At 33.5% G+C, this 72,089-nt stretch overlaps 1 pseudogene; it reads right to left on the bottom strand.

Annotated features, from left to right (window-relative positions):
* Positions 1-34,767: 34,767 nt before the first annotated feature.
* On the bottom strand, positions 34,768-35,883 carry LOC141493865 (MYG1 exonuclease pseudogene; annotated as a pseudogene).
* Positions 35,884-72,089: the final 36,206 nt, after the last annotated feature.

The following is a 72,089-nucleotide window of genomic DNA, read 5'->3' as shown; positions in this document are numbered from 1 at the left end:
GGAATGTTATTCATTTTGAATGAAAAGGGTTTTTTTTCCCTGACTTTATTCAGACCAATCTAGTCCCCATTGAACACTCAGGCTTTCCAGTATAGTAACTGGCTTTTTACATTAAAAATGTAAGATTCTGGTTTAGCCCTACAGTTCAGGCTGCAAGATTTTTCTTGATCAGAAAGTGGATAAATTCATTCTGCTTTTATTTCTCATTTAATAAATTCAATATGTATCAATAATCATGTAATATGCACCATGCTAAAAACAGGAAATTCAATAAAAAGTGAAAATAGTATGCCTTCAGGATTCTTATATTTCATTGAAAAATGTACATGTACAGTTATATGTGTGTATATTTGTTTGCTTTTCAGTGGTTTTTAAATTATGTCTGACATTTTTGTCATCATATTTAGGGTTTTCTTAGCAAAGATGCTGGAGTCATTTACTATTTCCTTTTTTTAATTCATTTTATGTTAGGAAACTAAAGAAAATGGACTTAAATGACTTGTTCAGAGTCAATAGCTAGTACATATTTGAGACCAGATTAAAACTCCCAAGAAGATGAGTCTTCCAGACTATAAGTCTAACACTTTACCATCTAGAAAGAGAGATAGAGAGAGAGGCAGACAGAGCTAGAGAAAGAAACAGAGAGACAGAGAGGGAGAGAGATGGAGGGGAAGGGGAGAGGGAGAGGGAGTGGTGGCAGAATTTTTAAGGAAAGTTAATGAGTTCTGTTTTGAACATATAAAGTTTAAGATGTCTCCTGGATATTTGGTTCAATATCTAAATGGTAGTTAAAGGATGTTAAGAGAGAGAATTAGTCTAGGAAAGGTAGATTTAGGAATCTTCTTCATATATTCATAAGAAAAAAAGGAGGTTAAGGAACTGAATGGTTAGTGTATTTAAGGAAGAATCAGTAATGTATATTGAAGTCTTCTTGGATAATGGCAAAATTTGGAGGGGAAAGAACAATTGTAAACCAATTATTACACTCATTGAAGAAAAAAGCAGAGTGACTTGGGCATTTGTAGTCAATGACTACCATGATTTTGATTGAATGGTAGATATGAATAGCATGAACATCAAAGAAAGAATAATTATGAATAAAGAGAAAGAACTGGGAATTGGTGAAGTGGTGCAAGGTATATTTCAAGTTGCTCACCTTGAGCAATGGTCAAGAAGAATGAATAAAGGTATAACTAGAATGGAAAGAACAATTTGAATTGAATGAAGATGAGGTTGGAATCTATAGGGAAGTATATTGAGGAGAAAGAGGAGGGGATTTAGAAATAGGGAGTATAAAAGAATTTTTCAAGTTATTCTGAGAGGAAAATGAAAGACATATGATGACACTTGGCATGAACACTAGTGAATGTATGCATGCACATACATACACACATATGTATGCATATTTATTTAAATTTATTAATTTATTTATTTTAAAGATAGGGGAGACATACATATATATACATATATTATATATATATATATATATATATATCAACAGGAAAAATAGCTAGGTGACTGGGAAAGATTGAAGATTAGAGAGAAAGTGGTTACGATAACTGGGGAAATAGCTTGTATGAGATAGAAGGATATAGTAAAAAGCATACATGTGGAAGGGTTGGTCTTACTAAGCAGAATCATCTATCCATTGGAGATGGAAGTAAAAGGTACGTTAAGGATTAATTTTAGGGGAAAGTGAAATATAAAAGGAAAGAAGTTCATGGCAGTGAGAAAATTAAAATTAATTCTTTAAAATTTTTATTGATCTTATTTATAATTTTTTGATTTTGTCCTGTAACTGTTTAAGTAATATTTCTACATTTCTGAACTTAGTTCAAAATATAACTGTTCTGTAATGGGTCAAATTGCAAAAACCAATTCTCTTAGTAATCATTATTCTATTCTTTCTCCCAAAGAATTCTATCCTTGGAGGATACAGGTGGAAATAAGAGAATTTGGTCTTGAATCTTTATACCATCAGGATATCCTTCAAAGATGTCTTATTTGCTATCCAAGGGAATCTGGCCTTTCAGGTAGACTCAAATAAGGAACATCTCTTAGTCACAAGAGGGAAGGAAAGTGTTATTGCTAACCCCCATTCTCAATTTCTAATGAATCATAGTGCTTTCATGCCTCTAGCTATTTAAACAGTTAAATACCATTAAACCCTAAGTTCCTACCTACCTTGAGATGTTCTTTAATCTGAGCTCCCCAAAATCTATAAAAGGGGAGCTCTTCTTTTATTTGAGTTCTTTGGCTACAAAAGGAGGTGACCATAGATTCATATTATTTCAAATATATTTTTCCAGATTCACACACTATAAATTTGCTAAGAGATTATGTACCTCAGTCTACTTTTTGAATTATACTTATGACAGCAAATTGATTGTAGTCCACTTTGTCTTCCTGTTAAGTCTTTTTAAAACAGCCATGAATCACTTGTGGAAGGAGAATACTTGATCTGAAAAAGTCACTTCACCTATATTTCAATTGTTTAATTTATAAAGAAGGCAGGCAGATCTTTTTTAGAGGCAACTAGGTGGTGAAGTGAATAGAGTATCAGGTCTGGAGTCAGGAAAAATGGAATTCAAATCCAGCCTCAGTTACTAGCTATGTGACCTGGACAAGTCATTTTATCTCTGTTTGTGAAGAGATGGTCTTCTTTGAGAACAAAGGACAAAACATCAAATTGGAGATAATAATAGCACCTACCTTCAAGGGTTGTTGTGAAAACCAAATAAGATATTAGTTGTAAAACACAGAAGAAAAGTCTTTGACACCCAACAAACATTAATAAAATTTTAGCTATTATTTAGCTATCATATTTGTCTCTAAGTTTCCATCTATCTGTAAAATTCTATAAATCTATGAGTCTATCTATGGAGGAAAAAAACATAGAGAAGTGATGTTAAGTGAGGCCATGAGGAAAGGATAAGATGTTCATTTCAAGAAAAAGTAATGCATGTAAGAAAACAGAGGCTAGCTCAAAACTTGTGATTTCACTGATGTAAGGCTCTCCTGCTTGAGGAAACTCCTTCCCCTGAAGCCATTCAGCATCTTTTTTGAAATTTACAGTCAAAGAGATTTGGCTTAGGGCTGAAAGGATAAATGGCCTGCCCAGGATCTTAAAACCAGTATGTGACAGATTTTGGACTTGAACTCTCATGTGTAGGAAAAAACAAATAAACAAACAAAAAACCCTATATATTTCACCTGAACATACACACAAAGACACAACTGCTAGCATTTTTCTGATAATTCTAAAAAGTTCCCCAAGGAGCTTAAAAGCAAACACCTGGTCTTCACGGTGTTATGTAAATACTGCAACTACCAGTAACTACTTGAAGTTTAAATGTATTTTTCTTAAGTACTAGTTTATACCAAAGAGAAATAATCTCACTCCTGCTGGGTTTTTTTTTTGAGGATTTTAACTCCAAGAATAAGCTCTTTAAGGCTTACAGTTCTATTTCACTGTAAATAACGATCTAATGACCACAATTCAGTGATAGGACCACTGTGTTTGGTAATTTTCACCTACAGAGGCAAGAAAGACAGGTCATGACTTCACAGCATGAGCAAACTCATAATTCTGCTAGAAGAAATGGGGAGACATAAACATATTCTTGGAAATCAGGACCAGTTCTTATCCTCAGACCTTAGTAATATTCATAGTTCTTATCCACAGTTATACCTAATCAGCTTAACACTACACTTCAAATGACCTTATGGGACAATTACTTAGAGCAGAGGGCTGGGCTCAGGTTTGATTTCCAAAGTAGGTAAGTTTGCTTCACTATACTTTACTTCTACAACCTGTCCTCTTAATATCTGTCAACTTTGGGGCAGCTAGGTGGCACAGTGGATAGAGCGCCGGCCCTGGAGGCAGGAGTACCTGAGTTCAAATCTGACCTCAGAGACTTAATAATTACCTAGCTGTGTGGTCTTGGGCAAGCCACCTAACCCCATTGCCTTGCAAAAAAAAAAAAAAAAAAAAAAACCTAAAAAAAAATCTGTCACCTTGGTCTAGTGACTCAGAAAGGAGATTGTGACTAGCATATTCCTACTATATCAACACAAATGGAAAAAATAAGATACAGTACATACTCTGCTGTGACAGGGTAAGTAGCATATCTTTGTACATAGATTACTATATATTCCCATCACCTAAAAGGTAGCTACATTAATTGTTCAGGATCCCCTTTAAATTCCAGTTTTATTTTAGATGGTGATTGCTTTAAATTTTCCAATCCAGGCTGTGCCTTTGCAAGTAACATTTAGCTTCCAGTGGTAAAAACCCTGGTATACTCCACTCTAGTTAGAGATCTGCCCAGCAACCCAGCAACTACGCAGGGAATCTTTCATTTGCTTAGCTATTTTTAGGAGTTTTTTGCAAGACAATGGGGGTTAAGTGACTTTCCCAAGGCCACAAGGCTAGGTAATTATTAAGTGTCTGAGGCTGGATTTGAACTCAGGTACTCCTGACTCCAGGGCCGGCGCTCTATCCACTGTGCCACCTAGCCACCCCGAACTTAGCTATTTTCAATGTCCCCTCAAGGATTTGTTGCTGTTTTCAAACCCACTTTTTTTGCTCAAATTGAAGATATCATCTAAACTTCATCTGAACGTTACTCAATTCATAAGAGAACAATATGTTTTATAGCTACATACAAAATATGATCTCTGAAGAACACTCTTTAAAAGAAAGTTTCACCTAGGGTGTGAGATAATGTCAGAGAGGAGAGGAAGAATAAAGTTTTGACTAGGAAAATAAATTGTTGCTACCTTAAGGGCATGTAGCATTATATTGTGCCTCAATTCAGTTGAGTGGAGTGTGGGAAGAAAATAGTGTAAAAGATACTAGTTACCATGATGTCAGTGTTGCAGAGGGAGTACATGTGCATTATAGGGAGCACCACAGTGTCATCTGGACAGTACAACATTCATAGAATATACTAATATGTGGAGAGCAAAGAAGAAGTAATCCATATGCCAAGTTTTTACTTTAAACTATTCTTGATAATTACTTACAAAGCCAAATTGCTTCTACACTGCTGAAAGAGTGTAAATACTTTCAGCATCCTTTGCATTTTGCCTTCCAGTGGTAAAAGTCCTGGATGCTCTACTCAAGGTAAAGATTTGACAAGCAACTACATATGGAATCGTCCATTTGCTTAATTGCTATCATTGTCCCCTCAAAGATTTGTTGCTGTTTTTTAAAGCCACTTTTTATTTTGCTCAAATTGGAAGATATTATCTAAACTTCATCTGAATGCTACTCAATTTAAAAAAGAATGATGTGTTTTATATCTGCATAGTAGGGTGTATCAAAACTAGTTTACAAATACATACATAAAGCACTGATAAAAGCAATTTTCTTCAAAACCAAAATGCAATGGTAGAAAGTTCAAAAGAATTAATATTCTTTAAAGGACTTCAGCATCATTCTTGGAGGAATAACATGACATGATTACAGTTTTTCCCTTCTAATTTACATTTCTAAGTAGAATTAGGAATTTGATAGACTCTTGAAAGTTGATAGCATCCCCCTAGACTAAAGTCATTTTATATGTGGATGCATTTGCAAACAATAAGAATTGTGGTTTGTAGTTAGTATGAAAAATAATTTTATTGCTAAAAACAAGCTAATAAAGTTGAAAGAAGGGGGAAAAAGTGTTGAGAACAATTCTGTGTGTTGTGAAATTTTTTGTTCAAAGAAACTGGAAATGGTAAGAAATGAGATGAAAACAAATGGGAGTTTTGCCTCCTACCTAGCAAATTTAAAAAATGAAGAACAGATGGAAATAGAGTTTGAGGACTGAGGAAAGACAGGCACCCATATACACAATTAACAGAGCTGTAAGTTGTTTAGGAAAATAATTGGGAATTATACAAGCAAATCTCACTAAACTCTTCATATTCTTTGTACCATAAGTCTCTTTGAATTTCAAATTATATAAGTATGAAAGGTCATAGACATATAAATAAGCAAACAAATAAAAGACCCTATATATCAAAATACACAGCACATTTGTGTTAGCTTAAAATTGAAAATAACACATTTTCCCAACACATAGAGAATAGTTGACCACTGATTACAGTTAAGTAAAGAAAAGAATGTTTGAACTAAGGGCAAAATTGTGTAATGGTAACAATGAATATTGGTCCTAGAAAGTAAAATATTTATTCTTTTTTGTAGAGAGGAGAGAATATTATAACTGAAGAATATTTAATATCCCTTTAGATAGTGTCAGTTAAATTTTAGTATATGAATTTGATGGAAAACTTGCTTAAAGAAATGAAGAAACATTATTTCATAGATTCATGAAAACACTTAAATGAACTGATTTAGAGTGAAGTAGCAGAAATAGAAGGATAATTTATACTACAATACCAGAAACAGTATAGTATATATTTAAAAAAATCAATTTTGAGAACTTTTATAAATGACTAGCAAGGAGAAAAATACTTCAGGCTAACAACTTTGAAAGTTGTAAGAATGATGACCATTACAATGACAACCCATGTTTATATAGAAGTCATAATGAAATAAATCAATCTTCTGACAGTGAAATAATGGGTATATCTATGTGCATATATGTACATACACATAAATATATGTATTATATATATATATATACACACACATACAAATATATATATATATATACACACAATGATTGGAATTTGACATATGCTTAATAAAATAATTTTTGCTGGAGCAAAAATCTATACCATCAAGAATTTTTAAAATTTTGAATACCAATATATCAAATGTATATGTGTATTATATATGCCAAATATGTGTATTGGCCTTGTGTGTACAGGTACCTACACACACACTGTCACATTCAAATATACCATAAAATATTTCAGGAGTACAAGGAAAACAATGTTTTAGGTCATTACAATACTTAATAATTAAATATACATATATTAATATATTATAATTTTATTTACATGTTATTTAAGAATATTCCCTTTGCCTGGAGCCAGTAGGGATATACTGTTTTATTTGGGTTTCAACATTTATCCAGAGAAATCAGAAGAGACTATCCAAGCACTCTAAGAGATTTCAAGAGCCTGTAATCTCCAAGAAAACATTTTAAATAGCAAATAAGCAAATGTATAAAAGCAAGAAATTATACTATAGAATAAATATTAAAAGATTGAAAATGCAATGGTTACTGAGGGATAAATTTAGATGGACAGCTAGATGGCACAGTGGATAGAATTCTGGACCGGGGAAGGAAGACTCATCTGTCAGCAAATCTGACTTCAGACACTTACTAGTTGTGTGACCCTGATCAAACCATTCAGCTTTGTTTGTCTCAGTTTCCTTATCTGTAAATTGGCTTGAAGAAGGAAATGGCAAACTTCTTTAATAGCTTTGCCTGAACAATCCCAAATGGCATCAAAAAGAGTTCGACGTGACTGAAATACTGAATAGCTATAACAAAGTTAGTCAAATCAGACTCCTTGAAGGAGGTGAATCTAGGTCTCTGCCACGAGGGAAGTAGAAAATTGAAACTGGCAGTGATGAGGGGAAGACATTCCATGTGGAAATAAAACCAAAAAACACAGAAACTGAATTGAGCTATCATTGTGCCATGAATAGTAAAGAGAGAGGATTGGCAGGAAGAGTAGATGTATTCTCCAAAGCAACAGCAACAGCAGACCTGGGATGGTTATGGATGGTACCACTTGAAGTCAACTTGAATGGCAGACTGAAGAGCTTAGATTTGACATGAATGGAAACAATTTTTCTGAATCACAGAACAGTAGATGTTTGAATATCACAGAACAGCAGATATCTGAATGACGAGGCAAAAAGAAATGCATACTCGCTGAGGAAAATGAATAATAACCTTATTTGTCAAAGTGCTACATTTACTGTTAACTTTAATTCTGTTACTTTTAAGTCTACAGGTTGACACTTAAAAAATCATTTCAATTAAAAAAAGTCCTTCTAATGGAGAAATTCTGATCTAATGTACTCTTTTGGATAATAGGAATGAACCCATAAATAATAGCTTAAAAAGTCCAGTAAGTTCTCTGTGAAAACCAAGTTTTTTTAAAAATATTTTTATTTAAATAGATTGAGGGTGGTTCTATATCATGGGAATTTGGCAGTGTGAATGGGACATCCATAGAAATATGTTTTACTTTTTCAGCACATACAGGCTCCTTGAAATAAATTTTTGTTTTTGTTCCCTAGAGACTATCTTAATGGTAAATAAGTCTACTATGATTTGAATGCTCTGTTTTTAGTATGCATATTAGGGTATTCATAGTTGATTTAGGAAAACATTTTTTCATATAGAATATGCACGATTAAATTGGGTGAATAGCTTTCCATGAAAAAGTAGAAGTATTCATATGTAGACAGCAGCTATAACATATTGAACTGAACCTTCCTAACATATGGTCAATCCCTAGCCTCTTAAGCCTAACTCTGATATTTGAAACACATTTAAAAATAAACTAAGACAAATCAGCTTTCCATGTCATGTGCACTGTGTTTTAATGTTCATTTTAAATTTATATAAACAAACATATGGTACAACGTATATTCCCCCAGTTCTCCAAAATTTTCTATAATGTATGCAATGCCCTCACAGTTGGATGTTTTCTATAGAGAGTCAATAGTCACTCTACAAAACAGAGTAAAGACAGTAATAACTTGCTTAAAGTCACACTCCACTAGGAATGGCCTGGGAATACATTAATGTACAATCACCATAATTTCCAACCACAAGGTTCAATTTCAGAAATGGGTGACAATATTTAGAATATTCAACTGTGGCTGTAACGGGTCATGAAATGTGTGTGTGTGTGTGTGTGTGTGTGTGTGTGTGTGTGTATCTATATATATATATATATATATACATATATATATACATATATATGCATGTGTGTATATATATATATAAATATTCATATAATCTAATGTAAAACAATTTACAAGATATTGTCTTAAAGGTGCTATAAAGTAACCACTGCAAACAGCCATTCATACTCTTATCCAAAGCTTGTAATACTTTGCCTTTAGAACTTTACTACCCTAGAGGCAAGGTCACTTAAGTTAAAGTAAAATAAATAAATTGAAAGTTCAAATAATGACTCTGCCACATGTTACTGCTGTATTCCTGGGTCTTTATCCCTCTGGATACAATTTTATTAACAGCAAAATGAAAGACTGGACTAAATGATGACAGGCTACTTCTAGTTTTAAGATTTATGATTCTTTTGCCAATAGGATTTGGGATCACTAATTAAAGATAGAAATGAGGATTGTTGAAAAACAAAGGAATTCACATGCTCACTGGGTTTTTAAAACTGTTCAGAATTTATTATAAAATATTACAAAGTAAATAGGTTAAAACTTCTCTTCCTGGAGAGTCAACAAGCACTTTAGGACAGGTTGAATAACAAAAGGTTAGGCAAGGTTGCTTCAGAGAGAGAGAGAGAGAGACAGAGAGAGACAGAGACTTAGATAAAGACCAGTCAAATTGAGCTCACTGGACCAGAGGTAGACCAGCCCAGAGTGGAGGTTCACTTCAGATTTTCAGATTTTACAGCCTTACCCATTATCTGGGTATGGAGGGCAAAAGGGGAAATCCCTCCTCCCTTACATGACCGAAACCAGAAGGTTGGAAGCTGGGGGGTTGGGATTGAGGAGAACAGGACATAAATTTTACATTTAACAAAGAACTAATAGGAGTCAATCTACATCTCAAGAGCCTTCTACACTTGAACAAGATTTAACAGCATTAAAGATTACAGAATTTGTTTCTGATTATAAATTTTCTAGATTCATAATTCTTTGCATCAATTAAATTTGAATTATATAGACCACATATTAATGACTCTCTCTTCTTTAACAGAAAGAATTTTTTTTTAAAGTTAAAGTTTGGGGAGGATAGTGATCAACATCAATTTCCAGATAAAAATTATTCTCTCCTTCTTGAATTTTCTTTATACTTCTGACTTCCTTTATGCAGTTTCTTGATTTCTTGAAGTGATAGAGATGGTGGATGTTGTCTGTCCTTCCTTCTAGAAGAAGACCAAGACTTCTGGGAGGTGATGCCAGTAAAATGTAAGTGAATTAGTTTTATGTGAGGGGGTAGGGTGGGGTGGGCTGTGCAAAGTAACCAACCTCACTTTCTCCTCCAAAACCATCAGCTCCCAGTAGCTAAATATGCATGAGAATTGCTAGAGATGGCCCTGGATGCGGTTAGAGACTTTGACCTTTTTAAGCTAAGTTCTTTCCCAGTTCACAATTAGAGTGATTCAGACAATATCCATTTAGTGATTAAGGCTAGGTAAGGAAGAGATAGGACAAAGAGGTCAAGAATAACTGCCTTTACTTAGTCCAAAAAAGAAAATCAAATCAAACTGTGATGGCAAGACCTTTAAGGTTTTTCAGTGACTATATCTGGTTAAAAAAGAACTGATGCTAAGAATGGACTCGTTTTTTTTTTTAATAGCAAAGTTTTAAAAAATCAGTCTAGGAGGAAAGACCCTGAAAGTTTCTAGTCAAAATAGAAAACAATACTAGTTACACTCACATTGATTCTGAGTCAAACTGGAATAGTAGTGGGAGGGGGTTGGGCTACTACACTGCTTTTTATTCTTTCTTTTCTTCCTTTCTTTATTCTTTTCTTTTCGCCTTTCTTTCTTCCTTTCTTCTTTCTTTTTTCCTCGAACTTGTGTATGATCTGCTCAAAGGCATGATAAGATTTCTTGCATTTTACAGGCCCCCAAATCACACTGGTTTTACTTAATTCCCCAATAATAGGTCTCAGACCAGGTTCATTTGATCATCAAGAGACATGGTATGAAGGGGCAGAGAATCCCAGGCAAGGGGCAACAGCCAGTTCAACAATAGGGAATCAGGAAGTTTGAAGAACAAAAAGTAAGCCACTATAGTGGAATTAAAAAATTTGTGTCAGGGATTAAAGTATAAAAAGAGTGAAAATAGTAGAAAGAAATCAGGTCATGTTCAAGAACTTTAAATACCAAAAAGAAATGTTTATATTTTATCATAAAGTCATAGGAAATCACTAAAATTTATTGAGTTTGGAATATGATGTATTGCAAATGATTGGGAGTCATAAGTAGCAAAGTTTTCAAAAAGTTGAAATGTTAGTTCACACAAAGGTCAAAGGCAAGGTCCATGATGGTCATGTACAGATTAATTACAATAAGCTATAAAGCAAGACTAATTGGTGGGTTTTTGTCTTCATTCTCAAAGAGGATCAAAATGACAACACTATATTAGAATTGTTATAATGTATCTTACTGTGGTTGATCAGATTAATATGAGCTCCAAAATCTCTACTGAAGGCTGGACACAAATAACTCACATGAACATTGTGGATGTATAGCAAGATGGATAACTTTATAAAGAAGTAAAAAGTGGGAAGGCTAGGTGACACAGTGGATAGAGCACTGGCCCTGGGGTCAGGAGTACCTGAGTTCAAATCCCACCTCAGAAACTTAATAATTATCTAGCTATATTGCCTTGGGCAAGCCACTTAACTCCATTTTCCTTGCAAAAACCTAAAAAAATAGTAGTATAAAAGGGAAAAGAAGTGACCAAGTCATGGAGAAGAATGGAAAGAGAGAAGGTGGGGAGGAGGTAGAGAGGGAAGGGTATGTCTTTCTGTGTGTGTGTGTGTGTGTGTGTGTGTGTGTGTGTGTGTGTGTGTGTAGACAGAGAGAAACAGAGACTGAGACAAAGAGACAGAGAGTGAATAAAGGATGGTTTCCAAGAAATCTTAACATATTAAAGAAACCTTCCCATCATGTTATTTAAAATCCCCTTCCCCTCAAAGTAGATTTGAAGAACAATAGTAATCATATAGGTATTGTATATTGAGAGGAAATATGATGATCTCATATTGCAAGTACAGTGAAATCATTTTATGATGTTAATGATTTCCGTCTAACCACTGTTATTTATATGTTTAATGTTTAAGTACTATGCTTCATGGCTGGATCTTCATTACCTTTATGGACTAATTGTGTTAGATTAGGCCAATATATATGTAATTGTGTTTCAATGGACTTCTGTTGAACTCAGTTACACCCAAATCTGTAAAAGAATGAACTTTTATATCCAAAGAGAAAATAAGTCAAATTAGATGATTGGTTGTACATTATTGGTTATATCAATAGCAGTTTATTAACTCCATCAGATGGTCCAGTTAAAATAACCTACACAACAATCTAAATTACTGCAAAGACCAATTATTAGCATTGTTTCATTCCTAAATTATGTAATATACACTTTACTTTCACAAGTGCTTGCTATTGTTCAAGGGAAGTAACAAAATGTGGAAAGATCAGAGCAAATGCACCACTACTGAAAAAAAAAAAAGAACAGAAAACTTGCACTCTAGTAATTTTAACTCAGCTTTGTCATCTCTATCTATTGGGGGGGGAAGCATGTTTATTTGTATACATTAAGAGATTTAGTTAAAATTCTGGTCCTAAACAGGCTCATTTTATAGTTCTGGATAAATCACTTTTTACTTCTCTCTTAAAGAATTTCTCAATCTGTTCATTATTGACTCTGTTTTTTTTTTTTGTTCATTAAATAAAGGAAACATGATACAGTGAATAAAAAAGGTGAATTTCAAGGGAAAAGACCATATGAACCTATGAGAGCAATCTATATGAATTCTATTTCTTGAAATTTAATCAATACTGGATCTTTTTTCATTCCCTGTTATATATGCGTATTCTTAAAAATAATCTTAAGCATGAAGATTTTAAAATAAATTTTCAAAAAGGAAATCATGAAGTTATTGGACTCCAAATAAAGTATTAATTAAAGGGAAATGCACAGCTAACACAGCAATTAAGATAATGCAATATATCAGGGTTCAGATCCTTGCCTGCCAAATTTCTGATGAGCTTTCCAACACAGAAATATGTTGAGATTCAAACCCTTGAAACAATTTTCTCTTTATCCTTTCTCTATATAAAATTCTCTGGCACTTTCTAATGATTATGATGTCATAAATGAGAAGATCTTCACCTTGCCAAAAGGTAGAAGAAAATCTTAGGAGATTAGTTTTAAATAGAAAATTTTCAAACTTTTTTAAGTTTAAACTCAACAGACTGCTAGTCAGGTTTGTTGCAGTGATTATAACAAACTAGGTTCAGTTAATTTTCCAATCTTTAGTTTGTAGTTCATTTTGAACTAGAGAAAATATTCATGCTTTTTGTGAAACATCACAATTGCAATTTGTACTTCATTTTTTTTTAGGTTTTTTTGCAAGTCAAATGGGGTTAAGTGGCTTGCCCAAGGCCACACAGCTAGGTAATTATTAAGTGTCAGAGGTCATATTTGATCTCAGGTACTCCTGACTCCAGGGTCAGTGCTCTATCAACTGCACCACCTAACCACCCCTGTACTTCATTTTCAAAGGGGATCAGTAATGTTGCAGATAATGTCTTGACATACACATGGTTTGGATTTATGTGGGACAGAATTGCACAAAATTGCCAATTTCACCCATTCTCATCCAGAATCATCAAAATTCAGTGACAAGACAAAAGTCAAGATAACTGGATGTGGTCAAGGAAGCAATAGGTGATCTTCATGTCTCTGATGTCTTACCAAAGTCTAAGTGTTCCATGGCACCTGCTAAAGCCTAGTCAATGGTAATTGGAACAAATTGAGCTCATCTGCACATTCTGTTGGGATTGGCATACCCCTAAGACACATATGATTGGGGTAAACAAATCTGTAAGTTACTGATGGGTTTAAGATCTGTTGGTGTGACCTCTGTGAATACTATACCTTTTCAGAGCCACAAGTGAAAGGTGAGTGACAGGTGAAGATCAAAGTTGGAAACTCTGAAAAGGACTCATCAGTGTTGTTAGTCCTCTATGATCACTCTGTACTATACATTACAATATTTAATTGCCCATTACTAAAGTGAATGACTATTTTCAGATACATATATCTACCTTGGCTATTTTATCTTTTACTTTCTTGATTTTGACTTTCTTTTCCATAGAAGGCATCATTTGGATATGGGTTGTTGACTATTTTGCCCTTTTTCAATTTGGGGACTAGGAGTTCAATCTATAAAACATTATATTGCTATCGACCCAAAAGGAGGTTCTTGATGTGTTTGGTTATGGTATCCTAAAAACTAGATTAAACTGATAATTTAATTTATTAAATCCAATTATATTACCTTCAAATCTACTTTTTTCTACTAATTCAGACCAATAATGCACAGGAAATTATGGTTTTTGAGTTTCTTGTGTCCAATAAGAGTAAGAGATTATATGCTCAGTCCATAGTCACATATTTAGCACACATCAGTGCCAGGTCATGAACTTCTGGCTTCCACATCACATTGTCTCTCCTTTCTTAAAATCAAACTCAGAAATCCATTTTAACAGTTATAAAAATTAAATTTGGGGAAGAGAAGGATAAATCATTTATTCAAAACCATTGTAATGGAGATTCAAACCTTGCCTTTGAATGCTAATGTGCTAATTTCATTGATTACTGATAGATACATGATCTTTCCTTACAAGGCTCAAAGTGACAATACACAACTTTCCCCTCAAAGTAAATCTGATTCAGTGGTTCATAAATGTATCTTAAACAAAAAAATATGTATATCCTACTATATTCTGAAAATATTTTCATTATTGTGACTATCTCTGAGAATCATATCTCAGACATATCTCTTGAGAAAGTAGATAAGTAGTAGTAAAGAACTTCAAAACCATGTCATATGAAGATGACTTGTTTGCAGTTGGAATATTTGGCTTAAAAAAGAAGACTGAGGTGGAGCAAATAGCTAAAGAGTTGGCAATTTGAAGAGTTAGTTTTGTTTTTGCCTAGCCCCTAAGGATAGAACTAGATTGCTGAGCAGACATGATTCACTCTTAATAGGCCCTTAAAGCAAGGGCTGCTTTATTAGATGGGAAGATTATATTTATGCTTGTTAAAATTATCAGAAATAGGATTCATATTTTAGACAGGTTAAGATTACATGACAGGGGTGGCTAGGTGGCACAGTAGATACAGCACTGGCCCTGGAGTCAGGAGGACCTGAGTTCGAATCGGCCTCAGACTCTTAATAATTACCCAGCTGTGTGACCTTGGGAGAATCACTTAACCCCATTGCCTTGCAAAAACAGACACATAAAAGCAACTATAAAATAAAATAAATGCCTTTAAAGATTACATGACATTTATATCATCCCTGATAATACTACAATTATATAATCTGAATATTGCTTTTGGTAGATTTTTTGATCTTCCTGTGTTTCTTTGCCAATTTAGAAGGGTTTTTAGAAAAGGGTGGTAGGTGAATGAATATGGACTCCCTCCTCCCTCAAAACTCTAAAAAACTCTTTTCTTATTTCTTCTCTAACTGATAAATATGCAGGAGAATGATTATAGTAGCTAGGCAACCAAGCTGCAAAGTGGATTAAGTCTTCAATTCTTCCTGAGTTCAAATCTGCCCTCAGACATCAACTATATGTGTGATATTGGGCAAGTCACTTAACCCGTATCCCTCCATATTCTCACCTGCAAAATGGGTTAAAGAAGAAAATTACAAACCACTCTAGTAACTTTACCAAGAAATGGGGTCAATGAGAAACTGGACACGACTAGACAAAAATAGAGTGGCATCTCCAACCACAAATAATCCAAATTTATTTTATTTCAGAAAAATTACATGTGAAAATGTGAGAATTTGAATTGCTCCACTTTAGTATTAAACATAGATGCTCATGGGAAAGGACAGAGAGTTTCAAAATAATAGATTTTTCATTCTCATAATTATATTTCACTGCATGTTGCAAAATCAGTGGAGGATTGATAGAAGAGGACATAGAAAAATAACAAATAAGCAAATGATGACACCAAACAAAGAGCTGCTGTAAATTTCAATAAAAAATTAATTATTTGTAAGAACTAGATATTAATTTTTTGTATTAGTATCATAAGGAAATTCCAGTTTACAATTAATAAATATCTTAATTAAAAATATATCTTTGTATAGTGTAGTTTTAAGCCAAAGTTATGACCTAATATTTATAACCTCTCTAACATACCTACCATATTTTTCTCCTTACAGCTTTCTAACACAGTCTATATCTTGAATACCTGGAACTGAATTTATCCCTGTGATTTTAGCCCTCAGATTTTGACCTGAAGAAATGATGGATTCATTTCTAAAGAAAATTCCTAAAGAAAAATTTAATATTAGCTCCTTCTTCCAATTTCTTAGTATAATTATGTTTAATTCTCTAGGAATTCATAGTGACAACAGTGGATCATATAAAGCATTTTATACAGGAATTTGCTTTGGACTACCAAACATGTTTTATTCTGTTTAGCATTATTTAAAAATATTAATTTTTTTGCAGTGTAATGATAGTATTTTATTTTAAAACAGGAAAAAAATCATTTATTTTTTATCAACTAATAATTATAATTTCATGAATACAATGCAAGATATATAGAGGCCAAATTGTAAAATTAAAACAAAACAAAACATGTATATGCATATAAAAATCCATCTATTAGACTTACAAGTTTTTGGTGGTAGTAGTGGTGGTAGAAGATTTCAATATGAAATTACTTTTAATTTTTCTTTTAACTGATTAGTTATCTCCATAAACCTTCCACTAATGTTCTACTTCAAAGACTCATCCCTGCATAAAAATGATCCTGGGATCTCAAAAGCAATAGCAGAGAATATTATGTCTGATATCTTTAAACAAACTTTATAGGCTTTGTGTATCTGGAAGAGGTACATATGCCAGTTAGAATTGCAGAATTGGTCTTGTCAAATTTGGGAAAAAACTCATCTCCAGAAGGTTGTCTACCATTTGGAGATTTTTTTTCAGTCACATTAACTTATGAACACTAGCAAGGTCCATAAGCCTGGTGACCTCTGTTTTTAGAGATAATGAACTAAAATATCATTTGAAATGAGAATTCAGGAAATATAACTTTATTTCATTTTATGGAGGCAAAGTCAGTTAATTGTTTGAAGTTCAACACAAAGTGCATTAGATTTCTTTCTGTAAAACACAAGTGAAGGTAATCCCTTTGCAGCTGCAGTGCAGATGGTTTTCTTTACACCATTTCACTGAATACTAAACAGAAACTGGAAAAAGTTTGAAAACATAGTAAACAAACAGCTGAGTGTTAGCTTAAAAGCTCTCTGCATTTATCAAATAAAAGCATTCAGATATCTGGATGTTTACCAGATAGATAAAAGGAAAAACAGAAATGTGAAAACATACACACATAACTGATTTTTCAATTATACCTAAATATATTGTAATACATTTTTTACAAAATAACATAATTCAATCATGGAAAACTTACTTATGGACTCCACAATTCTAATTTTTAACATCATGAATAGTAGAGGTTTTAATAAAATACTCTCCTACCAAAAAAATAACTCATGAAGAATAGAAATAAAAGTCTAACTTGTCTAGTTAACTTTTAAAAAGAAAAAAAAAATCTATTCCACTGAATTGTACATAATTAACAATGATACTAGCTTCAATATAAACTGGAATTCAAAAACTACTTGAATATATGATTAGCTTCATTTTATATTTTTTAAAAATATAAGTGTTTTTGCAAGGCTGTGTAAGGAACTTTGTCAGAGGATACTTCAATGTCCCAAAGATAGCTACAGTTGCATTATGATGACAGTGAAATTAAGGTCTTCAATGAATATCAAGCAATGACATATGTAATATGCAGTATATTTCAACATATGGAATTAATTATAAGCACATTTCATACTAAGGAGGTAAGGAAAGGAGTGTTTTTTTTATTTGACCCTAAGTTTGTGGAATATCCGCCATATAGATGTCTTCTAAGGAAAAAGATGACTAATTATGTCTCAGTAGACAAGTCATAGTTACTTGAGAACAAGAGTTTGATTAAGTGATTTGCCTATGGTCAAATAGGCATCATCTTTAAAGGATTATTAATTTGTATAAAACAATGTATGATTCTGTCATATTGAATCTCTAAATCCTGGGTTTGCTAGGCCTCAAGCATGAAAATGTAGCTCTTTGAGGAATCACATAAACAGATTTTGGAAGTTCAAGACCTATAAACTCCATGCATAATTAAGAGGTTACTATTTGCTTGGGTCAACAACAATAATGAAAAGGACTACTGAATTAAGAAAAATAAACCAGAAGAGGGGCAGTCAGGTGGCTCTGAGGATAGAGCATTGGTTCTGGAGTCAGGAGGACCTGAGTTAAAATCAGACCCCAGACACTTAATAATTATCTAGTTGTGTAACCTTGGTCACTTAACCCCAGTGCCACAAAAAAACCTTAAAAAAATCCAGAAATAACCATAAGACTTTCTATTTCCTATCATAAGGGATAAGATATGTCACCTGATTCCATAAGTTTTACCTTTTAGAAAATGATACTATTGGCATGGCAGACGTAAAAGTTAAATATATTTTGCATGCAAAGAACTTTATACACATATAACTCATGCAGTAATGGGAATAGGAGTAAGAGCAGAAGAACAGAGGAAGAAAATGGAGAACAAGAACAAGAAACAGTAGCAATAAACATGTACAGAGTTAAAAAATATATTCGTAGTTCTATAAAAGTCTGTATTGGTATGAGTGCCTTTTCCTCCCTAAATATTTGTCATTTAGAAGGGACATTTGTAGGGTTGCCTCAAGTTTTCCCATTTCATTTTAAGTCTCAGCTGAATATACTTTTTCTTCTTGTCTAGTTCAATTAATTTCTATATCCTCATTTGCTGTAACTTGATTAAAAACAAAGGAAGTTTAATTCTTTCTTAATCAAAAGACCTTGATTCATCTGTAATTAAATTATTCTTTTCAGATAAAAGGAATTATATAAAGTTCAAATGTAGTCAATTATATTGTGTTGGATCAATGAGTGAACAGATATTAAATTTGTAGTATTACAATTAGGAAGAGAAAACAAACAGACAAAATCACTGATGTCACAAAAACAAATGAAACACTTTTCTGCTGAAGTATATGAAATTTGCTTCTGAGATTAATCTTAGATTTGGTCACATGTATAGTGTTGGAACTCTTGAATGACCATTTAAGAAGTCTAATAAAGAATTAAATTCTTGCTAAAAAACAATGAATTTGTGAGTTTGGGAGTTGAGGCTTTTCTTAGAATAAATATAAGCAGATAGGTGTCCAGTTTATTTTTTGTTTGCCCTGTGTTTACTTTTTTCTCAAAAATTTTATTTATTTTAAGTTTTACATTTGTTCCCCTACTCTTATGTCCCTCTACCCACCCTCCACAGAACGCAATTTGCCTGTCTTTACAATGCATCCATGGTATACATTGATCCAAATTGAATGTGATAGAGAAATCATATCCTTAAGGAAGAAACATAAAGTATGAGATAGCAAGATCAGACAATAAGATACCAGGTTTTTCCCCCCTAAATTAAAGGTAATAGTCCTTGGTCTTTGTTCAAACTCCACAATTCTTTCTCTAGATACAGATGGTATTCTCCATTGCAGACAGCCCCAAATTGTCCCTGATTATTGCACTGATGGAATGAGCAAGTCGATGAAAGTTGATCATAACCTCCATGTTACTGTTAGGGTGTACATTGTTTGTCTGGTTCTGCTCATCTCACTCAGCATCAGTTCATGCAAATCCTTCCAGGCTTCCCTGAATTCACATCCCTCCTGGTTTCTAATAGAACAATAATGTTCCATGATATACATATACCACAGTTTGCTAAGCAATTCCCCAATTGAAAGACATTTACTTAATTTTCAATTCTTCGCCACCAGGAACAGGGATGCGATGAATACTTTTGTATAAGTGATGTTTTTACCCTTTTTCAAAATTATTTCTTTATGGTATAGACCCAGTAGTAGTACTATTGGATCAAGGGGTATGCACAATTTGTTACCCTTTGGGCATAGTTACAAATTGCTCTCCAGAAAAGTTGGATGAGTTCACAGCTCCACCAACAATGTAATAGTGTCCCAGATTTCCCACAACCCATCCTTTTTGGTCATATTGGCAAGTCTGAGAGGTGTGAGGTGGTTCCTCAGAGAAGCTTGAATTTGCATTTCTCTAATAAGTAATGACTTAGAGAAATTTTTCATATGACTAGGGATTGCTTTGCTCTCCTCATCTGTAAATTGCCTTTGAATATCCTTTTATCATTTGTCAGTTGGGGAAATGGCTTTTTTGTTAAAATTTGACTCAGTTCTCTGTATATTTTAGAAATGAATCCTTAGTCAGAAACATTAGTTGTAAAGATTGTTTACCAGCTTACTACATTTCTTTTTATCTCGGTTACAGTGGTTTTGTCTGTGCCAAAGCTTAATTTAATGTAATCAAAATCATCTAGTTTGTCTTTAGTGATGTTCTCCATCTCTTCCTTAATCATAAACTGCTTTCCTTTCCATAGATCTGATAGGTAAACTGGTCCTTGATCTTCTAGTTTGCTTATAATATTGTTCTTTATTTCTAAATCCTGTATACACTTGAACCCTTTCTTGGTATAGGGTGTGAGGTGTTGGTTTAATCTAAGTTTCTTCCATATTAACTTCCAATTTCCCCAGCAGATTTTGTTGAAGAGAGAGTTCTTATGCCAATAGCTGGACTCTTTGGGTTTATCAAACAGCAGATTAATAAAATCATTTCCTGCTATTGCACCTATTCTATTCCACTGGTCCACCACTCTATTTCTTAGCCAATAGCAAACAATTTTGATGACTTATGCTTTATAATATAATTTTAGGTCAGGTAGGGCTAACCCACCTTCTTTTGCACTTTTTTTTATTTGAATCCCTGGAAATTCTTAACTTTTTAATTTCTCATATGAATTTACTTACAACTATTTCTAACTCATTAAATAATTTTTTGAAATTTTGATTGGTACAGCACTAAACAGGAAGTTGAGTTTTGGTAGAATTTTCATTATTATTATATTAGCTCGACCTATCCATGAGCAATTGATGTTAGCACAGTTATTTAAATCTGATTTTATTTGTGTGAGAAGTTTTTTGTAATTGTTTTCAAAAACTTTCTGAGTCTGCCTTGGCAAATATACTCAGTTATTTTATATTGTCTAAGGTTAGTTTGAATGGGATTTATCTTTCTAGCTCTTCATGCTGTACTTCGTTAGTCATATATAGAAAAGTTGAGGATTTATGAGGGTTGATTTTTCTATCCTGCCAACTTTGTTAAAATTGTAGTTGTTTCTAGCAGTTTTTTGTTGATTTCTTGGGATTCTATAGGTATACCATCCTGTCATCTGCAAAGAGTGAGAGTTCTGTCTCTTCCTTCACAATTATATTTCCTTCAATTTCTTTTTCTTCTCTAATTGCTGAAGCTAACATTTCTAATATGATATTGAATAGTAGTGGTGATAATGAGCATCCTTGTTTCACCCCTGATCTTATTGGGAATGCCTCTAGTCTATCACTATTGCATATAATGCTTGTTGATGGTTTCAGATAGATACTGTTTATTATTCTAAGGAACAGTCCATTTATTCCTACACTCTCTATTGTTTTTAGTAGGAATGGGTGCTGTATTTTGGCAAGAGCCTTTTCAGCATCTATTGATATAATCATAAAATTTCTGATAGCTTTGTTGTGGATATAATTAATTATACTAACAGTTTTCCTAATATTGAACCAACCCTGCATTCCTGGGATAAATCCTACTTCGTGAAAATGTATTATTCTACTGATAACTTGCAATCATTTTGCTAAGATTTTATTTAAGTTCTTTGCATCTACATTCATCAGGGAGATAGGTCTATAATTTTCCTTCTCTGTTTTAACTCTTCCTGGTTTAGGTATCAGCACCATATTGGTGTCATAGAAAGAGTTAGGCAGAGTTTTGTCTTCCTCTATTTTTTCAAAGAGTTTATATAGAATTGGAACCAATTGTTCCTTAAATGTTTGGTAGAATTCACTTGTGAATCCATCAGGCCCTGGAGTTTTTTTTTCTTAGGGAGTTCAATGACAGCTTGTTGAATTTATTTTTCTGAAATAGAGTTGTTTAGGTATTTAATCTCCTCTTCATTTAACCTGGGCAACTTATATTTTTGAAAATATACATCCATTTCACTTAGATTGTCAAATTTATTGGCATAGAGTTGGGCAAAATAATTCTGAATTATTGATGGTGAGATCACCTTTTTCATTTATGATACTAGAAATTTGGTTTTGTTCTTTTTTTAATCAAATTAACCAAAGATTTATCAATTTTATTGTTTTTTCATAAAAACAAATCTTAGTTTTATTTATTAATTCAATAGGGTCTTTTTGCTTTTGCTTTTATTATTTTCTCCTTTAAGTTTTAGAATTTCTAATTTGTCATTTAACTGGGGTTTTTTAATTTGTTCGTTCTCTAATTTTTTAGTTGCATATTTAGTTCATTGATTTCTTCTTTCTCTAATTTTTTTTACGTAAGCATTTAAAGATATAATATATCTGCTGACAGCCTCTTTGAGTGAATCCCATAGGTTTGGGTATATTGTTTCATTGTTGTCATTTACTAGGATAAAATAATTAATTCTTTCTATAATTTTTTGTTTGATCCACTCATTCTTTAAAATGAGTTTATTCAGTTTCCAATTAGTTCTGGGTCTATATCCCCCTGGCCCAATATTGCATATAATTTTTATTGCATTGTGATCTGAGAAAGATGCCAGTTTATGTTTTAATGAATATATGAAACTAGATTTTATTTTTTTCAATTATAAAAGCATGTTGTTTCTATTTTTCTACCTTTAAGATATGGAACAAACAAGATTTTTAAAGTCATAAATCTTTATAAATTTTTACATACTCAAAATCAAAACAAATTGTTGTATTGGTCATTGTTTACTTCAATTGTTGTGTTAGTCCATCATCTTTTGGTCAGGGTGGGAGGGGTAGTATTTTGTCATCATTCCTATGAAATCAATGAATTGATCAGAGTTGTTTTCAAAATTATTAGTTTTTATTACTTTGTTATATCAAATTATTCTGATTCTGCTCACTATAATCTTCTTCAATTCATAAAAAATGTTTTTCTCTAATTCTTTCTGAAACTTTTGCCAAAGAATGTTTCATTGTTTTCAAATGCTATAATGAATTCAGTCATTTCTCCACTGATGAAGACCTCTTTAATTTCTAGGTCTTTGGCACTATAAAAAGAAATACTGTAAATGTTGTTTACATTTATGAACTTTTCTATTTTTTTATTTATTTAAACATTTGCTTTTAATAGTACTATCCTTAATTCAAAGTTTGTGTGTGTGTGTGTGTGTGTGTGTGTGTGTATAGTTTAGTTAAAATTTGTTGATACTTTATATTGCTTTCCAGAATGTCTGGGTCAATGTTTCTACCAACAGAGCATTAATATATAACTGCTGTCCCTGAAACCCCTCTAACATTATTCCTTTTTGGGGGGTCAAATTTACCAATCTACATGAGGGTGAAATCATTTATCAGAATTTCCTTAATTTTAATTTTTCTATTCATTAGTGATTTGTAGCATTTTTTCATATGGTTATAAATAGGTAATTATTTTCCCCTTTGAGGAATTATTTGTACATAATTTTTGATCACTTGACTAACAGCAAACATCAGATTTTTATGAATTTGAAATGCTACCTTCTATATTTTAGAGATGAGTTCATACATTTATTTAAGAGAAATGTGTTGCAGAGCTTTGTTTTGTTTTATATTTCCAAATTAACTATTTTCCTTCTAACTTCTAGTGTGCTGGATTAGTTTGAGCAAAAACTGTTAAAATTTATGAAAATAAATCATGCATTTTTATGTTTTTTGATAGTCTCTTTTTTCCAGTCATAAATTCTTTTCCAAATCAAAGATTGAGAAGATATTTTTTCTTATTTTTTAATTTGTTTGATTTTTATATCTATAACTAACCATTTTGAGCCTATCTTTGTAGATGATAAGAGGTAATAGTCTAAATTTGATTTCCATCAGACTTATGTGCATTTTAGAATATTTTTATCAAATGAGATTTTGCATTTTTATAATCTGTTTTATTGTCCATCATCTCCATTTTTAAGCAGAATTACATAACTTTGATGATTACTACTTTGTAGTATAATTTGAGAGCTAGTGAAACCAGTTCTACTTTTTCTCAATTTTTTGTTTTTTTTCTTGAATTTATCAACCTTTTGTTTTCCCAAATAATTTTTTTCTTTTCAGTTTTGAAGAAGAATATTAAATTAAGTAATATTGTTGCCCATGAGCAAATGATTTTTCTCTACCATATGGATAAATTTTTGTTTCAATAGACAGCAAATTATAATTCTCTATTGTGCGGGTAAGTTTTTCTTTCAGTGATTAAAACTTTGGAGTTGTATTCTGACAGTTCCCCTGTATATCTTGGTAGGTAGAGTCTCAAGTATATTCTATATTTTGTAGTTATTTCTTTATTTCTTCCTATTTTATTTTAATATACATAAATGCTGATGATTTAGGAAAATACATCGTATACACTATGACATACCTCAGGTTATTCGATGATCCAGCATTCATTTTAATCCCTAGTAAGTTTCATTTTACCCAATTAAACCCATAATTGAAATCTTTGTGAATTTTTATGGTGTTTCTGACATGTTATTGTGGTGTGAAACTGACCTTGGGTTCTAGAAGGATATGCTAGTAGAGCACAAATTCTGCACATGATCATGATGAAAAGCTTTAAGAACAGTCTGGCTACAGATTTACACTGCTACTCAAGGACCTAGATAAGTAGGGGAAGACTCAGCACTAGTGAGTTGGTCACTTGGAGATGAATACTTTGGCCATGGCAACAGAGGAAATAAGGAAAGATGCAAATGAACCTCAGCATATATTTCCCTCTTTCATTTCTGAAAGAACAGGGCCAGGAGCTGCTTAAAATCAGTTTTTAAATTGTATCTAACCATTAACATCATATTCTAAATTTGAAATATTTGTCCAATATCCAACATTTTATATTCTGCTAGAGAACAGGATCTTGACATTCTTTCTGAAAATAAATGAGAAGAGCCAAATTCAGTTGGATGAATGGTTCACACGATCTCAGTGAGAAAGAAATAAGAATTGGAAGAGTTGATGGTACTATCTGTACAAAGATAGTTTCATGAGACATTTGAACATGTTGACCACATTGTATTGGAAAACTCAAGACAAGCATTTATTAAAAGAACACCATAAAAATAAAGATTCAATATTTTACTGTTATATTTGAGTATGTCTTGCCTTCTAAAATTTTCAGGGTAATATTGTCAGATCAGATGTAGTTACATTTCTACTGCCATTTCTCATGAGATGGACTATATCTCTCATGAAAAGAAAACACAGACAAAAAACCTACCCCCAAAAAAAGAATAAACAATTATCATTTTGGTATCTCAAATCATATTTCAGGAAACAAAATTCCACTTTAGAATATCATCTATATTTACTGTATTTTTTTTGTCCGGACCACCATAATAAGGACATGAGTTCCATGTGGGCTAGGGTTAAGTTGCAATACAAAGAAGAAAATCTGAAGAAGCATCTCATCAGAGAAGGTACAACTCAAGAAAAAAATAAATATGAATCTCCACAATGAGTAGCTTTTCAGTAGCAAATGGCATGTTGTTAGGTCGACATCCTCTATTAGAATTAGTTCTCAGAGGAGAGCTTCTAGTTATATCCCTGACCTCATTGTCTCTTGACGCAAAGCAGATGTGCTGACTAAGTTTCAACACTGTCCTTTCATTTTGTCAGCATTAGAATAACCTTAATAAAGAAGAGGTCACAGAAAATATCCCAAATTTATTCTAGTCGACCTTAATACTAAACACTCTTTTTAGTTAGCTATGTGATAAAGGGTAATATATTCATAAACTAAAGGGTAGCATTTTAATAAACAGCTTATCTAGCAGTTCATCATAATTTTAGCATAGGTGAAAAGGTTGTATAAATAACTTCCCAATTGACTGCTATTTATTTTATTGTAATGATGTTTACCACACCCATAGTTCTTCTATACCTTTAGAAAAATAATTAAAACACTAAATTTCCAAATTTTTGGAAGAAGATTGGAATGATGGACATTCTTTAAAGAAAGTAAAACTTTATGATAAAACTTTTTAAATCACATCACATATGCCTTTTTTTGTTTCTAATTGACTTTTGTGTACTGCCACATAAATGTACCACTGTTTCCTCAAGCTCAGTGGGTCTAAAATTCATCATGGTTCAATTTAGTACAATTCAACATATTTTTGTTTAGTACCTTACATGCATCCTATGCTATTATGGGGACTCCAAGGATGAAATAACAAATAAAAATACTTTTCAATATTTTCTGGTTGGAAAATTAAAATCGTACACAAATACTTCAAGCAAGTTATTAAAGTTTCAAGGGGCTTTCCAAACATTTCCACTAGACCACTCTGCTTATGTCAGGGATGCTATTCCCTTCCTGTCAAGTATGTTTGTAATCACAAACTACTCTTTGACACTTGTGTCTCTTCATAAATCTAATCAATCAAGTCCTGATGCCAATTCTTCCTTCTAATTTCCTTTGTTATAGACCATTATTTTCATTTTCCCTTTCTACAAACTTATCCATGCCCTCATTACCCAATCTATTTATTTAGTCACATTGCCTACAATCTCTTCCTACAGGAATATATTCAATGGGTTGCTGTGGGATTATTCATTTTTAACCAATGGCTTTCACAAACTATACCATCTTAAAAACAAGCGATATCTCCCCATTGTCTACAAAATAAAGGTCAAGTTTCCTAGTCTAAACTATTTAACATCTAGTCTAAGGGATCTTAGAACTGGTCCATGAATTGTTTATTTTACAAATTTTGAAAGCAACTTAAATACAATTAGCTTCCTTTTTAATCCAAGTATTTTATTTTATTAATTTTAAAACATTATTCTGAAGAGTCCATATATTTCACTTGGTTGTGAAATGAAAAAGGTTAAAAATACCTGAGTAGACTTTCTCTCCCTCTCTCCATCTTAGCATGCCATTTCAATACATAAATTTATCAAACATTTTTGTGTCTTTGCCTTTATATTCAAATTATTTTTCTTCTTAGTATGTGTACCCCTACTACTACTATGATCATATATACACATCTTAAGACAGATTTTATTTGTTAAACTTAAGGAGTTTACATACCATATTTGAAAAGATCGGTCATTTTTCAAAAATTAGTTTTAAAGAACAGTTTATAAGTTTGTAAGTTAAAATCTGGACTCACAGAAAAAAAATATTCACCCCAATGAAATTATATAGGTCAAAGGGAATATATGAAAAAAAGAGGAAGGAAGGCACATGCCAAAGTAAGTTACAGACAGAGTTACAGTAAGTTACAGACAGAGAGAGGAAGGGATGGAAAGAAGGGGGGAAAAAGATAAGTCATTAGTTGAAAATCTTGTCAGATATCAATATAGTCAATATTTTTAAATATACCCCAAATAAGTTGCAAATTAAAAAGACTTATTTTTAAAACTTTTTTTGATAGAATCCATAGTTTGAAGATATTTGCTTCTTTATGTAGTTATTCCCATCTCTACCACAAAACCAAGTCAAATAAATGCTATGTAGAATTAGACTTGGGTATGCATGCACATATAGACATATGCATACAGACACACACTTGAAAGCAAAATTGGAAATATAAAATACTACTGAATTAAAGAAAAAACTAAATAAAACTGTTTTAAGAAAAAGAATTTTTGTTTTTTCTAGTAAGGGCAATCTTGTCTTTTTGCCACTAGCAGTGTTACAAGAGCACTAGATTCCATTTAGGTAAAACCAGTTTCCTATTAATTCAAAGATAGTAGAACTAGGTCTTCTAAAATTAAATAGAGATCACTACACAACATTTAAAATAAAAATAAAATAAAAATATTCAGATTTATTTTTATCATAAAAGTAGAATTTGTAAGGGGATGTAAATACCTTATCCTACAATTAGCAGATTGGTCTAATATTAGGAAATTAAGTTTTCATTTTAATAGAGAAAGAGTAGAAAGTCAAAGTATATACTTGAACAAGTCAGAGTCTCCTAAATAATCCTCTTTATTTATTGATTAATTTTGCACTTTAAAACATTAATCTGAGATGGGGTTGATAGGGATCAATAGACTGCCAGGTAGAACCATGAAATAAACAAATAAAAAGGTTAAGAAAATCTGTTTAGACCTTACCTCTCTTTGTCCAAATAAAGATACCACTTTAGTACAAGAACATAGCAAATATATTTCTTCCTATTTTGTGCCTAAGACTAATTTCCAAGACTAATTCTATTATATTTATCAAATTGATAAAGCAAACCTAATTGGCACAATAAGCTATTTTTTAAGTGCAATTTTCCAAAGTGGAGGCAATTTTATCACACAAAGGAGAAAAATAATTTACTATTACACTTTCTGAAATAAAGTATTTCATGTATGGTAATTCTCTGCAAATGTGAAATGTGTATCTTCATTTTCTGTAAATTTAGGACCAAAAAAGACTATTTGCTTTGTCTGTAGTTGAAGATGAATTTAAAAGTATCCATTTAAATATAAAGTAAAGAATTAAAATCATGAGCCTTCCTAAATTATATTTTTTTGATAAAGATACAATTTGATATATGATTTTATAGCTTGCACCTTCAATCAAATAACCTTTCAAATTCTATTGCAACTTTCCCTCCATGAAGTAATTTTTCTTAGCCACTGATATATTGTAAAGTGCAGTGACAGATTGAATCACTCCCCCCCGCCCTGAAAGTACATGCACTAAAGAAGACCCATGTTGAATTCTATAATCTAGATGAAGTTTAGCATCTTTTGGCACTGAAAAATGTTCACCTATAACCTATCTTCCCCCTAAAATGGATTCTATTTATATTCAATGTACTGATGTGTAAGATTAAACTGTAAATCAATTTGTTAAAAACTCAAAGTAGATTTCCCAATAGATAAGTGGTCAACAAAGATGAACAGTTTTTAAAAGACAAATTGCATACTGCCATCAACCACTTGAAAGATTACTCCAAATTACCAATTGTAAGAGAAATACAAGTTAAAACAACTGATATTTAGCCTTATGTCTCTTGAAGTTTTAAACATGATAACAAATTAAAATAACCTATGTTGGAGGAGCAACAAGAAGACTGGAATAGTAAGATACTTTTTAGTACTTTATACATTGTTTTTGTTCTGGAAAATAATGTGAAACAAGGTGATAAAATCTCCAAATCTTTGTCTTAGAGATTTCAATATTATACCTAAACTATAAAGTGACAAAGGTTAGAAGGAACAAACAGTGTAAAACAAAATATCCATTAGTGTATTTTCTGTGACAGAAAAAAAAACTAGAAATGAATTTATTGCCATTGATAGGGAAATATATAAGCAAATTATGATATATGAAAATATTAGGATAATTTTGAGCATTATTAAGAAATATAAAATTCAGTTATAGTTATAGTTACAATTATAGTTATAGTTATAACTGGTGAAAAATTAAGTAAGCAGAATCAATGAATATGTCAATACAAAACATTTATTACATGTTCACTGTGTAACATTTTCTTATAGAACAGGTGCTACAATAAAAAAGATTACTCTTGATGAGCTCACAATTCTATTAAAATGTATTTTAAAGTCAGTCAAATCCTGAAGAACTTTAAGGATGAATCTTGGTACCAAAAAAATGAATAATGAAATATATCTCTTTCCTCTAAATAGAAAAGTGAGAGACTATAGGTGTGGAGCAGGGAATTTGACACCTGATACAGTCTGTGTTCATTGACTTGCCTTTGATAGCTTTTCTTTTCTACAAGGTAAGGTTCATTTGTTCACTATAGGGAATGAGGGAGGCATAGCAGGATTTATGGGGTAATATCTTTGGGGTGAAAATAATTATGCTCAAATGGAAAACAATCACCCATAAGGAACTTCCAAAATGCAACAAGGAGAAAATGCTTATTTTGTAATAACAAATTCTTATTGAAATATAGAAAAGCAGGGGCAGCTAAGTGGCACAGTAGATAGAACACTGGCCCTGGAGTCAGGAGTACCTGAGTACAAATCTGGACACTTAATAATTACCTAGCCACGTGGCCTTGGACAAGCCACTTAACCCCATTTGCCTTGCAAAAACCTAAAAAAAAAGTATAGAAAAGCATACACACACACACAAGAAGAATTTGGATCCTATACCATTTGGTGCATATATATTTAATATTGAAATTACTTTATTGTCTATTATTTTAGGGGTATATAGTTTCTTTCCTTTTCTCTTTTAATGCTATTTTTTTGCAGCTGCTTTGTCTGAGATAAGGATTGCTACCCCTGCTTTTTTTTCACTTCAGCTGAAGCACAATATATTTTGCTCCAACCTTTTACCTTTATTCTTTGTGTATCTCTTTGCTTCAAATGAGTTTCTTGTAAGCAATATATTTTGGGATTCTGCTTTTTAACCTACTCTGCTATTCACTTATGTTTTAAGGAAGAGTTCAACCCATTCACATTCAAAGTTATAATTAAAAACTTTTTATTGCCCTCCATGCTATTTTTCCTCAGTTTGTATTTTTCCCTTTTTTCACTCTATCTTATTCCCCAGTACTTTCTTTCTGAATGACATCTCCCTCAGAGTGTTTGCCCCTATATCAAACCCTGTCCCCTTTCTTTTCCCTTTCATTTTGCCCCTTCTTTCATCCCTTCCTTCTGTCAGTTCCCCTTTTCCTCCCCCCCTCCCGTTTTTCCCCTTTTAATACTTAAAAGGTAAGTTAAGTCTCTTAACTTAATTGAGTGTATTTATGTTAACTTTAAGCCAAATCTGATGAGAGTAAGATTCAGGTACTTCTCACCTCCTCCCTTCTTCCCCATATTGCAACAGGACCTTTGTACCTTTCAGTGTAATGAGATTTACCCCATTCAATCTCCTCCATCTTCCTATCTCTTTACTGTCCCCCTTTTTAAGGAGATATTGTTTTTAAATCATTCTATCTGAGTCACAGAAAAGTCATGAGTGTCCATTACTTCTGGCTAAGTATACTCTCTAATAGAGTTACAATTCTTGATATTTAAGAGAGGTTTTCTCCTTGGTATGGATACAGCCAGTTTCATCTTATTGGATAGCAGTTTTTTTCTTTACCCTATTTTTTTTTACCTTTTCATGTATCTCTTGTGTCTCCTCTTTAATTCCCAGTTTTCTATTATGTTCTGGTCTTTTCATCAGGAAAAGTTGGAAGCCTTCCTTTTCTAATTGATCAATTCTATTTTTGAAGGAGTTTTTCATTTGGCCAACTGAGGTTTTGACAGAATTATTTTCTTTTTGCATTGGTCCAGTTATATTTTCCAAGGTTTTGTTTTCTTGTTGTAAGGTGTTAATTTTCTCTCCCAAATTTTCCAGTTGACTTGTAAACTCCTTCCTGATTTCTTCAAGGAACTCTTTCTGGGTTGGAGACCAACTCATATTCTCTTCAAAGGTTCTACATCTGAGTTAGGGTCTTTACCTGTTTCTATGGACCCCCGTTTCCTCTGGCCTTTCTTCACTTTCCTAAATTCTTATGTTGGGGGAGGGGCTGTTTCACAGAGGATTGATGTTGAGATCTCTAGAAGCTATTGTTCCCTGGTTTAGTAACTCCAATTGAGTCAGCCAGTATGGGATACTGTATACTTTCTCTTGGAGGACCTTGATTTGAGGCCCTTTCCCTTGGCCTAGATGGGGTGGGTGTGCTGCTGAGTACTTTTATCCTTGAACAATGTGGGCTCTGCCCTGTGGCAAGTTAATTAATCTCCCTATTCAGCTGAGGGAGCTCTGCTGCCCACACCTGAGTCTGGGGTAGGGTGGTTTGTTACTGTGTTTGTTCTGGGAAGAGTGATCAGTTGAAATGAATGTATGAAATCTGAGGTCCTCCAGACCAGAGGAACCCAGCAGATTGACGTACAACCACACTCCACACTGGAACGCTCCCTCCAGCCCTGCTGGAGAGGCCCAGACTGTCAATCCCACAGCCAAAGCCTCTGCTCCCCATTTGGCTCTTACCAATATTCCTATAGTCAATGCTTCTGCATTGGTTGCTCCTAGGTTAGTCTAGTTCTCATCCCACCCTTGCTGACTCTCTGTCCCCAACTCATCCACAATCCATAAAGACAGACCTTGTTCATAGATGTTCTCCTAGCTTCTTTTTCTGTGTTTATCAATCGAATTTCTGTTAAGAGTTTTGTTTCATAATATATATGAGGGAAGATCAGGAGATCTTAGAAATTGCCTATCTTCTCTCCGCCATTTTGGCTGAAAGTCCTCATCAATCTTGTAAGTAAATAAGTAGGTATTATAGAGTGATCATGTGCTCAATAATCAGTGAAACACTGTGTATAAATTCTAGTCCTGTATGTAAAGAGTTTTCAAATTAATAACATGAAACTAATACAAAGAAAACAATAGTCAATTAAAAAAAAAGAAATGAATACCATTGCTAAATTGTGCGGTACAGCCTTTAAGTGTTGTAAGAATTTAGAAAAGTGAGAGGGGAGGCAGAACCAAGATGGCAGCATGAAAACAGCTTTTCCTAGGAGATCCCTCAAAAATATTCCAAAAACCTTAAAATTATGGCCCTAACTAAATTTTTTGAGAGACAGAACCTACAGAAAGCTCCAGTGAGGCAATTCTCCAGCCTAAGGTAGCCTAGAAAATCTTGGGAAAACTCTCTTCCTGGGGGATGGGGGGGGGCAGGTAGGGGAAAGGGGGTAGAGGGGATGGCAGCACAACCAGGATTATTGTCAGAGAAAAGGAGCTCGAGTCTTCCCAGAACAGACCATTGGGTGCCCAGGATCATAGGTCCTGGGGAGCTTGGCAGAAGAAACAGTTTCCTGACCTGGCAACCCAGGGAACATGAAACACAACTTCAAAGATCAGCAGATAAATCTCTACCAAAGTGAGTGGGGGCCAGCATGTCCCTAAGCACAGCCATGGCCATCAGCATAGCTGCATCCCTCAGTGCAGCCTAGATCCCAGGAACAGGAAGCAGGCCCACAGAACAGGCTGGGAAAATGAGTAAATGAGTAAACAGAAAAAAAAGGAACCTGACCTTAGACAATTATTTTGTTCCCATGGAGGGCCAAATCAGGAGATGAGAAAGTTTGAGCTTCTGCATCTAAATCCTCCAAGAAATCTAAAAGTTGGGCTCAGGCTATTTCAGATTTTGAAAATCAAGTAAGGCAGGTAGAGGAAAAATTGGGAAGAGAAGTGAGGGAGATTCAGGAAAAACATGAAAACCAAGTCAACAGCTTAGTCAAGGATATCCAAAAAATGCTAAAGAAAATAACATCCTAAAAACTAGTTTAGGTCAAATGGAAAAAATAGTTCAAAAAGTTAATAAGGAGAAAAATGTCTTAAAAAGCAGAATTAGTCAGATGGAAAAGGAGATAAAGGTCTCTGAAGAAAATAAATCCTTCAAATATAGATTGGAACTAAAGGAGGCTGATGACTTCATGAGAAATCAAGACACAATAAAACAATATCAAAAGAATGAAAAACTAGAAGAAAACATAAAATATCTTATTGAAAAAACAACAGATCAGGAAAACAGATTTAGAAGAGTTAATTTAAAAATCACTGGGCTACCTGAAAGTCATGACCAGGAAGGGAGTCTTGAATTCATTTTTAAAGGGAAAAGTAGAAATTGAGTAGAAATTGATATTCCTACTGAAAGAGATCCAAAAAATATATCTCTCAGGATATTACAGCCAAGTTCCAGAATTCCCAAGTTAAAGAGGAAAATACCACAAGCAGATAGTGCAGAAAAATTCAAATATTATGGCACTGCAGTCAGGATTACCCATAAATTTAAATTTTGAGAGATTTAATGATGATGAAATGCATGTATTCCTGTGTGGGAAGATGATACTGATAATACTCATATAAACCTTCTCATTTATTAGCTCAGTTTGAAGAATTGTTATAGTCAAGAAACAGTAGAGACCAAATTTAAAGGTATAGTATATTTTTTAAATTGGATTCAATGGGTGAAAAGGAATTGTACTGGAAGAAAGGAAAGGAGAGAGAGAATAGATTAAAATATTTCATGTAAAAGATTCAAGAAATAATTTTTGCAATGGTATGGAAGAGAGGGAAGGTGAGAGGGAATGAGGGAGCTACATTCTCATGGGAAACAGTGCACACACATATATATAATGCATATATATGTATAAAAGTGTATATAATATATATATATATATATATATATATATATATATATATATATATATATATATATACTTAATAGGGCATTAAAATCTAGAAGAAAAAGGAGAGAAAAGGGATGGGAGAAAGGAGATGGGGAAAGGGAGGGTAGAGGTAGGGGATAGAGGAGAGGGTAGATCATAGGAGAGCACAGTCAGATAGAAAACATTAAAACACATTTTCTTTTTTACTTTTTGCACCATGGTAGGATTAGATGGTCTGTCTGGGACCATGGAGATGGTTAGGTGCTGGGTCTCTGGAGGAGTGGAGGTGAGGAATGTAGACTTGGGGTCTTGACCCCAGGGCTAGTGCTGTATCCATTATGCCCTTTGACTGTCCCACAGCACACTTTTGATGAGGGACAGAGTGAAAGGAGAGAGAAAATATAATAATTGGTAGTGGGAAGAAATGGATGATGGGAATTACAATCAGCAGTTCAACTCTGGAAGTAATTTCTCTGATGCACTTTTTTTTCTTGTGCTGAAAACTTTATTGAGATTGATCAGAAGGCAGAGCTGTTGGGCACTGGGCCAGAGTGGCACAGGCCATGATCAAGGTACCTTCTCTGCTGCAGTGCCCACCAATGAAGCTGTTGGCATGAAAAAAGTGCATCCATGGATCCCAGTAATCTGGTCCAGGGCCTCATCCCGAAGGCCTTTCCATTGTTCAAGCAGGGGCAGGCTGCTCTCAAATGAGTGAAGCTCTTTTGGCATACACTGTACCTGCCATTGTCCATTCTGGTCAAGGAAGAGTACAAATGCAATGGGCATTAAGGGGGGTCAACCCAGGTTCAAGATCAAACAAATGGTCCTTCCAGGGACAACCACCTTGAGACAGCTCTATAATTTCTCCACTTGGGAACACCTGGAATCGATTGCCAGGATTTCTTCCACCCGGGCCCAGGAAGGTAGCCAGCTATGCTTATAGAAATCTAATCTCTGCAGAAACTCCTCACGTACTAGCTCCATGACACAGTAACAGCCAGCCTCTATGTCCTGATTTGGCTGGTTCCAGGTGGGGTTAAGCTGGGCAAGCCAAGAGCTCAAGGTACTGGTCAGTGCATATTGAGGCCTTCCTCCCTCCCACTGGGAAATCCCATAGTCCGCTGCATCTACTTCCTCCACAAAATATTCATATATCTTATCATAGAGAGAGTCCACAATGCGGTCATCCATGCTGGTGTCCAGCAGCTGGGCCAGAAGACTCTGGCCAAGGGGCAGATAGATCAGTCCCACACTGCTCAGCTTCATCTGCCAGGCCTTCCCAGGCCTCAGGAAGCTCATGGACTCGGTGAAAGACCTCAGTTGGTGATTGTAGAGGTGTCTCTGCGGGTCGTACTCGCCGCCCAGCAGAGTCGGGTGTCGGGTACGCAGGATCTCGGCCTCCGGGTACTCGGGCAGCTTCTGCAGCGCGCACGCCGGCGCCTCATCACAGTGAAATGTGGCCTTGTGGACCCCAATGCGGGGCCTGGCCGGCGCCATGGGCTCGGCGCGGGACCGCTTGGAGGGAGGACGGGGTGGGCTGGAGGTCCAGCCCGCGAGAGTCCCTCAGCGGCGTAGAGGGGAGCTCCAGGAAGAGGAGGCTGCAGAGGAAGAGGTGACCCATGCAGAACTCGAGGGACGGGGGTCGAGAGTAGCCTCCCCGAAGTACTTGTGATAAAGAACGTGAGCCACCCCACAGACAGAGCTGATGGTATTGGAACACAGACTGAAGCAGATGTTTTTCTCTTTCTTTCACTTTATTTCTCATGAGTTTTTTTTATTTATGTAGGGGGGAGGAGGTATTATGTATACTCTTACAACAAAACAATTGTAGTAATGTATAAGTAAATTTTAAAAATAGATTAATAAAAAATAAAATGTTAAAAATGAATTAAAAAAATACAAAATAATACTCAAAAAAAAGAATTTAGAAAAGTGAGAATTTAGAACTGGTCAAGAAGGACCTGTTCTAAATCTATAAGGATGATTTGGGTATGTGAGGGAGGAGGAGACAAGATTATAAGATGAGGGAAAGAAGAAATGATGCAACTGTGAAATACTGAAGTCAAAACAGAACAGATGAAGTATATTTTGGAGTAATGGGGAAAAAGAGAAGATGTAAGATATTGAGGGAAAAAAAGGTCATGCATCTGGAATTAAGGGACTTTTACATTACGTAATTTCTATTATCAAATGTTATCAAATTGTTTAACCTTTATGTACACTCATTTCCTCAATTTTGAAATTATCTTCCAGTTTTGCGACTTTTTAGAGTAGGATCAGGTTATAAACTATGCCAGTTAGGTGTTCACATTAGATAGGGAGACTATAGTCAGGAAGATCTGAAATTCAAATACACCCTTGGAGACTTACTAGTTGTAACTCCCCTGGGTAAATTGCTTAAGCCCTGTTTGTCTCAGTTTCCTTTTTTGCAAAATGAACTAGAGAAAAGACTGGCAAACTACTCAAATACCTTTGCCAAGAAAATCTCGAATGACATCACAAAGAGTAAGACATAACTGAAATAAATGAACAATAATAACAATGTATATTTTAGACTAGAGGATCTTGAAAATAGAAAAAGGAATGGAAAATTAGAAAAACTCTTTGAGTTATGGAGGAATAATAGAGAAATAATTGTATAACATGCTAACAACAACAGGGGGTTGATAACCTTAATGGACTGACTCATTTCATTCAATGCAACAGTCAGGCAAAATTTTGTGGTATCTGCAATGGAGAATACCATCTGTATCCAGAGAAAGAATTGTAGAGTTTGAACAAAGATAAAAGACTATTATCTTTAATTAAAAAACAAACACCAATATCTTATTATGTAATTTTGCTCTCTCTTATACTTTATTTTTCTTCCTTCAGGATATGATTTCTCTCTCATCACATCAACTTAGATCAATGTATACCATGGAAACAATGTAAAGACTAACAGACTGCCTTGGGGTGGGGGGGAGCAGGATTAGAGGAAAATTGTAAGATTCAAAATAAATAAACTCTTTTACAAAAAAAAAAATTGTATATAAATGAAAGAAGTGATTATAATGCACAATGTCCAGAAATGTACATAGAAATAAAAATAAATAAAATAAAAATAAAAAGATTACCCTTGATGAGCTCACAATTCTATTAAAATGTAATTTAAAGTCAGTCAAATCCTGAGGAATGTTACAGATTAATCTTGGTTCCAGAAAATGGATAATGAAGAGAACTAATTTTTAGATAATTCAGAAAGAGTATTTAGAGCAGGTTTTGCATGGCAACTTTTTTAACTGGAAATTTTTCACTCAAACTTCAGGGTAAAGCATCTTTGGTAAATAACGAGGGCTCTAAATTTGTAACATTTTGAAACAAAGTTTGAGAACTAAATCAAGTCATGACTCAGGATAGAAGAAGAATAAAAATTAAGCATAAAATGGATGAAAAGTAGAAATTCCCCAAAATGAGTAATTGTTTACTCAGTTTAAACTTTTTCTTTGAAGGAAGAGGTAAACTGTGGGTCAGGCAGAAGAATATAACTTATAATAGAACTACCAGAACTCACTTCTCTCCTCTGCCACTTGTTTTAATGTGGGACTGAAGGCAAAGAATATAGGTTTTCCCAATAGTAAAATTACCTCACAAGATTGTTGTAAGGATCAACCAAATGAGATTATCAATGTGAAAATGTCCAGTAAACCAAATCAATAATTGAAAGCCATTATTTTAATTTTCCTAAAGGAAAACAAGAATATACATAAAAATCCATTGGAAACAATTCAGGAATTTTCTTCTGCTCTGGGGACAAATGTTGCCTTATTCCATGTCTAATTTCTCAATCTTTGTTTATTTTTTCTTCTTTTATATCTACCAGCTTTAGATGACTCCTTTAGTTTTTTTAATTGCTTTCTTTAATGTAGTATCTTTTTTAAAGCCTGATGATTTAGCTATTGTCTGTTTTGTGTCAACATTAGTAATGTTTTTTTGTTTGTACTACTCTTTTTCCTTATAGCAACCTAACTCAAGGAATTTTGTTCTCAAATTAAATCACCCTCCAAATCTACTCATTTTCTGGGAGCACTTTAAGACTTACTTCTTTGATTAATGGATAACCTAGATCCTTCCAGTGGAAAAAACTTTAAAGTTAAAGTCAAATTACTCTTTACTTGTAACTGTAGAAAGAATATATATATCAAGGTACATCCATATGTATACATTATAGATATTTGTAATTATATGTATCTATATATAGTAACATAAGATAATTTTTCAATAGTATTAGACCTAGACTGTTCATCCTGGTATCTTAGCCATCTGTGATCTCTTCAGTGTAGCTATGCCACTGATACAGATGGCAGCTCCACTATGGTTTAGTAGATCCTCTTCCAGAATTACTGTGGCTGATAAATTCAGCATGGCCAAATGGATGATGCATCTCTCCAAACATAACTTGGCTGGCTCTCAGACACAGTTTGTTATTGGGCTTTAATCAAAGTCTTTCTAATTGCAGGGTGTGCCAGAGTTTATAATCTCTGAATGTGATTCTTAAAAACCTAGGGCCACCTACAAGACTATGAGGCATCAGAGAATAACACATTTTAGAAATGACTTTTAATTTCCCTCTCAATTCTGCATCTTGTGATACTATTAATTGCTATGTTACTGCTTCCCTCTTTACAAGAATTAAGTTCACTCTTGAATCATTTGGATTAATACTTTCCAAAACTCTTTCAAAGGTTAAATGACTTGCCCAAGGGTACAAAGCTAGTTAGCCAGGAAGATAAGACTGAATTTCATATCTCTTCAAGATCACTGTAATCAGCTATCACATTGTATACTATATATATATATATATATACATATATATATATATAATACACACACTATATATATATAATACACACACTATATATATATATAGTGTATGTGTGTATTATATATATATATGATCACAGAATAAACTCTCATGTTTATAAACTAATATAATGAAATTAACCATTTTATGAAAAAGGGCTGACTAAAATAGATCTTAATGTTTAAAAGGCTCTTGATTTATTCAGTTTTGTATTCTTTTAATCATTAATAAAGGATAAAGAGTATCAACATGTTTTTATCTTCCATTATTACTCAGAGTATTTCTTTTTATTTCTGTAAATTTCTTAAATTAAGTTGCCAATTTTCTTCTCCAAGGAAAAATAACTATTTTAAAAAGGCTAGATTTCAGAATATGATGTGGCTATAAATCATGGAACATCATTATCTCAGAAAAATTAGAATTACAAATAACCCAAAGGGCAATGGAAAGACACATGGCATATATAAGTAGGTTACAGTATGTCCATAATAATGACTTGCATAAAAAATATTATTGAGGACACAGATAAGTAGAAAAGGTGAATCAAGTTAGCCAGAATGAGAAATCACAGATGGAGAGTTTCTGTATCTAATTCCTATCCCCAAAATACTTTAACAGTAAGTAATTTAGCTATTGGCTAAATCTACTAGGAGGTAAGCTCTTTGTGGGAAAAAGATTGTTTCAGACTTTATTTTTGTATACTAGGTACAGAGCATCTAGAAATAAAGACTTAAAATAACAAAATACCTTCTAAGTTATCAAGTCCATTTTTCTCATTTTGCAGATTAAAAGAAAAGGCATGTTTGGACCATACAACTAGTAGTATCTATCATGAAATATGAATCCAGATTTTCTCACTCCAATCATAATATGCTCTGCTCTCTAAACCATAAGGTCCTTCAGCACTAGAAACTGCATAAAAATATTTGTTGAATTAAATTTAGTTGATATAGGATTTTAAAGAAAAATGTATATGAGTAAAACAGAATAAGGAAACATGAGTCAGTCTATATTGATGAAGGGAATATCCACACAGATCCCTCAAAGTACCAAAATTGTGTATGCATGTTTATGTGTATATAATCCTGAATTATAATACTATATACTATATACTATAATACATCTGTCACAAATATGACTCTGGGTTCTCAAAGGTTAAGTAAAGAAAGTACAAACTCTGGAAGGGAAGGTCCTAATAAGCAGGAAACCTTTTGAGTAGGGATCAGGTGTTGAATGTGTTTCCACAGGCAGAGACTTAGTTTAGATAAATTGGAGAAATCAATTTTAGAAGATTTACTACATCTAAATGACATTTTTTGGTCATAGTAACTCATTAGTTTGAATAGAATACCATAGTGGGGAATTTTTTGAGTAGCTCTAAATATTACATAAGACATTTGTAAAGAGTTTTATAAATATTAAATACTACAAATTATATTGCCATCATCATGATCATCATCATCATGATATTAGGATCATCAGTGATTAATCAAATATCTGCAGCAATTAGCAAATTATTCTCAGAATTTTTTAAAATTTTTTCATCCATATTCACATGTATGTTTTTAAGTTACAAAATTTCTGTCTACCCTCCCTTCCCAACCCCTGCCCCTCAGCAGCAGTTAGGTTAGCACTGTACATATATATTTTTGATAAACATGTTTAGAGATTAATCATTTTTGTTCTGAGGAATTAGGATTAAAGGAAAGAGATATATATAAGAAATAATTTTCATAAAATGTTCATTAGATTCAGAGGGGTTTTTTTCTAAGTTTTGTTTTGTTTTTCTTCTTCTGGATTGGGATAATATTGTCCTCAGCTGGTCTAATACAGTTGTCCTAGTTCTCTGAACTGCTTAGAGGAGCTGCTTCCATCAATGTTGATCATTTCACAATGTTGTTTATGTATACATTGTTCTCTTTGGTCTGCTCCCTTCACTCAGCATCAGATCCTGTAACTCCTTCCATTCTTCTCTAGAGTCCAACTATTTATGACTTCTTATAGAACCATAATATTCCATAATTTGTTTAGCCATACCCCAATTGATGGTCCTCGCCTCAATTTCCAATTTGTTGCCACTACAAAAAGAGGGTCTATCAATATTTTGGAACATGTGGGACTTTTGCCATTTTATATGATTTCTTCTGGATATAGGCTTAGAATTGGAATTGCTGGATCAAGGGAATCAACTTTTTATTGCTCTTTGGATATATTTCCATTATGTTCTCCAGAATGATTGGATATATTCACAAGGTCACTAGCAATGCATCAATGTCCCAGTCCTCCCACAACCTCTCCAACATTGATCAATTTTCCTTTTTCTCACCCTGGACAATCTGATCCATATGAGGTGATACCTCATTGTTGTTTTAATTTGCATTTCTCTAATCACTAATGATTTGGAGTATTTTTTCATATGATTTTATATAGCTTTAATTTCTTCATTTGAAAACTCTCTATTTATATCTTTTGACCATTTCTCAATTGGGGAATGACCTGTAAACTTATAAATTTGATGCAATTCTGTATGTATTTTAGGAATGAGACCTTTATTACAACACTTAGTTGCGAAGATTGTTTCAGAGCTTTCTGCTTTCCTTCAAATTTTGACAGTATTCATTTTATTAGTGCAAAAATTTCAATTTATTATAGCAAAAATTATTCATTTTGCATTTCATAATGTCCTCTAATTTTTGTGTGGTCATAAATGTATCCCTTTTCTATAGATCTGATAGATAAGAGTATTAATTTATCTATGGTGTTGCCCTTCATGTCTAATTCCTGTACCTAGTTTGACCTTTCTTCAATTAGCACTTGTGTTTCCTTTTTAAAAGTGTTGAATTCTCTGGTCAATTTTTCAGAATTTTCCAACAAGAATCTCATTACTTTCTTTCCATTTTTCTTCTTCCTCTCTTCTTTGGTTGTTAATTTCTTTTTTAAGCTCTTCAATGAGCTTTTTTTATTTGAGTTCAGTTTATAGTCTGTTTTGATACTTCCACTGTGAGTGATTTTCACTACTTTCTTCTGCAGACAAAGTATTTTTATCATCTTTATCTGTAAAGTAGTTTTCTATAGTGGGTGAACTTTTAGCTTTTTGCTCATCTTTGTTGTTTTAGCTCTGCTCCAGGGGTATAGGAAGTATAGATCCAAGTCTTTTCTTTTGCAGGGGCTGTGGTTTGAACCCTGGCTTGTCATTGTTCATGATGTTGCCTATGCAGTCCAAGCCTTGCTTTTGTAAAGGTTTATATCCAGGTTCCAACATAGCAGTGGTTTATTCCCAGCCCAGCCCAGTTCTGTCTTTTGTCCCATTGTTCCCAGGGCTTTGACTTTGTGGTTGGGATCCTCTTGGCTTGGCTTGCTATCTGGCTATCAGGACCTCTGCTATTGTTAAGCTGTTGGAACCTGGACTAGACTGTGCCTAAAAGACTCCTGCTGGCTTTCCTGCTCTGTGGCTTCCTGGACTTTACTTCCCTTCCCCACACCCTCCGATACAGACTTCCACTGATGATCCTCTAAGATTTCTTATAGTTGAAAGCTTCTTTGAATCTTCTCTTTATCTCGTGATGGAATCTCTAGCTTGAATTTCAGAATAGAGGCTTCATTAATCTTCTATAAGGAAAAGTTCTGGGACCATGTTAGTTTCACTCTGTCATCTTGGTTTGTCCCCAGTATTGAAAAGTTCTGTAATCACCCAGAATTTTTTGATTTGGCCAATCCAGCAAGAAAGAGCAAGTCAAGTGGTCTGTCACCCAGATTACAACATGCATTTTTATAGTTGCCATATTGCCTCCATCCCAGAAGTCCAAATCATTCTCAGAATTAACTGATATCATACATATGTGATTAGATGAAAAGGAAATTTTGAAGTCAGGAGACAAGTTCAAATTCAGGTTCTGCTGATTACTACATATGTGCTTTTTACAAGTTACTCAAATTTTCTGGTGCAGGAGTTTTTAAGATTTTATGGCTTGGATCTCTTTAACAATTTGAGAAAAAATAATTTATTTTCTAAATGATTGAAGGAAATGGTAAAGTACAGTTGGAGGTTAAATTAAAATGTACCTATTTTTCCCGTCTAAGTTCATGGTTCTTTATGAAACTATTCATAGAATCTTTGGGGACTTCTGGATACTAGTTTAAGAATCCTCAATTTTTTATAATCTTTATAATTCCTTCTAAACTCCATAATCTTTCAAATTACCTATGTGTGAAGAAGATTCAATACTTATTGTATTCTTTTGGAATAGAGCTTCTGACATTTTTTTCATAAAGGAATAATGAAGATTCCCATGGAATATGTTTCCCACTTCAATCTTAACCGAGACATTTTTGGATGAAACAGCACCTAGCAGGACAGTGCCTTTCATGGAGTAGGAGGCAAAAAATGTTAGTTGGTAAAAAATACTAGTTCAGTTGAACTATTTTGGGGGAGTATCCCTGTGTGTAGGAGCAGCTTTCAATCACTAAGAGTACCAGCAAATTTCCAAAGTGAAACCTATCCCACTCTTTCTCAGTTACAATTCATTGTCTTTCTTCATTGCTTGTTCTAAACAATATGCACTGAAATACCAACACAAAAGACTGGTCATTATTTTGAAAGTCACAATCTGGGCAAAGACATTTTTATCCCTTTTTTTCTTCTTATGTAGATTTTTAAGCCTATCCCTTTGGAATCTTGTTGAGGAGATCATATCATAATCTAGTTCTTGATTTAGTCAAGAGAATACTATCTACAAAAAAAAAAGCATCTGAATCATCTCATTATCTAGAAGAAAATTCCCCTTCCTTTTGGACAATAGTAGAAGATATTCTTGGCAGCAACATCTGTTTTAAACACACAGGGAGCATATCTAGATGGACAAATTTCCCAGATAGATGATGCAATTTTAAGAATAATGTAATCATTTAAGATTAAATATCTAGAGCATTCTATAATCTTTCCTGATTTATTAAATAGTATAATGAGAACAATTTGCTCTTCTGAATGATGCAGGACAATAATTTTATATAATAATGATCACAACTGTGCTATTTAACATAATGATGTACTCAGAGGTTACTGAGGTATATAACACCATTTGTCCCTACATGAATTGCCTTCAGAATACTGTACTTTTAAATAATGTTGCATATTTTTGCCTGACTTTTTTTTCCATTTTCCTTTCTCTTTAAAAGGATATTAGAGTTTATTCCCTTAACACTCTCCCTTTCATAAACCCCTTTCTAATAAACTCTTTTTCTTCTGCTCTGGACTTGAAAAACAGGGAAGTAAGCTTGTTATACTTTTTTTATAGAATGAATACATACATACATGTATTATTAGAAATGAAATAATTAAATATTTATTATATGATAAGTTTGATGCTAAATATCAAGATACAAATAGCCAAGTCAAATAGTCCTTCCTTCAAGTAGTTCACATTTTAATTAATGGATTATATATATATATATATATATATATATATATATATATATATATATATATATATGATATATATATATATATATATATATAAAGGAACATACAGTCACACTGTACATGAAAGGGCATAGTGGTCCTAAAGGCTCAGCTGCAGTACAGTTGGCAAGGTCCATAGGGTTTTGGTGTATATTGCTAAATCAAATGGCAATATATGTTGCTCTGGAGAATGTCATGGCAAGGTAGAAAGTAAGAACCAATGGTCTTAGATTTTGATAGAAGGATTATAGTTGATGACTCTTTGTTGAATGCATAGATACATACTTTATCTGGAAAGAGGAGTGGGTTGTGATATATTCTCTCTCCTTGTTGGGAAAAAGGGACACAAGGATAGAAGTAGGTTGAAGATTTTAGTTTCTTGCCAGATGTTGATTAAGTTTAGTCAAGAGGAGAAAATTGAAAGATTTTGGGAATATGGGAGAAAATCTTATCCTCTTGGACCCTATGGATAAAATTTGAGTAAGCAGGTTAGCTTACTAAGAAGTAAAAGAATCTCTGTGATTCTCCAGTTTGACTTTGAAAAAGAGTTTGCTTACAGAGTCATGCTATGAGTATCATTTTGAGGTTTTTTTTTTCCCCATGAGTTTTTCTGCTATTAATTTTTTCAATTGTGGAGTTTGGGGAAGGCTGTGGTCCTATTAGTTCTTGGTTGGATTCAGATAGAGATAGGGATAGAACTATACCTCTAAAAGGCATAAAGGAATTTTGAGATAGGGAAAGATTCTACCACTGTAGGGGACAAATTCTCTGTTATCAGTTATTGAATCATTTTAGTGATATCTGACTGTTCATGGTACCATTTGGGGTTTTCTTGGCAAAGATCCTGGAAGAGTTAGTCAGTCCTTCTCCAGATCATTTTACAGATGACAAAACTGAAGCAAAAATGTTTAAGTGATTTTTCAAAGACTGCATAGCTAGGAAGTATTTAAGACTAGATTTAAAGTCAGGAAAATGAGACTTCCTCACTCTAGAGACAGCCCTCTCTCCACTCTCTCCTTGTAAGTTCTCTGGAACTTTTAGAGCTCTGAAGAACACTGAGTGGTTACATGATTTTCCCAGATTTACAGGCTAATATCAGAGACTCGACTTGAACCCATATCTTCCTGCCTCCATTGCACTGATTCATCTTTGTTTTGTTTCTTTCTCAATTCCAGGTATCAGCTAGGTTCCAAAATAACTGAGTGCAATAAATTTTAAAAGGGTCTCAGGCGGTTAGGTGATGTAGTGGATAAAGCACTGGCCTTGGAGTCAGGAGTACCTCGGTTCAAATCCGGTCTCAGACACTTAATAATTACCTAACTTTGTGGCCTTGGGAAAGCCACTTAACCCCATTTGCCTTGCAAAAAACCTAAAAATAAAAGGCCTCAACAAAAATCAAAATAATTTCAACACCTAAAAAAAATCAGTAATCAGGAATTGGTTTATCAATTTGATCTGAGAGGGGCAAGAATTTTTATTTTGGCATTCTTGAAAAAAAGCAATGGACCTGGAATCTGGAAAGCATCAAGTTTAAATCATAGTTATATTACTTGCTGGCTCTTTGACCATGGGAAAGACAATTACCATCACTGAGTCTCAGTAGACTCATGTATGGAATGTTCAATGAGATAGTAGACACAGAGGCATATTTTTTTCTTGTTCCATCATTTTAAATGTTCCTCTCTGATCTGAGGCATATAATGGCTCTACCAACTCTTTCAAGTTTACTCTGGACACATATTTCCTCTTGATAAATTATCCCTCTGTTTTTGTATCTGGCTTCTTAAAAGACCACCCCATTGACTTCTAAATAATAACAAAATCAAATATAGATAACACAGTAAAATGGGCTTCTTTACATTTGGATATAGTATGAATAAGATGATCTTGTGTTCTTAACATTAATCTCCAAGAAAAGTGACATGAAGGTCTATCCATCAACCTATCTAGACTGTTAGCTGCTAGATTTCAGGGGCTGTCTTCTAAGAATTTCTATTTGACTCAATGAAAATTTTGCCTACAGAACTCTAAGAATTCTAATTTACCTAATAAGCTAACAGAATTCTTTTAAAAGCCAAGATCAAAATCAACTTAAAGTTGCTAGACTTTTGAAAATTGTCAGAAAATAAATGAGATGGCATCATCAGTTTAGCTTTTTAAAACTCTTCCTGTCCTAAAACGTAGAAACTAGGGGAGTGTCATTTAACAACACTGAAGAACTTTAAATTAGAATAGGGAAGTCTAACATCTTGCTTCAGTTTTTAATATTCAATTTACCTGGTTTTCCTATAAACTTCTTCAATCAAATGGTAAATGCTTTATGAATAGATCTCATAAAATTTAAGGGGAGGATTCCACATTAAAACAACTCCCAACTGGGATGGTTTATAAAAGCAGAGACAGGCACCCCTTTCATTTTGATTGGCCTTGGTCTAGATGAAAGCTTTATTCATCTAAGAAAAATATAAGCAGCTGTGAATAATTTAAATCACTAAATGGAATGGATGGATTAATATTTGAATGCTATATTTTCCTTTTATCCAGCCATAACTTTGAACATAATAAATTTAACTTATAGAATTGAATTCCTTAAAACCCCTAATTTGGTGTCCTCTTTTAAGCTGTATAACTCAATTCATCTTTATAGATTGAGAGTATTTCTACTAAATTGAGTCGATCTGTGGGAGGTCTCCAGCATAGAAGGTTACTAAGGGCAGCAAAGAGCAAAATGGTGGAAAACAAGCCAGAACAGGAAAATTTTGTTACCAAAGGGTGAAATTCAGCTTTCCATATTATCCTTCTTTGTCATCTAAACCATTCCTGAATGGGGAAGGATTATGAAAAGGCAGTGAGTTTTCATCACTTGCAACTCACAATACAAGAATATATGTAGGAAAAATCATGTTAAAATTATAATAGAAATCAGTTTTGAAAGAGAAAGAAATTTGGCAAGTCTGGGGATAGGTGGAGACTTGACAAAAAGAAGGAAAATAATTATACCCTTTAGATGGGGTTATGATTAACCTTGATGGACTCACTCATTCCATCAGTGCAATAATCAGGGACAATTTTAGGGAATCTGTGATGGACAATATCATCTATATCCAGAGTAGGAATTGTGGAGTATAAATGAAGACCAAAGATTATTATCTTCAATTTTTGAAAAGTTGTCTTATGTAAAAAATGATTTTGCTATTTCATATTTTCTTTCTTCCTTATGAATCTGTTTTTGTCTCTCTCACATTCAATTTTGATCTGTGCATATCATGGAAAAAATGTAAAGATTATATCATATTGCCTTCTGTTGGGGAGAAGGGGGAAGGAAGGGGGGAAATGTAAAATTCAAAACCTTGAAAAAAATGATTGGTAGGGAAAAAAGAAACAATTATGCCCTTTTGCATAAATCAATTTTTCAATCTAAGTTGGAAATAATCCAGAAATACCCCCAAGATTTTTTGCTTTGTTTTGTTTTCATGAACCTCATGTTATATTATAATGGGCATTAAAAAATAATAATTTTGAGATTTTGCTACGAGGATCCTGTTGATTTTATTTAAATTTTCTTTAAATAGTATTTAAATTTATCAGTGACTGTCAAGGACAGATAGGGAAGTTTTTGATGTGATGTATACATATGAACTTTGAATCATTTTAAGTATTAGATGGAAGAGTTATGATCTTCTTCACAGGATGCCCTGAATCAATGGTACAGTTTTAGCAACTTCTTAAAATATTGGATTCTAACTCATCTCAATCAAGGATATTTATTATGACCCAGGGTACTAATTCCAAAGGCAACTTAAGTTAAATTCCTTCTGCTATATGACCAAAAATCTGGCTAACCAAGATGCTATGAAGCTGGGCTGAAACATTTTGAGCTTTCTTTACCCTACTCAATTAATATTATAAAAAAAAACCTATAAAAATACATACATATAGAGAGAGAGTTTATAAAAATTATATAAAATAGTAAATATTTATTCAATACCTACATTGTGCTAGGGACTGTGTTAAGCACTGAGGATACAAAAAAAGAGGCAAAAATAGTCCCTGCCCTTGAAGAACTCCTTTAGGTTACTGACTTGAATACCAGCTGTGGGCAAAGGGCACAGTAGGAGCCTCCATCATTAAACATGGAGCTTCCAAGACTCCCTGGGGAGTAAGAAGGCTATTGAGTTTATTTTAATAATTATCATTCCCCAAATCCCAGAGTTGGAGCAATCACTTGCAGCAGGTATGGAAATTCCTCCTATAACAAAACCCTAGGAATGGGTCTCCTCAAAATAAGGAATACAATAAAAAGAGAAATTTTCAAGTGCCTTTATTTCCCATTAGACTTACTGCCCCAAAAAGAATTAAATCCATTTCAGGACTATGAAAACTAAAGTGGTAAAAGAAATTTATGTGAAAAACAATGTCAATATGGAACACCTACCTCCAAGTATTAAGATTAAAAACTAATTATAACAATCTAATAGTAATAGAATAATAAGCATGGCAATATCCATAGGACACAAGTCAAAGGTTACAGAGACTTTTTCATGCCATGAAAAAAAAGAACCTGTTGTAGTTGAATTTTCTGAGCTGCTACTGCTTCTTGCTAGTATATGAAATTAATGCTTATACCTTTCAGAGAAGTAAATACTTAGAGCCCTATCAAAATTTCTCTCATAAGATCATGACTTTGGATCTAGAAGAGAACTTAGAGGTCAAAGACCTTCATTTTACAGATAAGAGAATTTAGCACTATAGAAGTGAAGTGGCTTATCCAAAGTCAGTCACATAGATAGTAAAATTGCAGATTCAAGCTGTGAGCTCAATTCCAATGACTCAACTATAAAATCAATACTCTTCACATTCATTTTAAGTATTCAAAAACTACTAATTTAATCTATAATATCCAAGCAGGATTTTAAGGAACCTGATGATAAATTGATCTCTCTTCAAAAACATTCTGATTTCCACCTCTGAGAAGTAGAAGAGAAAGGTACTGATTTTTGGAAGCATGTTACTGATCCAAAGTATTTTTATATCCTGTTAAACAAACAATGACTTATGAACAATATTTTTATCTAGCACTTCACTTGTGGGCAACACATTCCCTCATCATTCTTTCTTCCCCAGGGGGTCAAATTTTCTCTCCTTCTATTAGCTCATTTTTACTTGGTGGCATATTTACTCGAAGGGTCCTAGGACCCCTCCTAATATAAGCCAATGTTTTGTACTGACAAAAAATTATGCATATGCCTATGTGTATATATGTGTGTATATACAACTGATTGTAAAAAGTATTCCTAAAATCTAAATTCTTAATAGACAAAAATTATGCAAATGTAAATGTGCACATGTATAATATCTGCAAATACATATAGATATATTTAAGTATGTGCGGTTTCATAACAACTCATTTCATAACAAATTATTCCTACAAGATTTAAAATTCTTAATATATGTCCCAAGTAGTCAAAGTTTTTGGAGGATTAGAAATATGAATTTCTCAAGAAAATTATCTAATATTTTCTAGGATGTATATTTTCTAGCAGTTATATTGATTAATATTTTGGGAGAAAAAGTTACAAAGTCAATTATTATTTTTTTAAGTCAGTTCTAGAAAATAAGGAGAGTAGAGAGTAGGTTCTCTTACTATCCTTGACCTATTAGATTGGGACATATAGATATCTACATCACCTTGGTCTTTTCTTGCCATATTTTATGGTGGTCAAGAGAATAAGTAATTGCTAATTCCTTGAAATTGTAACAGTAGCAGGTGAAAAAAGCTAATGGAATCTTGAGCTAAAAAAGAAATATCCTTCCCTCCTCCTAACATTCAGAGATTTTAATAAAAATACATCGTATAGAATGGTGTTATTAATTGAGATAGAACATGTTTCATAGGTATCCTTGATATTAAAATTAAATATTAAAAGAATTAGAGTATGTTTCTTATGCATTTTCCACTGAATAATTTAAAGACAGATTTGGACAACAATTTCATAAAGAATGAGATAATAAGGAGAGGCTTTGATATGAACCAGTAGGAGTAGTGCCCATACCAATGACATACACATTTATGGGTATACTATTCAGAGGAAAAAACTTCAAGTCATCATGTAACTTTAAAGTTGAAGGACAGCACAGTAGAAATTACTTTAGAGGCAAAGAGAAGGGGGTCCATGTATGCCCTCTGTCCCATTTGAAATAAGTAAGTCCATCTTAAATATTGGTCTTCATTACTCAAAAACATCCATCCACTAATGAACTTAATCCCAGTTAGATAAACAATTATGTTATTTCCATCTAAATAAAGATAACGTTCTATCACCTGACTAGCTGTAGATAAGAATGTCTAAATGGCTAATGCAGACAGAAATTAATGCTTTTCTTCAAGAGTTAAAAAATTCTCCTTCTAGCTCTGTCTAGAGAAATATCTTTCGTTAGGGGTCTTCCTGTAGCCACATGAGTCCTTTTGTTTGTTTTTCCTGAAGCTTTTTTGAACCTGTCTTTTTGAGTGGGAGCTGTGGTATTAACATTTTATTTAGGAATTGCTTCCTCAGTATTACTGACATTTTAATATGGGCTCCACTTGAATGTTTCCAGTGACAGTAAACTCTCTGACTCAAAGTATAACCCTTCTCAACATTAGCTTTGATTTTTTTTCAAAGTTATTTTAAAATAGCAGCTGGATAGAGTAGTTGATAAAGTGCCTGGCTTAGAATCAGCAAGGCCTGAGTTCAAACACTGCTGAAGGAGGAAATGGCAAACCACTCCAGTATCTTTGACAAGAAAACCTCAAATGGGGTCAAAAAGAGTCAGACATGATTGAAAGTGCTGAATAATACAACAAATATTTCTTATGCATAGTCTAAATCTGTTTCCTAGATCTGTTCATTGGTCTTAATCCAACCCTTCAGAGCTACATAGAATAAATCCAATCCCTCATTTAGATGATTAGATCTTCAAATATATGAATACAATTATAATGATTTCCTTTACTCTTCTCTTATCCTATGCTGCTACATTTATATTCAGTATTACTATCCAAGCAATATAATGCTCTTTGAATAGTATTTGTGCTTTTGAAGGATTTATAGAAAATAGTTTGTCTTCTTCATTATACTTCTAAAATTAGTAGATTATAGAATAGAATTTTAGAGTTGGAAGAAATATATGAGTAAAACTTTTCCTTGCTTTAAAAAAATGAGAAAATAGAGAATAATTTTAATCCATCTTTTAATTGGATGATAAAAATTAAAGCTCAGGTCTCCTTTTATTTCAATGCATTTTCCATAATGGCAAAGCTCTCAATTTGACTATTTTGCTTGGCAAAAATTATCTCCATTATTATCAAGGAGTTTAAAAGAGGACTGTTTATACATTTCCAAATGTTTAAGCACATCTCTAGGTTTTAAAAGTATATTTTGAAAATAATTTTTAAAGTAGAATTCCAGTAAGGTGAGGGGGAAGTTCAATCACCCCACCTCCCGACATACACACACACCAAAAAAAATCCCACAAAAACTAGAATATACCCTCTAAGTGAATGGGGCTTCAATTAGACATGAATGCTTATAAATGACATGATTATTGGAAATATGGTTTTCATGTCGTTTTCCTGTAGCAATTTCCTGGAAGATGATATAATCTATCATGTAGACTTCAAAAGGAATATATTATATGGGAGGGAACTCCTTCGTACACTGAGACTATATTCCAATTCAAGGGAAATGTCCAGGAAATTCTGGGGCTAACTCTTACTATTTCCTAAATTTCCTCCTATCTACTATTTAATCTCATCATGCCTTTTTTCAGTCTCTGTGCCTTTCCTGTAGCCATTTTCCAGATCTGGAATTAACTACCCTATTTTTCTTATCTTCATTTATTTTTCCCCTCCCTTCTTTTAAGGTATAACCAGCTTCCATATTCTTTAGGAAGCCTTTACTCATATTTTCTTTCCGACTCCCTTGCCCTATAGATAATCCATCTGCCTTTCATATTTTTATTTATATCACTTTCCATTGTATATTATTGATTTCTTCATGTCTCTTTCCTCTTTTGTGATTGCAAGTTCTTTGCAATATTTATCTTACTTTATTTCCCCTCAGTCTACTAGAATATCATAAGATATTGAATCAGCCACACTGCTTTTAAATAATCTTTCATCTTAGAATTAACTGTCAGATAACTGATAACTTATTAATTGATAATATAACGATATGGAAGGTCCTAGAAGAGCCCATGTCTTCCAATAAATACCTCAACAAAGATCCAAAGGAGTACGTGATGGAAAGGGACCTAGAAGACCCTCAGAGATGGACAAGTAAATTACTCCACACAGTACAGATTTATACAAGAACCAACTAGAAGCCTGTAGAGGTCAATAGAAGAAGCACACCAGGGGAAACAGAAGCCAGCAGGTACATCCATCAGCAAGGCTTGATGCCACAAGGATCTTGGTATTGATTTATTGGAACAGTAGTGGGAGACAGGACCAGCTCCTAATATGCCACAATGCAGGGAAATAGGACCAAATCTAAACCTTTGGACATCAGAGTCACATCAGGAAACTGGTTATCTCATTCATCTCATAATACAGGCATGAGTGTCATAGATAATTAAAGGAAGGATGAGATCAGCATTATCCCTAGCATCTGATAAGGGAACTGTCAGGACTACAGAAGGGAATGGTGACAACTTCTGATTGTCAGATGTGTAAGGAATAGAGACAAGCCAAAACCAATATCTACTTTGAACAGATGGGACATATAGGAAAATTTCAAGACCTATGTCAAAGGTGGAGTCCTTATACCAATTGCTCTGTACAGAATCAGAACCTTAGGACTGTCCAGTTACTTGTCACTGTGAGAGAGTGGAGAATAATTGGGCCTCTCCAAACCATCTAAGAATGTGGATAGAAGTGGAATCTGACTCCTGCACAAATTTCTAATTTATGAAATGATTATCAAGAACTTAGGAAATAGAAGAAAATTATATATATATATATAAAATGAAGAAAGAAAACTCCAAGAAATAAATCCAGATGTAACTGATTCCATGACAAATATAAGTACTAGGAGTGGCTAGGTGGCACAGTGGATAGAGCACCAGTCATGAAGTCAGGAGTACCTGAGTTTAAATGTGGCTTTAGACACTTAATAATTACCTATATGTATAGCCTTGGGCAAGCCACTTAACTCCACTGCTTTGCAAAAAAAAAAAACTAACAAAAAATATAAGTACTATGCACATAAACCTCAAAGGAACTGAAAATGGGGTTAAAAAGATCTTTCTGAATCTATTGTAAAGCAGCATAACAAATAACAAATATGACAGATTCAAAAAAAGTAGGAAAACTGTAGAAATTGATATGAGTATCATGAACAGAAGCAAGAGATCTATTTATATAATTACAATAATGTTAAAAATTTGAAAGACAAACTCTATGATCAAGTTACATCAGAAAACTACTGGTGCAATGTATGTCTTAGCATCAAAATATATACTAATGATACAGAATTAGACATATATAAGACTGTTTCACTTCATTATATTTTCTTGTTATAAGTGCTATACTTAATTTTCTGGGGAGAGAGTTTAGGGGATTTGGATTAGAAGGAAGGATGATAGCAATGCATAAAGAAAAAGAAAAAAGTTAAAAGACAGGAGATAAAGGAAGATTAGGAAGGTATATAAGTCAAGCAGAATATTATTGATACTACAGTGCTAAATTCAATATATTCCACCTGAAATTTATAATGAAAAGTCATGTGCTCATAATATTTTTCCTATTTTTTGTATTTGCAAATATTAATTTTTTGTTTTCTAATTATTTTAAATATTGTAGATTCTGTTACTCATCAGATTTTATCTACTTTATTAGTAAGGAAAGAAAATGAACCTGTTCACACCTGACAAGTTATATAATTCCTTACTTTTAGTTCTGCTAAAACAATCAGAGACATCTGTAACAAGTAAATCTATGAATTGCAAAAATTGAGTCAGGAAAGCAAACCCAAAGAAGACTAAATCACTGAGTTGTCAATTTGAAATTATAATTCAAAATTTCATTTTCTTTTTTCTTGCCTTTGAATCACTCAAGAACCTCTCCATGCTTGACAGAAATTTTCCCTAAGTACAGATCCATTCAGTCTGTTCTTATTTTCTTCCTTCTCAAATTATATTGGGAATTAACTGAGAAGAGGTCTGTTTTTCTAGAAAGTACACACTATCAATCTTTAATAAATGCAATCATAAATAAGGGATGAGAATGTTCCAATTATTATTTTTATTATTCCTATTGTGCTATTTTCCCTTCACTTCTCATTAAATAAATCTTAAATTATTGACACTAGCATGTTTGTGTGTATTTGTGTATGTGTGTATGTGTGTGGGCATATGTGCATACCCTTCAAAGGTCTATTTATCCTCCTGATGTCCTTTGCAGATTCTATGCCTTTCCTCTAGAGATTTGGAATTAAACCCTATTTTTTCCCATTTCCATTTTGGGGTTGTCCCTCCCTTCTTTCAAGATGTAATTTCTTTCCATCTCCTCCAGAAAACCTTCCTTCATGCTTCCTTCCTTTCCTCCTCCTACCCCACATTTGCTCTAATGCTTCAATGAATTTGGAGAGCTTAGTATAAGCCATTTTATTTCATTTAGACTTAGGGTAACATCCAGTTCCATTCTCATTCATTTGCAGCTGGAGGCATCTGCAAATTACATATATCAATTAATGTCAAATCCTGTGGTGAGTTAATAGTGAAACCAAAACAGAATCACTGATGTGTGATCCCCAAAATATGAATTTCTCATAAACAATGACCTTCTACTGTGTGGAATTTCAGTTGAAATAGCTTAGAAATCACAAACTTGTATCTTTTATATCCCTCTGCTAACTTAATTCACTCAAACAACCCATATTCTAATCTAGATGCCTATTTCTCAAGTCTTCTTTAAGAATTAAAATGCAAATTAGTAGATTTTATATATTGCTAGATCTGCCTATATCATCTATATCTATATCTTTTTCTATCTCCATGTTTGTTTCTAAGTTCACCTCAATTAAACAGTCACCTGTGGTAGAGACTGTGTCTAATGAATCCTAAATAGTTTTAGTACCTCATTAACTGCTTTCATGAACTGCTAATTCAAGGACTTGACCCTGGGTGGGTAAAGAGGGGAGGAAAAAAAGACAAAAAATAAGCAACCAAAGAAATAAAACCCATGTTTCTTAAAGACTTAGAACTTTGGAGAAATTTGGTATAAAATAAAAGGATCAGTGGACTCACCATTTTGTGTATACATTTAAAATGTTAATTATTATGATGACTTGAGACCATAGCATGGAGGTGAAAGTAAGTGAAGATACAGGAAGAAAATGAAACCTCATTAAGCTGACTGATGGAAAAAAAGATAAGTAAACCAGACTAAAAGTGCACTGTTAATCATACTCTTCTCCCAGAAAGGAATTCTGACTAATGCCAAAAAAGAAATTCATAGTGAAAGTAACTAGTCTTGAGATCTATCAATCAAAGTTTCAAAATTGAAATCATTCTACTGAACTAGGAACATTCCCACATAGATTTATATGTATATAAATATGTGTGTCTGTGTGTATGCATGAGGGGAGGGAAGGAGAGGGGGAGAGAGAGAGATTGAGAGAGAGAGAGAGAGAGAGAGAGTTAACTAGGAAAGAAGATAATTTTCTATGATCTACTTAGAGATTTTCACATCACTGATAAAGCTGAGCTAAAACCACTAAATTTTGCCATGGTTTAGAACAAAAATTTCCATGCCAAAAAGAAGTTCATGGAGTAACTTGTCTGGAGAGTTATCAAAGTTTCAAAATTGGAATCAATCTACTGAACTAAGGACATTCCCACATTTATATGTATACAAATGTGCATGTCTGTGTATTATGTGTGTGGGGGGGGGAAGGAGAGAGAGAGAGAGAGAGAGAGAGAGAGAGAGAGAGAGAGAGAGAGAGAGAGTTAACTAGGAAAGAAGATAATTTTCCATGATCTATTTAGGGATTTTCACATCACTGATAAAACTGAGCTAAAACCATTAAGTTTTGCCATGAGAATTTTGTGTGTGCCTGTGTGAGTTCCATAGCTTCTTATTTTCCTTCTCTTTATCATGACTTTATGATAACACAGTCTCTGCTATACATCAAATAAAGTTTTAATTGACATCATTTGAAATGTAATAAGAAAAAGAAATGATAATAGCTTCTTTTCCAAGGGAAAGTAAAGTACTGGAAAATGTCAAGTTTTTGAAAGATCTAACTTGTCATTAATTGAACATGCCTGGACTTTTTAAAATGTGAAGTGGGAAAAGAATTGCAGCTGTGGGAAAGGATTGATCTATTACCAAATATACCAAGAATAAATAATGTTTTAGAAATATGTATATATCTCTTCAGTTTCTAATATCATTTTAGAGAAGAATATAAAAATGTCTTAGAATAAACAACTGCAAGATCAATAAATCATAAATTCATAAAAGCTTCTCAAAGTTATTTAGGTTTGCCACCTCAAGAGGTCCATTAACACTTCAGTCAGGTCTGAATTAAAATATTTGGCCTGAAAACTCTCCTTTGTAGGACATAAACATGTTCAGCATTCTTGTCAACTAAAAGGTCTAAAAGGATTACAATTTAGAACATATGCAGGATTCGTTATGTATTGTGGGTAAATTGTTATTCTAATATTTCCTAAAACATTTGGAAGAGTGATCCTCTCTACACTTTCAAATCATATGAACTAGGAGAACAGAGAAAATATTTTAACAATCTATTTATGTTTATTTGGCCAGTATAGCTTGTCATGAAACATTCACGGAACGTAATTAGCTCTTCTACAGTCCTAATCCAAACCTCTTTGGATGCAGGAACTGGTTGACCAGATGGCAAGCAGCAACATAATGCCTCAGCAAATGGAGACTTGAGTTCAGGTTCACAGGCCACGGGACAACAGAGGCAGATTGTGCCTTGTGAGTGATGTATTAAACTCAGAGGAGTTGGAGCTGGCAACTGTCAGTATAGGCTTCTTGCCAAAGGGCAACACCAAATGCTGTCATTCCTCAGTCTGAATCCACAACATCGTGACTGTTTGAGGGAAGAAAGGGGCAAAAATGGGCAGTAGAAGGGCTATGCCAACTACCAAAGAATAACTGAGAATAGTTTCATTTCCCAAGGGCATTTGAAAGGCAATTCCCAAAGGAGGGTATGTCATTTTTCTACTTACCTTGTATGTGAAGGGATTATTTTACAACTCTATTTTGCTTTTAATTATTGACACTGATTGGTTAGTAGGATGCTAGATGACTAAGTCTGACAATGTTTAATGGAAAATAAGCTTAATTGCAAAAAAGTAAAGGAAGAAATTCATTACATCAGTCTTGAAACCTGAAAATTATGGGCAAAGCAGACTCCCCAAATGGAAATTGAGCAATTTAAGATGTCTTAATTAGATTTAAAACCAGAGCTTAGAAAAACTAAATTAGCTAGATCGAACAGGATAAAAAATTCTGAGATAAAATATATTGTCATTATTAGATTACTCAAGATATTCTCTACTTCCATCCCAGGCATATTATAAACCTAAGGCTTTTGCAAAGAGTAACAAAAATAAAGGAAACTTTAAAAACATGGTGTCTTTTGCCAAGTACTTATTAAATATATATGAAAATATTTAGCAGAATTAATTTTAATGCCACAAAAATAACAAGTAATCTTGGGGGACTTTTAAAAAGATAGCCAATAAGAAATTTAATTAAGATTTGTTACTGGGGAGGGGAAATGGTTGAGAAAAATAAATGGTACCATTCATTCAAGTTAGATTCAGAAATTCATAAAGTTCCTATTTATTTCATTATTTCACTATGATTACCATAGTAATTATATCACCTCACAAAGTTCAGTGTTTTATATTCAACTCTTCCACATTTGGAGCTGTCACATGCTGGTGGTGATTGTAGTGATTGTGATTTGACATTAGTCAACATTTATTGTAACAGGGCAATGATAAGTTATGGCATTATTTTGCTGTAGTGGGCTGGAGGGATGAGAAGGAACCAGGGAGAAGGAAGATATGCTTTGACATTAAAAGAAAGAAAAAATCTGAGATAAGTACCTAGCTTAGTCCCTGGCATATAATGGTTAATAAATGCTTGTTAACTGACTAACTGAATAACTCTTGGTGAGAAAATAGAATGGAACCCTTCTTTCCATCCTTCATTTTTTCCCTGCCCTCTACTCCTCCATGCCTCTCACTACCTGAATTTATACATGAGCAGAATGACAAACAAGAAAATATTTTATTTATATATGCATATATATGTATTTAAATAAAGTGAATATTATGGATAAAAATATGAGCTTGACTCTATGAACCTCCATAGGAAACTCTCAGGTGAGGAGATCCCATATACCAAAACAGTTCAGTAAAATCTTTGTATCTTACAAACTTTGTGTTCCTTCTAATTTTAAGAGGGCAAGTGAGTTGGTCAGGGTCACCAAGTCAGTATGTATCACCAGCAAGACTGGATTCAAGTCCTTATAGAGCATCTACTAGGCCTTTCTTTTATAATTCATTATGTCTGTAAAATTTCTTTTATATTAAATCATATAGCACAATTCTGACCATGGCCCTTCCCATGTTTACAAACCTTTCAGAGGTTCCTTATTTCCTATAGAATAAAGTGCAAATGCTTTACATTTAGTATCAAAGACCCTCCTTAATCTGACTCTAATTTCCTATTCCAGTAACCTTTAAAATTATTACCCTTCCTCTAAGATTTAGTCAGATGAAAGGATTTACAAAGGTCTGTGTTAGACTACTGCCTTCTGGGCTTCTCTTATGCCTGGGACATACTTCTTTCAAAAGTCAGTTCAAATGCTGTTTTCTCTGTGATACCTATTATAATGCCACTAAGATGAAAGTTTCAAAGTTTCCTAAAGCATTTTGTTTAAAGGTCTACTTTGTCTATTGCACTCTACCATTTTTATACTTGCATATTATGTATATATATATATATATATATATATATATATATATACATATATGCACATTTATACATATGTAACTGTGTGTTTTGCTCCCCTAAAAGCAGGCTTATTAAATCCTTGAGGGAAAGGACAGCATCAATTTTCATTTTTCAAGTGTGGCACCAGCATAATGCCATGAATATAGTAGGCATTTAAATATTTCTTGAAAGAAATCATGCAATCAATGTTTGTAGAATCAGTAAGTTACAGAAATAAAAGCAAATAAATGAAAATTTCCATGAGTGTGACTTTTTGTTGTGTTCATTTAGGAAAATCTCAGAATTTTGGAATCAAGCCTCTACCACCTAACTTCAATCTTGTTTCCCCTTTCACTTGCTCACATGTGCCCTTCCCATCAATGAAAGTGAACTATTTGCCATTCCCTATATATTTTTCTTTCTTCCTTCCTTCTTTCCTTTCTCTCTGTCTTCCTTTCTCTCTTCCTTCCTTCTTCTTTTATTCCTTCCTTCCTCTTTTTGTTTCTGCCTCTCTGTGTGTCTCTCTGTCTGTCTGTCTCTCTGTCTCTCTCTCTCGCTCTCTCTTTCATTTTTGTTCTTCCATCTCTTCACCTTTGCTTCTAATATTACCTCTTTCTGGAGTATCCTTACACACAATTCCCTTGCATTTATTATTTTTTTTTCATTTTAGAGGGAGGAAGATCAATACATTGGCCAGGTATCCTGTGGCAACATTTAGATAACACATCCACAAGAGTCCCAAAGGATAGCTAGACTTGGATGGGCTGCAATTTGAACTATTGAAAAGAATTTCTGAACTGATGAAATCACAGTTTGAGCCCCTGCCATAGATCCTTGTATATAAAAAGACAAGAGTAAATGAAAGCAAGTGAGAAGTCAGACAAGTCAGCTTATTTGATTAATGTCACAGCATTAGCTACTGATAGAACCATGCTAGAAACCTAGAGCTACTGGTAACTACTCTGGGGTTTTATCCCTATGGCACCCTATCTATATTTGATTTCTCATCCAAACTTTCAGCATTTTAAGGTTGTATTCAGTCTACTTCAGAAACAAATTCATAATACTATTTCTTCATTTATTCTCTTAATTCAAACCAATTTTCATCATTTATGCATTTCAGTTCTGCTATGCTTATCACAGTATTCCCAACTTGAAACCTTGGGACTATTTTGGACTTTTTTTTTTTTACTGGGGACTTTGTGACCTTGAAAATGTAATTTAACTTTACTTCAGTTTTCTCATCTGTAAAATCAGCAGGTTGGATTGCCAAAGAATCTCTTCGAGCTCTAAATCTATTATCCATCAATTTCTTTTCCCCCTCCTTGTCAGTATCTAATCTATCACTAAGTTATATCGATGCTTCTTACACAATATCTCTCATGATAAATCTTTCTTTTCTCCTCCTCCTTTCATTAGCTTAGTCAAAGTCATTATTCCTTACTCTATGGAGTATACTTTCTAAAGTTTTACAGCCTCAGTTTCATCTACCCATGTATTTCATTTTTCATACCAATACTAAAAACATTCTCCCTAAAACATGCTGTTTATCCAAGTAATAACATAAAGAATATTTTAAAAATTCTTAGAACTGTATTGGGCACTTAATAGGCACTCAATAAGTATTTTTGGATTTATTTTAAAGTTTTTGTTGAGAAATTCTATGCAGATATAACAAAAGTTAGGAATTATCTTATCTATCAACCATGCATTCTGAGTAATTCTTTCATTTTAGGGGATCTTAAAGGTTATAAGTTTCATAACTGAATATAAATAATAAAATTATTATATTACTTTGCACAATGAACTGATTTGTTTTTACTATTTTTCTTATCATGACAGAAGTTATTCATAGAAGGTTTTAAATAATCCTGGTTACTTTAGGCACACCAAAACCCTTTTCTTTCCAATCTTAAAGTATGTGTTAAGGATTCACTGTGAATAATAACAGATAGAATTATATAAACTAAGCAAAAATATAGTTGGTAAACATTTGGAGTGAGCATTAGTGACAAATTAAATAAGAGTTAGTAGTTTATTGTCACTAGGAAAAAAAACAAAAACAAAACAAAAACAGCAAAAACCTAGCATGATCTCTGTATTTATTCAGAGGAGAATGATATATGAGACCTCTACAAAAATTCTACCCTGATGCTTCCTCATGGACCAGAGCTTACTTTAACCGCTCAAAAAATATAACAGGAAGTGTGCAAGCCTACTGATGAACTGTACCTAATTTCAGTGGATAAACTAGCTCATTCACAGATGATAAATTGCTTTGGTCTTTGACAACTCATGAAGCTCATCTATCAAGGCCTATATGGGCACATCAGAGGAAAGAAGATCTACAGTTAAGTGACAAATCTTTTTTTTTTTAATTTCTTTTAAGGCAATGGAGTTAAGTGACTTGTCCAAGGTCAAACAGCTAGGTAATTATTAAGTTTGTGAGATCGGATTTGAACTCAGGTCCTCCTGACTCCAGGGCAGTGCTCTATCTACTGTGCCACCTAGTTGTCCCTAGATGAAGGACTGAAAAACAAAAAAAAAATTCACAACATGGGCAAAATACTTTTGCAATATGTAACAATATTGTGTTGAAAGGTTTCTTTTTAATCATGCATGAAGTCATTTTTAAAAAAGAGAAAACATGACAAAAATAATCTAAAGATTAAAAAATTAATCCTGTGAGGAAAGCAAAAAAGGAATTACTTATTAGACCAGAAAAGATAAGGATAATACTTATTATTATTTTCAAGACTATGGACCTCCATTTTCTCCAGTAATAGGAAGAGGTGAATTATGCATAAAAGTAGCACCCTTCCTACCCCCTCTAGTTGGTCAATCTACTGAAAATTAATGGACATCTTTCTAAACTATATTTTAAACATCACTCCCAACACAAAGAGAACACACACAATAGGATTTAACCTTTTACTGGAGACTCAATAAGGTCATTACTTGCATCTGTTATCATATTGGAGTACAATAAAGTGATCCTGTTAGGAGTTATAGAGATGAGTAGATGACTAGAGTACCTCTTCTTACAATGAATTTTTACAATTCTTCTGCCTCTTCGAAAATGCCAAATGTCTTTTCTCACAAGTGTCAGCACAAAGTGTTTTAAGTAACACCTTTCTCACTCTATTAAGTTTTAGGTTGGGAAGAGTAGAAACTTAATAACTAGTTGTTGAAATAAAATTCAATTAAATGTATTATAATTGTGTCTAAAGATTAACAATGCTCTTAGGGATGTCAAGTTTCTGAGCAAGAGTTCTGAGACATTTATTTTGCTTCTTCATTGAACCTTTTCTACTATCTTAAGGGTCTGAGACTATGTTTTAGATAGCAGAAGTTTACATATGACCTTTGAATCAACCAGATTACTATGTAGTGAATATCAGTGTTTCTAATTCACTAATACCAACATTAAATTCAACATGTAGACTTAGGGGAAATTATCTTGACCATGGGAGTTGGTTACCTTAGGAGAATGCTCCTATAACCATGCTAGTGATAAGTGAAGCTCTTAAATCATAATTTAAGAATGAGAAGGAACCTCATAAACAATCTTCTCTTACCAGCTCAATTTTCAGGTGACAAGTAAGAGACTAGGAAATCTTAAGTGGTCAAGGGGATTGGTCTGAGACACAGAACTGGTATTTGTGCCAAAAAATCTCTGACATCAAATTCAGCACTATTTCTATTAAATAATATTGCCCTTCTTTTTTATTTCAAACCTGGAAAAAACTTCAAAAGCCCAGGGTCCTCTCCATGCAGCAATTCATTACCAGAATGCCTCATTGACTACCAACCATAGATTTCAACTACTATATCTTACAATATTGATCACAAGATATGACAGTACAAATCAGAGTAAAGACTGTTCTTTGTGGGTTGGTGAAGTTAGGAAAGGCTTCCTAAAAGATATAGGACCTGTGCTGAATTCTAGTTAAGATTTGAATAAATCAAGAGGAAGAATATTTCTTAAATGAAAAAAAGAATATGTTCATAGGCACAGAGACAGAAGTGAAATTGATTAGTGCAAAAAATACTGAAAACAGATTGCACTGTCTGAAAAAGTGAATGTATAGTATAGGAAAAAATGGGGTGGAGAACAGCGGGAAACATTGCATAAAATGAGAACAGTTAAGGGAGGATTATATCTGTCAGGCAAACATGTTTGAAGTTGGATTCAATACCTTTTTATCTGCAATTATTTCTCTATTATTTTTTTAATCATATATTTTTATTAAAACCAGAAGTTAATTTTAAAGGAACTAATTTGTACAAATATAAATTATTATAAGATTGAATTTTTCAAATTCATAATGGCCCCTTTTAAGTTAACTCTGTCTTGTTACTGGTTGTCCATGCATAGAAAGCTCTCCATCCTCACCTCCACCTCCAGACTTTCCTGTCAACCTTAAAATTTTAACTAAAATTCCTCATTTTGCCAAATGGTCTTTCCTGGGTCTTATCAATGCCCTTCCTTTGAAAATATTTCCAATTGGAGATTCCAGTCAAGATGGTAGAGAGAAGCCAGGTACTGTTTTAAGCTTTTTGGACCTACAGAACCCAGAAAAGAACTTAGGGGAGCAACTCACAGCAAGTTCTGTCACAGGGGGAGTGTGGACATGCCAGGGATAGAGAGACGAGACTCAGTGCAGGGGCAGCAAGGTGAGGTTTGTGATTAACCTGAGAACAGCATCAGAAGTCTTTGCTATGTATGTCGAGGGCATATAGAAGAGTTTCACCAGGGTGGACTAGACATCTATCAAGTTAGCTCAGCTGGTCTGGAAATCCTGTGCTGAAAGTCCCCATGTATCAAACTGAGCCCCCTGTCTCCATCCTTGTTCCTGTACTAGGGCCTGACCTTTTTGAGAATAATACACAAACAGAGCAGGTGTCTTCAAGTTGCCCTAAGGGTAGGGGCAGCAGATTTTCCCAGCTAATTACTGATTAAGTTGATTAATTTTCTAGCTTGAGGGACCAGCCTATACAGTGTAAGGACAGTTTTAGGGAATTGGCCGTAGACATCAACAACATAGACAATCCAGGGAAAGCTTCTGACATTCCTTACTGACCAGCCCACTGAGGAACTTCCTGGAGTTCCTAAGTCCAATGAGAAGACCTCTAGGGATCTCAACACCAAAGGCCTGTGAGTTAACCCCTCCCCCAAAACATGACTCTAGGGAAAGGGCCCAAAATGAAGAAATGCCAGTGCAAAGTGGGATCCATTGAATGTTAGCTTGAAAATACAAATACCAGCTCAGAGGAATGGAGCATCAGAGGAGAGCATGAAATAGTATCCATCCCAGAAAGACTTCTTAGAAGAGATCAGAAAGGAGTTTAAAAATCAAATGGAGGGAGTGGCTAGGTGGGGCAGTGGATAGAGCACTGGCCCTGGAGTCAGGAGTACCTGAGTTCAAATGAGGCCTCAGACCCTTAATAATTACCGGACTTTCGGGGTGGAGCCAGGATGGCAGAATGAAGCTAACATATTCCTGGAACCTTTACCTAACAAAGAGGAATGAAACCTCTACTCTGACATTCATACTACAGGTCCCACCAAGAAAAAGAAGATTCAAAGAAGTTTCAACTGAAGCCATCTTGGGTAATCTTCTGTGAAGGTCTGTCTCTTTGGGGGGAAGGGAAGGGAGAAGTAAAGTCCAGGAGGCAGGAGAGCAGGGAAAGCCATTTGGAGGCTTTTAGCCACAGTACAATCCAGGTGCTGACAGTTTAATAATAAGGTCCCAGCAGCTAGATGACATGCCAGCAGGGAAGATCTCAACCCTAAACAAAGTCTGAACCCTGAAAATGCCAGGATAAAAGACAAAACTAGATTTGTGACACTCCACTGTTAAGTCAGAACCTGGACATAAAGGAGCAAAAAAATTAAAAATCCTCTGCAAAGGCAAGGTTTGGACTTCGTAGGCAACATCTTGGCCAACAACAAGCCAGGGATCAGACACCAGCCCCAGGAAAATAAAAGCTTGGATCTATACTCCATGTACTCCAGGAGCAGAAGTGAAACAGCAAAGAACAAAAAAAGCTAAAAGAAGAGTCACTATAGAAAACTACATTACAGAGAATGTCAGCAATGTCTGAAGAAGAAAGCAGTGAAAAATCACTCACAGGGGAAGTATCAAAAAGTCTATAAATTGAACTCAAATACAAAAACTCATCAAAGAGCTTATGAAACAATTTAAAAGTCAAAGAAGAGAGGAAGAAGAAAAATGGAAAAAAGAAATGAAAGTCATGCAGGAAAACTATGACAAGTTGACCAAAGTAATAAACTCCTTTAAAAGTAAAAATGATCAAAGGAAACACAGAAGCTAATTGAAGAAAATAAAATCCTGAATATTAGAATTTGAATAAGTTGTAACCAATGAATCTACAAGACTACAAGATTCTGTCAAACAAAACAAAAAGGTTGAAAAAAATTGAGGAAAATGTAAAGTATCTTTTAGGGAAAATGAATGACCTAGAAAATAGATCCAGAAGAGACAATCTACAAATCAGTGGACTACTAGAAAGCTTGGACCAGTAAAAGAACCTGGAAAACATCATTCAGGAAATTATAAGGGAAAACTTCAAAATCAACTACAATAAGATAACAATACAAATTGAAAGAATCCACAGAACCCTCCAAAAAGAGACCCCAGGACAAAAACTCCAAGGGCTGTAATAGCCAAATTCCAGAACCTCAAATAATGGAGAGAATATTGAAAAAAATTAAAATACAAAGGAAACACAATCAGACTAACACCAGACCTGTCAACCTCAAACCTGAAGGAACAGGTGAACTAGAATAACATATTTTTGAGAGCTAAGGACCAGGGATTACAACCCACACTGTACTACCCTGCAAAATTCAGCATACATTGTCAGGAAAAAAAAGATAGATGTTCAGTGGAATAAAGGACTTGCAGAATTTCCTAACATAAAGAACAGAACTGAATAGAGAATTCAATTGTCAAATACATGATTGAAGAGTTGCATAAAATATGTAAATGAAAAGGGGACTTTTGAAAGGGGAATTTGAAAAAAACTGTTTTAAACAATTGTTGACTATCAAATTGTATGCAACCCTGTAAAGGAAGATTTAACACTTCTAATTCTTTGAACTTTACTTCTCTATGGATAATTAGAGGGTAGAATATAATTGAAAAAAGGAACTTAAAGGATATGGGTATAATTAGGTCTTGTCTCTCAATTGAAGAGGTCTAAGATGACATCACTATGTTTGAGAAAAAAAGCCCTGTGGGGAAAAAAAAAGCAGGGATGTTAACTTTGATTTAAGTATCTCAATATATTTTTATTCAACTTAATCAGAATATGCAAAGCACCTTGTCTAGGGAGGGCATCATAAGCTGCTAGAACCTGAAATAGTATCTCTTTTACCCTCTTTTACCATCATTTCTAAAGTTCTCAGGTGAGATTTCCAGAACCTCCCAGTACACAGAGATCTTCAAGATTTTCACAGTTAATTAGATCAGGGTTTGACTTAACCTTGTTTCATTTAACAAGGGATTAAGTATCCTGGATGGGGAGGGAAGGTAAATTTGGAAAGACAATATGTCTTGTTTTACTTAACACTGTTAAATACCCTGGGTAGGGAGGTAAAATGTGAAAGAAAGTGGGCCTGGGGCAAGGGACACAAATAGCTTAAGAACTGAAGGGACTTTGGATGATAATTTGGCTTGTGGGGAGAATTGTGTGTACTCGAAAAAGAGAGTAAGGTAAAAAATGATTACAATTATAATTTGATGCAATTTGAATCAATACTGCTTATCAAAAAATCAAGTAAGCAATCTGTGATAATATCTAGATAACAATGGAAGCTTATTAAGAAATTAGATAATTGAACTGTGATTGATGATAGTGGTTAATATTAGAGTAATAAAGGGAATAATCACAAAGATTTATAATTTTGGATGTAAAAAAGGGAGAATATGAATGCTGAGCAACTTTTATTCAATAGATTTAGCCCACAGAGGGAATAAAATGCATTCCTACTTGGGTTTAAAAAAAACAATTTAATCTACAGGGTGGGAGACTGGGAACCAGAAAGAAAAGGGGAAGAAGGGACTGATAAAAGGGAAGTGAAAATAAACTGAGAGTTATTTTTTTAGACTTTTGTAAGGCAAATGAGGATAAGTGCATTGCCCAAGGCCACACAGCTAGGTAATTATTAAGTGTCTGAGATCAAATTTGAACTCAGGCACCCCTGGCTCCAGGGCTGGTGCTCTCTCCACTGTGCTGCTCCTAAAGTTAATTTTTTTTAAAAAATCAAAGGGTAATAAAATTTTGGTGAGAAGGAATAAGAGAAAAAGAAAGCAATGAATATAAATGGAGAAAGATAGAATGGAGGGAAATAAAGAATTAGTAAACTTAACTGTAAGTATGAATGGGATGAACTGTCCCATAATACAGAAGAAGATAGTAGAATGGATTAAAAAACCAGAGTCCTACAATATGTTGTTTATAAGAAACACATGTGAAGCAGAGAGATACATACAGGGTAAAATGTTGAAGCAAAATATATTAAACTTCAGCGGGAGTAAAAAATAATCTGGGGTAGTGATCCTAATCTCAGAGAAAGTAAAAGCAAAAATCAATCTCATTTAGAGGGATAAGGAAGGAAACTCCATCTTCTTAAGAGGTACTATTGGAAATGAAGCTAGATTATTATTAAATATGTATGCACCTAGTGGTATAGCATCCAGATACCTAGAGGAAAAGCTGAATGAATGAGAGCTAGATAGCAAAGGGAGACCTCAATCTCCCTCTCTCAGAACTAGATAAATCTAACAACAAAATAAACAAGGAGTTAAGAAGGAGAATGAAATCTTAAAAAAAACTTAGATGTGATAGGCATCTCTAGAAAGCTTAATGGATATAGAAAAGAATATCCCTTTTTCACAGCAGTACATGGCACCTTCACCAAAATTGACTATATACTATGACACAAAAACCTAATGGATGGATCAAACAGCAAATAATAGAAATAATCAATAATTATATGCAAGAAAATGTTAATAATATGACATCATACCAAATTTATGGGATGCAACCAAGGCAGTTTTGAGGGGAACCATTATATCTCTAAATACCTTTATGAATAAAATAGAGAAAGAGGAGATTAATGAACAGGGTAGGCAGCCAAAAAAGTTAGGAAAAAGAACAAATTAAACATCCCCTATACCAAATTAGAAATTCTGAAAATCAAAGGAGAGATTAATAACATAGAAAGCAAGAAAGCCATGGACCTCATAAATAAAAGGAAGAGTTGGTTTTATGAAAAATCCAATAAAATAGACAAGCCTCTGGTTAATCTTATTTAAAAAAAGAAAGATTAACCAGAGGCTTGTCTATTTTACCAGAATTAAAAATGAAAAGGGTGAACTAACAACCAATGAGGAGGAAATCAAAGAAATAATGTGGAACTACTTTGCCAAACTGTATGCCAATAAATTGGACAATTTGTTGCAAAATGGATGAATATTTACAAAAATATAAACTGCCCAGATTAACAGAAGAGTAAATAAATTTCGTGAATAACCCCATCTCAGAAAAAGAAATTGAAGAAACTATCAAAAAGTTCCCTATGACAAAATCACCAGGTCCAGATGGATTTACAATTGATTTCCACCAAATATTTAAGGAACAATTAATTCCTATTCTACATAAACTATTTTAAAAATGGGAGAAGAAAAATTTCTGCCAAACTCCTTTTATGACACCAACAATGTGCTGATACCTAAACCAGGAAGAACCAAAACAAACAAAGTAAATTATAATGTCTCTAATGATTAATGATGCAAAAATCTTAAGTAAAAATTTAGCAATAAGACTACAACAAATTATTACCAGGATAATACATCTGGTTGGAATTATGTCAGGCAGGCAGGGATGGTTCAACAATAGGAAAACACTCAACATAATTAAACATATCAACTGTAAAACCCATAGAAACCATATGATTATCTCAATAAATGCTGCAAAAGCCTGTGATAAAATACAACAGGGATTCCTATTAAAAACACTAGAAAGTTTAAGAATAAATGGAATTTTTCTTAATATAATAGTGTTTCTCTAAAGCTGTCAACAAATATTATATTTAATGGGAATAAACTCAAAGAATTTCCAATAAATTCAGGGTAAGGATGCCCATTATAATCACTACTATTCAATATAGTATTAGAAATGCCAGTAGTATCAATAAGAGGAGAAAAAAGAAATTGAAGTGATCAGAATTGGCAATGAGGAAGCAAAACTTTCCATCCTTGCAGATGATATAATGTTATAGCTAGAGAACCTAAAAAAATCATCTAAAAAGCTCCTTGAAATAATTAATAAATCTAGCAAAATAGAAGAATATACAATAAACCCACTTAAGTCTTCAGCATTACTATATATGAAGAACAAAGCTCCATGACAAGACATAGAAAGAGAAATTCTGTTTAAAATAATTGTAGACAACATTAAATACCACCCAACACAAACCCAGAAACTGTATGAGCACAATTATAAAGTCTCCTCTTCTAAATAATGTCAGATCAAAATAATTGAAAAAATATCAAATGCTCATGTATAGGTTGAGCTGATTTAACAAAATGACAATTCTATCCAAATTAAATTATTTATTCGCCGCCATACCAATCAAACTACCAAATAATTACTTTGCTGAGCTAGAAAAAATAGTAACAAAATTCATCTGGAACAACAAGTGAGCAAGAATAGCAAGAGAACTGATGAAAAAAAAATGTAAAGGAAGGTTGCTTAGCTCTCCCAGATCTAAAACTATACTAAAATACTGCAGTCATAAAACTACCTGGTACTGGTTAAGAAATAGAGTAATGGGTCAGTAGAAATTTCAGTAGATGACTACAGCAATTTCCTATTTGACAAACCCAAAGACATCAGGCTCTGGGATAAGAACTCACTATTTGACAAAAATTATTGGGAAAACTGGAAAATAATATGGCAAAAATTAGACATAGATCCATATCTCATGGCCTTTACCAAAATAAGGTCAAAATGGGGACAAGATTGAGACATAAATTGCAAAACCATAGAAAAATTTATAAGCCAAAAAAATACTCTAACTGATCTATGGAAAAGGGATAAATTTGTGACCAAAAAAGAATTAGAGCACATTATAAACTGCAAAATGAGTGATTTTGGCTATATTAAATTAAAAAGGCTTTGCACTAATAAAATCAGTGTTGCCAAAATTAGAAGAAAAGCAGAAAGTTGGGAAACAATCTTCTCAACTAGGACTTCTGATAAAGGCCTCATTTCTGAAATATATAGAGAATTGCATCAAATTTATAAGATCACAAGTCATTCTCCAATTGCTAAAGGATAGGAACCAACAATTTTCAAATGAATAAATTAAAGATATATATATATATATATAGTTACATGAAAAAGTGCTTCAAATCACTATTGATTAGAGAAATACAAATTAAAACAACAATGAGGACTATATCACAACTAGTAGACTAGACCAGATGATAAAAAGGGAAGATGATCAATGAGAGAGAGGATATGGGAGGATTAGGTCATTGATGCATTGCTGGTGTAATTGTGAAGCAACCCAACCTTTCTGGAGAGTAATATGGAACTGTGCCAAAAGAACAATAAAATTGTTCATACCCTTTGACCCAGCAATTCTAATCCTCAGACTATATCCAGAAGAAATTGTAAAAAAATGGTACAAGTTCTACATGTTTCAAAATATTCATAGTAGCTCTTTTTGCATGAATTGGTACTGAATGAAATCAGCAGAAGTAGAAGAATATTATATACCTTAACATCAACATTAGGTTGGACATGCTAGCTCCATCAGTGCAATAATCAGGGACAATTTTAGGGCGTCTGTGATGGAGAATACCATCTATACCCATAGGAGGAACTATGGAGTTTAAACGAAGATCAAAGACAATTTTCTTCAATTTTTAGAAAATAGTCTTATGTATTACATAGTTTTGCTATCTCTAATGTTTTCTTTCTTCCTTATAGATCTCTTTTTCTTTCGACACATTCAATCTTGATCTATGCATATCATGGAAACAAATATAAAGAGTATATGGGAAGGGGAGGGAAGGGATTGAGGGAGACTATTGTAAAATTCATATATATATATATATATATATATATATATATATATATATATATATATACACACATATACCTTGAAAAAAATTGATTGGTAGGACAAAAAAAGAAAATATCTCCTATTTGTGTGGAATGCAACCTTTTGTGCATACATGATATATATATATATATATATAATCTCCATCATTAGAATATGAGCTCTAGGGGGTGGCTAGGTGGCACAGTGGATAGAGTACTAGCCCTGGAGTCAGGAGTACCTGGGTTCAAATCTGGCCTCAGACACTTAATAATTACCTAGCTGTGTGGCCTTGGGCAAGCCACTTAACCCCATTGCCTTGCAAAAACCTAAAAAAAAATGAACTCTTCTAGAGCAGA

The sequence above is a fragment of the Macrotis lagotis genome, chromosome 7 (genome assembly GCF_037893015.1).
Source record: "Macrotis lagotis isolate mMagLag1 chromosome 7, bilby.v1.9.chrom.fasta, whole genome shotgun sequence".
Taxonomy (NCBI): domain Eukaryota; kingdom Metazoa; phylum Chordata; class Mammalia; order Peramelemorphia; family Peramelidae; genus Macrotis; species Macrotis lagotis.
Note: the sequence above shows the minus strand (reverse complement) of the source record. Positions and strands in the feature narration are given on the sequence as shown.